General features: G+C 43.9%; 2 protein-coding genes across 6 annotated transcripts; both read right to left on the minus strand.

Annotated features, from left to right (window-relative positions):
- Window positions 1-877: 877 nt before the first annotated feature.
- ZNF594 (zinc finger protein 594) lies at window positions 878-4,830 on the minus strand. Its single transcript, XM_045199022.2, has 2 exons — window positions 4,611-4,830; window positions 878-4,439 (listed from the first exon to the last, which is right to left on the minus strand). Exons 1-2 carry the CDS (start codon window positions 4,627-4,629, stop codon window positions 2,428-2,430), a joined length of 2,031 nt encoding a protein of 676 aa, XP_045054957.2. The 5' UTR covers window positions 4,630-4,830; the 3' UTR covers window positions 878-2,427.
- An 18,035-nt stretch (window positions 4,831-22,865) lies between these two features.
- On the minus strand, window positions 22,866-46,180 carry SCIMP (SLP adaptor and CSK interacting membrane protein). Of its 5 annotated transcripts, XM_045199030.3 has the most exons (6): window positions 46,090-46,175; window positions 43,752-43,893; window positions 32,588-32,711; window positions 30,931-30,994; window positions 28,456-28,529; window positions 23,861-26,409 (listed from the first exon to the last, which is right to left on the minus strand). In XM_045199030.3, exons 3-6 carry the CDS (start codon window positions 32,697-32,699, stop codon window positions 26,201-26,203), a joined length of 459 nt encoding a protein of 152 aa, XP_045054965.1. In that variant the 5' UTR covers window positions 32,700-32,711; window positions 43,752-43,893; window positions 46,090-46,175; the 3' UTR covers window positions 23,861-26,200. The 5 variants fall into 5 exon arrangements, with proteins under 5 accessions (XP_053767046.1, XP_045054965.1, XP_024420378.1 ...); XM_053911071.2 differs by lacking the exons at window positions 23,861-26,409; window positions 43,752-43,893 and adding an exon at window positions 22,866-23,084 and having other exon boundaries at window positions 46,090-46,180; XM_024564610.3 differs by lacking the exon at window positions 43,752-43,893 and having other exon boundaries at window positions 46,090-46,180.
- Between the last annotated feature and the right edge of the window lie 25,909 nt (window positions 46,181-72,089).

Here is a 72,089-nt window from a genome sequence, read left to right on the forward strand (position 1 = left end):
GGTAAAGGACATGGAGATGGGTTTATAAGAATAAATTCCTAATTCCCTTTGTTTACATAAAGAAAAAAAAAAGAATGCTAAAATGTCCAAGTTAGCTAAAGGTTTTGATTAGTTAGAATCTGGGACCATTAAAAAATGTTAAGTATCTTTAATTTTTAATACAGGTGTATCACTGGTAATAGCCACTTTGAAATCCTTTTGCTTCCTAAATATATTTAAAGATATTCTGATGTAAAAAGAATATTAATTTGTGTGAGATTATTAAAGAGCTTTAACATTTGAGACAGTGATGGGGGTAGGCATGCTCTGTACCACCATCCACAAGCAGCCACCTTTCGGGATGGTGTGGGATGGTATGGGTGGGCTTCTCCACTTCCAGACTTCCCACTAATGTTCAGGGTGCTCCTCTGGGGGTGCTACAGCCCCCCAGTGCCTTGAACTTTAATTTGTCATATTCTTTATACCAGTCACAAGACAGCATAACGTGTCTTGTGTCTTATGTTGATATATAATGTGTATCTTACATGTTATGCTTTGATTGTAAATACTTTATCTTGCTTTAAAATGATTAGAGCTCCAGATGGTTTTCTGTGTGTCAACAGCAAATTTCAGTTTCTCATTTAAAACTCACAATTGTGTGTGTGGGGGGAGATTGGGGGAAATGGTACAGTGAATCAGAAGTGTAATTGGTAGGTACAAAATAGACGGGGAGGTTAAGAACAGTGTAGGAAATGGAGAAGCCAAAGAACTTATAAGGACGACCTATGGATGGACATGAACTAAGAGAGGGGGACAATGCCCATGGGAGGGGGCTGCAGGGCGAAGGAGAATAAAGGGGAGAAAAAGATGGGACAACTGTAATAGCATAATCAATAAAATGTTTTAAAAACACAACTCACAATAACTCCATAAGGTGGATTACTTTATCACTGCTTTATTACTAAGGAAAATAAAAATCAGAGGTGTTAAATAGTTTGCTCCAGTCCTGAAACCAACACATCATACTGGGATTCAAACCCATGTCTGTGCTCCCTCCACACCAGATTGCCTCCCAATTAAATTAAAGGCTTCTATCAGTTCCCCTGGGACACACGCCACTGCCCACACGACACTGAAATCCTTGATTAAGTGGCCCCAGGTGACTGGTGGTCTAAATATCCATGGGCAGGGTTCCTCAAGGATGGCACTGGTGACACTTAAGGCCAGGTAATTTTTTGTTTGGGAGGGGGATAGGGCTGTGTTCTTTAAGATGTTAGCAACATCCCTGGACTTTAGATAGTCAATATTTTCTTCAAGTTGTGCCAACCAAACTGTCTCTGGAGATTGCCAAATGTCCCCGGAAGGCAAAACCATCCCATTGTGAACCACTGATCCCTTCTATGCATCTCTTAAGCTACTCCCACTGGGGAAAGACATGAGGTCAAAATTCTCCTTGCCTTACATGGTCCCTCTCGTAGCTTTCTTATTTGATGACTCATGGAAATTCAGATGCAATCTGCCAGTAGTTCAGAGTATAAGAATATTTGAGGACTGAGTTTGCACAGAGGCAGAGCCTAATTACCAAATTAGTTGGCAGCTTAAACGATGACCTCTCTTCAGAGTTCTATTTAGACTCCCCAATTCTTAAATAAGTTGTGCCCAATTACAAAGTCCTGGTTCAAGACAAAACCACTCTCCCTATAATCGAATGACCTTTCAAATCAGATGCTTTCTTTGAATTCCCACCAGCCCGTGTCACCTAAATGCTTGGTCCCAGCACTCAGTCTTATCCTAGTCCCAAAACCTACTGTTCTCCTGTCCCTTGGTCTTTCATTTCCTGATACTACTTGTAGTTACTCCTGTTTCTCTGGGGAAACTCCTCATGTGGCTCTTGTATCCTTCTGGCCTTTAGCTATCTTGTCATTTCTATTATTTTTTAGTTCCCTCTCAATTAGTGGTTCATTCCAATTGGCATTTTTGCATATGCATAAGCATATTTTTATAAGGGTGGAAAAAAGAGAATATGTGTAAAACACCTAAGGGGAAGAATTCATCCCAGAGAAAGATTTAATCACACTAAAGTACTTAAGATTTTTACTGGTCACTAGACTAGGTAGTCAAGATTTAAAGGGCTCCTTTCATGAAGAATTTAGTTTTGGGGTTGTTGCCAAAGTGATTTATAATGATTTAGTAACAATAGAAGTTGTCTAAACACTCTCAAGTAATTATATGCTGGGGACCATACTCCAATGTAGTTCCAAGGCAGAAAAAGGCTATTTTATGTCCAAGAACTTTTCCACCTGACTATACTTACATGTTTTCCATCCACTAGGACTCTTGTAATGTTTTCCTTTCTTCAGATGGTTTTCAATAATAAAAATCCTCTATAGTGCAATAAGATGTGGTCTCCACCAGGCTTTTCCTACATTCATTAGGTTGTGCAACCTGTTAGAATAAGTACTGTGTGAAGACCCTCTCACATTTCCCAAGTTCCTTTCCAGGATGAAATTTCTGATGTTTAAGAAAGGCTGTGCGCCCACTGAAGGCCCTCCCACAGCTGCTGCATTCAGAGAGTTTCTCTCCAGTGTGAATTCTCTGGTGACTAATAAGGTGTGAGTTCTGACTGAAGGCTTTCCCACATTCAAGGCATGCATAGGGTTTTTCTCCAGTGTGAACACGATGGTGTTTAATAAGATCTGAGCTTCCCCTAAAAGATTTCCCACATTTAGTGCATACATAAGGTTTTTCACCACTATGAATTCTATGATGTCTCATAAGGTCTGAGCTCTGACTGAAGGTTTTTCCACATTCTTTACATTCATATGGTTTCTCTCTGGTGTGAGTGACTTGATGTGTGGTGAGGTCTGAGCTGCTCTGGAAAGTTCTACCACACTGATTACCCAGACAAGCTTTCTCTTTCTGGTGAAGTCTCTGCTCTTCTTTAAACAACTTATCCTTGCCGAATGTTTTCTCACCTTCTTCAAGTTTCTCTCCAGTGTGAAGTCTTCGATGTTTGAGAAAAGCTGTGCGCCAGATGAAACATTTTCCACATTCCTTACATTGATAGGGTTTCTCCCCACTGTGGATCCTCTGGTGTTGAATGAGGAGTGAATGCTGCCGGAAGGCTTTCCCACATTCTTTGCACTGATACGGTTTCTCTCCAGTATGAATTTTTTGATGTGTAATGAGGTGAGACCTCTGGCTAAAGGCTTTCCCACATTCACTACACTCATACGGTTTCTCTCCAGTATGAATTATCCAGTGCCGAATTAGATCTGAACTTCCCCGGAAAGTTTTACCACACTCATTACATTCATATGGTTTTTCTTCCCTATGTATTCTCTGTTGTTTGATAAGGTCCAACTCAGAAGTGCAGGCTTTTCCACATTCAAGTTCCTTTCCTGTATGCAGTCTCTGATGTTTAAGAAAAGCTGTGCGCCCACTGAAGGATTTCCCACATTCATGACATCCGTGGGTTTTCTCTCCACTGTGGAGTCTCTGGTGTTCAGTAAGGCGTGAACGCTGCCGGAAGGCCTTTTCACATTCATTACACTTGAAGGGTTTCTCTCCAGTATGAATTCGCTGATGTGTGACAAGGTGTGAACTTTGGCTGAAGGCTTGTCCACATTCATAACATTCATAGGGTTTCTCTCCTGTGTGAATTCTGTGATGTGTTATAAGATCTGAGCTTTGATTGAAGGCCTTCCCACATTCGTTACATATATATGGCTTCCCTCCGCTATGAATTCTCTGGTGTAGGACAAGGTTTGAGCTTCCCTTGAAGGCCTTCCCACACTCTTTACATTCATAGGGATTCTCACCACTGTGAATTCTCTTATGTCTAACTAGATTAGAGCTCTGACTGAAGTTTTTCCCACATTCATGACATATATAAGGCTTCTTTCCTGTGTGAATTCTTTGATGTATAATAAGGTTTGAACTTTGATTAAAGTCTTTCCCACATTCATTACATACATATGGTTTCTTTACTGAATGAATTCTCTGATGTATAATCAGGCTTGAGCCCCGATTAAAAGTTTTTCCACATTCCTTACATTCATAGATTTTCTTGATATTATCAATTTTCTGATGTTCAGTTACTTCTGACTTCTGTTTGAAGCTCTGGCCACAGATGTCATACCTGTGGGATCTTTCTCTGGCAGAAAGTATTTTTCCTCCTTCATTGAATCTGTGGCCCCCCTCTCCTGCAATGGATTTCTTGGGGATGAGGTCCACTTCCCTGATGGCTCTCTCTTGGGAAGGAGGCTGCTTCACTGCATCCTCCGAGGGGCTTACCCAATGTCGCAATGACCTGTCCTCGGGATCACTGGTTTTGACTAACCCACATTCCTGGGAGATTTGTCTTTGGAGTATTTCCGGTACAGCCCTCGCTAAATCTTTTTCTTCAGAAATTTTCATCTTTGCCTTCCAGTTCTTCATCTTATTCCTGGTCTCAGAATCTGAAATGATAAGTAGTAGGACATTCTATAATTCCTAAAGTACAAAAATCACCTCTCCCTATGCTGGGAAGTTTAAGAAGGAGGAACAAAGAAACTAGAGGTGGACTCTTCCCCACTGGGGCTGAGATTCAGACCTTTTTAGAGAGATTGTGGCACCACAGGAACACATACCTACTGGCAGAGAAGGCATGTGTCAGGTGCAGGCTGGAACTGGTGTGTGGAAGTGGTCTGTGGGGTGGTGGGAAGATTCACAGGAGGAGGCGGGTGGTCTGGAGCTGGCCCCAGGGAGTGGCCTTTTTGATGGGGTTGAAACTTGGCGGATCCTGTGTGTAATAAAAAAAAGCACACCAGCACCAGGAAGACCCTTGTTTTTCAGTGGCCTTCCATTGTCCCTCCAGCACCCTCTATTGACAAAAATCTAAATCTTGTGCCAGCTGGCAAAGGAGGAATGGTTGAAATTCAGTAACAGAAGCAAAGCAAGGCAAAGAAGGGTAGATTTGGAGTTGAGAGACAATAAATTAATAACTGGCACCCTACCCTTTCCTCCCAATATACCATAACAGTTAAACAATTCTGAAACTATGCCTCAGAATAAAAATGTTTACCTGTCACTTCAATAGGAATCAATTCTCCCTTTCTCAGACCTGGCATTTTTCTTTCTGGTATTCTGGTAGAATTGCCTCCTCTTTATGGCAACTTCGTATCCTCCTGTGACTGGAGGCAGATGAGCTTACTATTTTTAAGTGTCTATATCCTCAAATCCCTGACATTTCCCACACAAAAACACATTTCTGAGCTCCTTGAGTGAGCCACTTCACCGTGGCCCTAGTGCTATAAACTCTCCAGTCATTAATCTTTTTGCAATGAACAACAGGCAACACAACATAATGAATAAGAACACAGACTCCTAATGAACTATAGGGCCAACTGCCTGGGTTTGAATCCTGGTTCCATCACTTACTGACTGTGTGATCTCAGGCAAGTCACTGAAACCCTTTGTCCCTCAGTTTCCTCGTTCTAAAATGGAGATAATAATAGCATTTACCTCACAGTTGTTATAAGAATAAATATATGTAAAACATTTAGAACAGTGCTTGGCATATAGAAAGCACTATGTTAGTGGCATCTGCTGTTATTATTACTATTAATGTTGACCCTTTAAGCCCAAGAACTACCAGTGAATAAAATGTCCCTAGCATAAACCTCCATATCCAGGAGGGATTGCATTTAAATAGCAGTCAAATAAAATACTGGAAAGAACTGGCTTTATCATAATTTTCTCCTAAAGTGTTTTTTTTTTTTTTGTTTGTTTGATATATATTGTTCAAAAATCAGGAACAGGCTAAAAGATGGTAAAGGTACTTCTCAAAAACCACTGAAAACAATGAAAAGAATGACAAATGAGGTGACTCCATCGTAAAAAAGAGGGCCACATACAGACATCTCCCAAAGGCTCATATTTCTGAACGGCACATTCAGTGACCTCCTGATCGGAGTGAAGACATCTAGAGCATGGCAGGAGGGGAGTCATGGAGAAAGCAAGGACTGTCCCCGTAGACGTCTAGTCTGACACATCAGAGTGGGAAGAGGAGATGCTAAAGCGAGGAGCTACGCTGGCAGGTCATCTCTATCACCTTCCGCCTAGTTCTAGCTACAGAACACTGACAGAGGTTATGCAAGGTGAAGAGGGAGTAGACAGTGTGACTTTCAAATTGTATTATGAAAAGCCTGTGATCTAAAGGACTTCCCCTTGTGCTGTGTTGATCTCCTGGAAACCAAAAACTGAAGGGACATGTGACTGTAGATTAGATGAGAAGGTGTTTGTGGCAGCAACTCTGCATGAAGGTTCTGAAGTGCCCCATCTCCGTTCCCTCTGCCTCTTCCCATGGTAATCTTTAATGGAGAGTCTGATTCATTCGCTGCTCAGTCATAATCATTAAGGTAACTGTGTGGGAAGTGTGCTTGAAAATAGGTGGTGGTGATTGTTTTAGGAAAGAAAGGAACATGAATAACAGAGGGATTAGGAGCATACATCCAAGAGAAATACCGAAGGAACTGATATGAAGCATCAGAGTTCTCCATCATCTCAAAGATGAGATATAAGGCTTCAAAATAGATTATAGGTTATAAAATAATAAAAAATTAGAAGTATTTTTAAAGAGCTGAGAAAAGAAATGCAAGGGAAAACTAAAAGCATTATATAGATGAAATTCACCCAAGAAACAACAAAATAATCACTACAGGATTATGATGAGGCCTGGAGAAATCATACAGAATGAAATGGATATAAATATGATTATAGAGAAGACCAGTAGCAATAGAAAGATATTCAAATACATAAAATTAGTATTCCTGAAGAAAAGAACAAAATAAAAACATTCAAATATATAACAGAATAAAATGTTGCTGAAATGAAGACTTGAATCTATTGGAAGGGTGTGTTGTAGCTCATAAAAAGTTGATATGTAACAGTCAACACCAAGATATCTCCTGGTGAAGTAACTATATTTCAGGAACAAATGAGCAAATGGACATGTAGGCAGAAAAGCAAGTAATGTGTGAGAGAATTTCAGGTCGACTTTACACTTCTCCACAGTTATACTTAATACCAGACAGAACACAGTTGGCCCTCCACCCCTAGTGTTCTACAACTGTGGATTCAACCAACCACTGTTGAAAATCTTTTTTTAGAAAGTTACATCATTGTCCTGGCTGGTGTAGCTCAGTGGACTGAGCACGGGCTGGGAACCAAAGGGTTGCTGGTTCAATTCCCAGTCAGGGCACATGCCTGGGTTGCAGGCCAGGTCCCCAGTGGGGGCCATATGAGAGGCAACCACACATTGAAGTTTCTCTCCCTCCCTTCCCCTTTCTCTAAAAATAAATAAATAAAATCTTTTTAAAAAGTTACATTGTTGCTGACATGTACTTCATAGTTAGGCCTATGATGGTTGCTTCTATACTGAACACGTATAGGCCTTTTTCTTGTCATTATTTCCTAAACAATATAGTATAAATAACTATTTATATATAATTTACATTGTATTAGGTATTATAAATAATCTAGAGATGAGTTAAAGTAGATGGGAGGATGTGTGTAAGTTATATGCAAATACTACACTATTTTATATAAGGGATTGAGCACATGTGGATTCTGGTATCCACAGGGGTCCTGGAACCAATCCACACCCCGATACCCAGGGATGACTGTAGAGTAATGCCTATAAAGTTATGAAGAGAAACAAAGTGTGCTCCAAAAAAGTTTTTATTCAGCAACATGCACTTTCATGTTAAAAGCATGAGAAAACATTATCAGGTAGGTAAAAAAAAGAACTCATGGAGTTTGACACCCATGAGCACCCTTTATGGAAAGGGCTACATGGCTGAAATATAGCTGATGAAGAAATAAATTAAAATAAACATTAAGGAATTGAGAGGACATTGTAAAAAATGGATGGTGAGCACTGAATCATTTTAAACGCAGAACTGAGATTAAACAATTGGAGATTATTTTTGTAGAATAGGAAGTGAATTTAAACCATGACAATGTTAAAATAATTATATTATAAAAGTTGCACTATGAGTGAGGAGGAGAGGCGGTGGGAGTGAGTATAAATTGTGCTACTTTACCTGTCTTCCACGACAGGAAATCAACAGATGCCATTAAAGTGACTCAAACTCTTATGTATTTCATAATCATTTTTCATAATTTTAGAGAAAGAATCTTTTAAAATTACAAATACTTTTTCCATAACATTTTTGTTGATTATAAAAATACTACGTGTTTATTATAGGAAAATAAAAAACAGAAAATAGTAAGCACCTATAATCCCTTGATCCTGCCATCCAAAGACAGCTGTGGCCGATGTTTTGTTATGTACAAAAGTGGGATCGTGTTATACAGGCCCATTTTGTCTTCTTCAGCCTGCTTTTGGTGTTGGAGCTGGACCCTGAAACATTCTCCTGTTGTCTGGCTTAGTCAGCAGAGGGCGCTGAAGGAGCACTGTGAGCCATACACAGAGAAAGGGATTTCTCTTCCTGATACTAGTAAGCTATTTTGTTTTTTCGGGGGCCAACAAATCAACAGATGGGAGGCTTAATAGCTTGTGGTGGACCAGCTCTAGCCCACCCATGCCCTCCAATGAGTTTTCTACCACCTAGCAGGCCCTTCCTATGGACTATACCCTACAGTGAATTTCTCTGCATTAGGCAGGCCACTCTTACAGACCAGCTCTGGCCTATGCCCTCTGACAAGCCTCTTCACCACCATCAGGCTATGTGTCCCTCTGGCAGCCACAACCTCTTAAAAAACATCTGAATCTCAGCTTTGAGCTATGGAGTCCTCTTCTAAATTCTTGGTTCCCTCTGTGTTTACTCTCCCTTAATGCGATGTAAGGCTGCTTCTTGCATTATCTATTTCTATACTCCTTAGAGTCCTTTTGTAACCCTTTTAGTAGTTAACCATCTTTTACTAGGTAAACATTCTTTATATGAAATGCCCCTTGTTTTAATAACTGGTATAGTTTTTGTCTCTTGACTGGATTCTGGCTGATAATGAATACACAGTATAATTTCATCTTAAATCTAGGACAAAGTGAAGATGATATAAGCAAAGTAGTAAGGGGGCTAGAAAGGGGAAACAATACATTATTTGCAAATAGTGATACAAGCACTCTTCTGTTAGAATCAAACTTTGCCACAGGCATGGGAATGGCAAAGTACCCAGTCCTTTGTCCTGCAAAGCTCTCACCTCAGAGACAGGTGGGCACACTACTCAGATTTTTCATCCAATTCCACAGAAAGTAGTTTAAGGAACTCTTTCCCTCAGAGGACGTCTTAAGTAGAAGGGAGCAGCATCTGAAACATAAGCTTGATCAGTGGTGAGTCCTCCTCTACAGTCCAATATAGCTGAACTCAGAGTTTCTGGGAAAAGGGCCTCAGTGTTCACAACATTTATTGGTTTGTTTGCCTAACATACATTAATTGAGCACCCACTGTGTTCCAGACATTGTACTAGGTATTGGGAATACAAAAGTGAACATCAGATATGGTCTTTGCCCTCAAGGAACTTACAGTGTAATGGAGGGGAGACATGTGTAAATGGATAACAACAAGATAGTGTGATCAGTGAGTGACCAACAAGGTAAGCACTGTCTGCTACGGGTCGGCCTAGAATCAACAGCATGTGGGGAAAGAAAGAAGTCAAGAACGGCCTTTCAGTTTTCTGACTTGAGCAATGAGTGGGATATGGTGCTGTTTATGAAGACAGAGGACACAGGAGGAAGAGTAGTTTTCAAAGATGGGAGGAGTAGGTCTGAGATTTGAAGATGAGTGGAGTTTTGGCCATCTATTGGTCTAACAGGACTAATAAGACAGAGAGAGAGAAAGCACAAGGCAAGTCAAGAAGCTGTGAATTTCTATTGCCACAGGTCAGGCTAGCTATCCTTTACCAAAGAGCTGAAGAATCTTGCCTCCATCGGAAATCCTTAATCCTGTAATTCCACTGAGCTCTTAAAAATATATATTTTTTCAACTGAAAGAGAAGTTACAGTGTATGGATTCTATGTTGAGGATGGAGCCCTTACCCAGTAAGACCAGCTCTGTCTCTTCCTCACAAAGATTCCAACTGAATGCAGATCTGGTGCACAGCATCCTTTTGTGATTCATTCACAGCTGCATCCTGCAGCATCTTGAATTCTGAAATAGAAGTTTCTGCTCAAAAACTGCCCAATGGAGAGCCAGTAGCAAATACTCCATACCTTCTCTTCTCTTTTAAAATCTACTACTTCCTGTGTTATGCTTGGTCTCAGTAGCCCATCTTGCCTCTCCCTCTAAAAATGTGAGAGACCAAGATCTAAGACAGTGGTGGAGTAGGTGGATGTTACACTCACCCCATCCCAGGACCAAACTGGAATTACAATTAAAACATGGAATCATCAACCTGAATAACCAACTGAAGACAAGCTGAACAGAAGTCTCATAACCAAGGATTTACAGAAGAAGCCACACTGAGATTGATAGGAAGTGCGGGGGTTGGGGGGGGGGAGATGCGAAATGGGCTGGCCCCACTCCCATGGGCTGCAGCTGATATCTGGAGGGATATCTCAGCTGCAGAGGTTCCCCCTGAGGAGCATGGGGTCTCAACCCCATGCTGGGCTCCCTGGCCCAGAGCACCAGAGTCAGAAGAGGAGCCCACTTAACATCTGACTGTGAAAATCAGTGGGGATTCTGTCTGCCAGGGAGAGACAGGAGTCTGCTAGGGACACAGGAGCTCTTTTAAAGGGCCAATGCACAAAAGTCTCAATCACAGCCACTCTGGGCTATGGTAGAGGCAGAACAGAGTGGACTAGAGTTGCTTGAGGAGGGACTGGGGATTGTGGATCTGGGGAGAGCTGAAGGGACAGCTGCTAGGATCCCTGTGCTGAGTCCCTCTCCCACACCACAGAGGCCATCTTTCTTGGTAGGAGCATTAGCTGCCTCCTGGCATCAGCCTGGGGGAAGGCACTAGCCCCACCCTCCGGACTCCCAGTCACCCATCTTTCAGAGCCCATAACCAGCCAAGGAGTCAGCTGCCTGGGAAGGGGTGTAGAGGTCCGGGCAGAATCAGAGGGTGTCAGTGACTGAGTTGTGTGGCTCTGGGGTGGAAGCCACTCCTCCCTGCTTCCCCTAAACCTGACTAGCACTCCCCCACATAGGAGATCCACTAACCCCACCCTACTGGACTCCTGGTGGCCCTGCTCTGCTGAGTTTGGGCTCTCCGCAAAATCTAGGACAGACTAAGTTGTGTAGCTCAAGGACAGGTGCTATTTTTCTCTTGCACTCCCCACTGGTGCTGAGCCCTCTTTTCACATAGCCAAATCTTGATCTGTTTGGGCCTGATAAATTCTGCTTGCCTCACTCTGATGATTTCCTGAGACCATGGCCCACCACAAAGGTCTGCGGGCACCCAGCAAGGGGAAGCTAGACTTGGTATACACTGGACTTTTGCTGAGTGGCCTCAGACCCAGCGCTGGCACTGAGATTGAACCTCTATCAATCTGGTGAACACCGTGTGCTCACTGAAAACCTTTCTCATGCAGCGTGAGTACTGCCAGAGACTCTTGCAGTGACTGAGCCTATCAGGCAGCCAGCAGGCAGAGGCAGATCTTTGGGTGCCTTGGGCCTTTTGCTGACCTGCCCTCAAGACTGGATGGAAGCCTGCCTTGGTGCACAGCTTGGTCCTTCGTGTGCGCATGCAGGCCCAGCAGAGGCAGCCACAAACTGTGGATCACTTTGTAGATCCAAACAGGGTGCCCAGAGCCAGTCACAGGCTCTAAGGGATAACTGTTCCGTGCCTCTCTCCTAGCATCTGGTGACAATCCTTGCATTCCCTGCTTTGTAGATGCATCACTCCAATCTCTGACTCAATCTTCACGTGGCACTCTCCCTCTGTCTCTCCGGAGCTTCACATGGCCATCTTTTTATAAGGACACCAGTCACATTGAATTAGGGGCCCATTCTATTCTAGTATGACCTCACCTTACCAAGTGATATTTGCAACAACCCTATTTCCAAATAAGATCACTTTCTAAGGTACTGGAGATTAGGACCTTAAGTATCTTTTTGGGGGGACATAATTCAACCCATAACAATAGCCCAACTCTATGATTCATCTAAAAGCAAACACATGCTCTGGAATCCTCCCTAATTTCTCCATATGCTAGGTCTCTCTCCATTCCATCCCTTTGCCCATGACTCTCTTACTTGTGATGCCCTCACTATTCACCTCTATCTACATCTGGAATCAAGAACTCAAATGGCTGCAAGAGGCCAGGCACTTAATCAGGAGTGAAGCAAACTAAGTGATAAATGACAATTGATACTTTGCTTCCATGTCAGGGAAAGACAATGGATTAGCGGGGACAAGGAATCTGGAAATTTTAGACTGAGTCTACAGGAGTGACTTGCTACTCAACTCCTGCTAATAGCACCATGCAGGCACATGGGCCCTGTTTGGCTACATCTTCTGATTTTGCGAGAGGTACTGAAAATCTAGAATTGTGAGAGTGGATGTCAAAGAAATTTCCTGATATAAAAGTTTGGCCACTAATTCAAATAAAAACAAATACCATGAACAATGAAAATATATCTACAGTTGGATCTGGCCAGGGGCCATCATTTTTCAACCTCTGACTGACACAAATACTTCCCACTGTTGCAGACCCACCTCAGTCAGTACCTTCTAACCATTTCAATCCTTTTTTAAGAATTGATTTTAGAGGGAGAGGAAGGGGGAGAGAGAGAAACATCAGTGCGAAAGAGAACCATCCACTGGTTGCCTCCCCTATGCACCAACCAGGGATCAAACCCACAACCTAAGTATGTGCCCTGACCAGGAATTGAACCAGAAACCTTTTGGTGTACAGGATGACACGCCAACCAACTGAGCCATCTGGCCAGGGCACCATTTCAATCCTTTTCAATTCATACTCATGTGCACACATTAGGTGATGCTAAACAAAGATAGAGTCCCTGTCTAAGGAGGGGGGCTGTGCCACATGCAGACACACACCTGAAACAAGGTGGTGAGAGTTTATGAACTTCGCACTAGCTAAATAAGCTAAAAAATAGAGGAGAAGCTTTAAAATGGAGGTAGGGAATGCTTTCCAAAGAAAATGACTTTTGAAGTTACCCCTAAAAGGATATACAGACCTTTACAAAGAAGAGACCAGACTTAAATGTCCCTCCCCCGCCCCCCGAACTCCAACAGTGCTAATAGTTTAGATCAACTATTAGAACATATCTGAAGCGTACATTTCATTCCTGTAGTTCAGCCTAGTCTCCCCAGCGGGGCTCTCAGTGACTCCTGGAGCTTAGAAACCAGATCTCGTCCATTGTTACAACCTATAAACGAGCCTGCCACAGAGCTGGGCAAGGAATAGGGTCAATCTACGTCTGAGGATTGATTCTGGGTTCGGGGGAGGTGCAGTCTGCAATACGCACAGGAGGAAACTGGAAAACATTAGAGTGAGGTGGGGAGGCAGTGAGAGAGGGGGAAGGCCGTGAGCGGGGCACACCGAGACCCAGAAGAGGGCCAAGGTCTCAGAAAGCCCAGGCCCCACACACCCACGTCTCGGAGGCCCCAGCCTCTCCCACCCGGATTAAAGAGGGGTGCGTGGGTTAGCCTCCTGCCTCCGAAGATCTGCTGCCCACCCCGCTTTCCGTAGGGCCCCAGGCGCCAGGGCTACCAGTTCTGCGAACGCAGCGGGGTCTCACCTCCAGCCTCCCGCTCCACTGGGGCCCCCTCCACGACCGCCATCGCGCATCCCGTTCCTAACTCGGGCGCGGAGCCAACATCTTGGACACCAGGATTGGGCGGCCGCTTCCGGCGTGCTCCCCAAGGAGGAGGTCGCGCTACCCCCGCATCCCCCTTTCGACCCCTGCTGTGCCCACCAACCCGCGTGTGCTCCCCCAGGCTGCCTCCCACAGGCTCAGGTGTATTCTCTGTGCAGACTCGGCCGGCTCGCTCCTAAGCTGGGTCTCGCGTGAGTCGACTCCTAGAGGGTCCTGCGCCCGCAGGTTGGTGCACCTGCGGGCGCCAGTCCCAGGTGCGCTTGGTTACCACCGAGACGTAGAGTCCTCCGGAGGTCCTAGACTTGCCTACGGCCGGGCTTCAGTCCGGTAGGTCTGGGTGGACGACCCCATCAAGTAATTTTACATTTTTTTCAGCCTTTTAAATGTTTTTCTTCCCCCGCCCCCCCGCATGCTATTATTGTCAAACAGGGAGAAACAAAAATAGGATAAATTCAGAGGTCAGAAAGTCAGAAATAGCTGACCCATCACTAATGAGCTGTGTGACCTGAGTTCCACTTAATGGATCATCCTCTTCCTCACTGATTGTAAATGCTGTCTTTATCATTAACTAAATTTACATATGTATTTAGTTATGTATTTGAAGTGTGTTTCTGTTCACTTGTCTATTTGTCTCTTCGATAATAAACTGTTCTAATTGTGAGCTTTTAAATATGTTTTAAAATCTGCTAGGGCTAGTCTTCTATCCATTTACTCTTCCCCTTCTTCTTCTTTTTTTTTTTTTTTTCAGGAAAGTTGTAACCATGAATGTTTTCTTGTATTTCTTATTTTACTTTGAAATAACAAAATAAAGCGTTCTTTTTTTTTTTTTTTTTAGCTTTAGTTTTGTTCTGAGAACCAAGATCTGCTTAAACCAGAAGAAGAATGAAAATGGAATTACAGGGAAAGACAGTAGCTACATTTTTGTTGAGAAATATGAAGTCGTGTTAACAGTGGCGTGTTTTTTTTTTATTTTGGCTTTTTAGTCTTTTTTGAACAAAGAACTCTTTTTTTCTGACCTTTTCTGGGCTTGCTGCCCCTCTCATAAGCGTGAATTCATTATGAAATTCATTTGTTCTACAAATATGTGTGGAGTGCCCACTGTAGACCAGTCATTGGTGATGCAATGAATGTTGAGCAAAACCCTAGGCCCTCTCATAGAACTTGTGAAGGAGATATTTAAATAAATCCATGAATAAATATGAAGTGATATATGTGGTGACTGCTATGCTGGAGAGTACACTAAGAACTTACTAATGAAGACTTGACCTGCACAGGAAGGTCTGTGAAGACTTTCTGGAATCTGGCTTTCCTTGAAGAGTTAGGCAGACAAAGGAAATTAAGTAGTAGAAACCCAGCTCTGGCTAGAGCATAACTTGTCCCATGTAGCAGAAGTCGGGGTGGGGGGGGGGTGGACAGGCCTCAGGAAAGGCCAGAACTTGGGGATCTAAGCACTGTCAACAGGACTCCTTTCTTTTTCTCCATCTCTTGGTTTTGCTTTTCTCTGTGTAGACTTCATAATTTTTTTTTCCACATGGAGGTGTGTTTCAGAGCCCAGGGTTACTGAAGGAGAGCATCTATAGCAATTATAGAAAAAGGGATTCGGCTTGGTTCTGCTTGGATCACATGGCCAAACCTGGACCAGTCACTGAATCCAGCGGATGAAGTACTTTAGCCAGCCTGAATTACATGTTGGGATGTGGGAAGGGATCCATGTTACTACAAGGTCCATGAGATGATGGAAAGAAAAGACAGTTTTTTTGTTTCTTTTTATTTTTACCAGAAAAATGAGGCAGCTCTTTGGACAGGTAAAGTAGCAGATGTCTACTATGAGAGGGTGTAGGGGGAGAGAATTCCTGGCAGCAGGAACTACTTGTGCAAGGTCCTGTGGCAGCTGGCAATGTGCCTGAGAAACTGAAGACCAGTGTAGGTGGCTGACACGAAGGCCACTACAACCCACTGACCCACCCGGCCAGGGCTGAAAGCTTCTTAATTAACCATGGCCTCTTTGTTATAGTTACTAATGTTTTAGAATCATACAGATAAAAGGCACTCTGAAGATCATAACCTATCTTTTTAAAACATTTCCTTCTTCCCTTCCATCTTCTCTCTTTTCCACCCCACCTTCCTTCCACAATTATTTATTGGACTCCCACATGTGTTAGGCATTGAGGACACAAAACTGAACAAAAAAAAAGGCATTGAAAAAGTCTGTGAATATTCTTTTTTTTTTATCGAGCAGTCATTATGCATTGCTTTTTTTTTCTGTGTGCAGTTTTAAAAATCTTTCACCATGTAAATTAGGACCAAACAAAGTCAAGAAAAGAGGAGAGAAATAAAAATAAATTTATATGAACAAAATTATTCATTAACTTGTTTTAACCACTGGTTTTGTTGTATGATGTGAGAAATGTTAATGAATTTACCTAAATTATCTTAAGAAAATCCAACTTTCGGCTAAGGTGGAGGTGTGCAGTAGATATGCTGTGCCTCCTCGCACAACCAAAAGAAGGACAACAACAAATTTAAAAACAGAAAAACAACCAGAACTGCCAGAAAATCAAACTATATGGAAGTCTGACAACCGAGGAGTTGAAGAAACATTCATCCAGACCAGTGGGAGGGGTGGAGATGGGCAGCTGGGTTGAGAGGATGTGTGGCAAGGCAGTAGTTGAAAGACCAGGGTGGGCGAGGAGGCGGCTGGCGGACTGGGTGGTCCCACATTTATGTGCAGATAAACTGGAAAGAACAACTGGGGAGCAAGACAGACCACACAACCCAGGGTTCCAGCATGGGGAAATAAAGTCTCAGAACCTCTGGTGGTAAAAGGCTGTGGAGGTTGCAGCAGCGGGAGAAATTCCCAGCCTCACAGGAGAGTTTGTTGGAGAGACCCCCAGGGTCCCAGAATGTACACAAACCCACCCACCTGTGAATCAGGATCAGAAGTGCCCAATTTGCTTGTGGGTAGCAGAGGAAATGACTGAAAGCCAATGAGAGCCGAGCAAGCAGCATTGTTCCCTCTCAGACCCCTCCCCCACATACAGTGCTACAAAGCAGCGATGTGGGTTGCCTGGATGTGGCAAATACCTAAGTACCTAAGGCTCCGCCCCTTACTATGTCACTGGAGCAAGAGACCAAAAAAAAAAAAAATTGCCCAAATGAAAGAACAGATCAAAGTTCTAGAAAAAATACAACCAAGCAACGAAGAGATAGCCAACCTATCAAATGCAGAGTTCAAAACACTGGTAATCAGGATGCTCACAGAAATGGTTGAGTATGGTTGCAAAATACAGGGAGAAATGAAGGGTATGCAAAGTGAAATAAAGAGAAATGTACAGGGAACCAGCAGTGATGGGAAGGAAGCTGGGACTCATATCAATGGTTTGGAGCAGAAGGAAAAAATAAACATTCAACCAGAACAGAATGAAGATGATTTCAAAAAACTGAAGAGAGGCTTAGGAACCTCCAGGGCCACTTTAAGTGTTCCAACATCTGAATCATAGGGGTGCCAGAGGAGAAGAGGAAGAGCAAGAAATTGAAAACTTATTTGAACAAATAATGAAGGATAACTTCCCCAATCTGGCAAAGGAAATAGACTTCCAGGAAGTCCAGGAAGCTCAGAGAGTCCCAAAGAAATTGGACCCAAGGAAGCACACACCAAGGCACATCATAATTACATTACCCAAGATTAAAGATAAGGAGAGAATCTTAAAAGCAGCAAGAGAAAAAGAGACAGTTACCCACAAAGGAGTTCCCATAAGACTATCAGCTGATTTCTGAAAAGAAACCTTGCAGGCAAGAAGGGGCTGGAAAGAAGTATTCAAAGTCATGAAAGGCAGGGACCTACATCCAAGATTACTTTATCCAGCAAAGCTATCATTTAGAATAGAAGGGCAGATAAAGTGCTTCCCAGATCAGGTCACGTTAAAGGAGTTAATCGTCACCAAGCCCTTATTATATGAAATGTTAAAGGGACTTATCTAAGAAAAAGAAGAAGATAAAAAATATGAACAGTAAAATAACATCAAACTCACAACTATCAACAATGGAACCTAAAAAAACAAAAACAAACTAAGCAAACAACTAGAACAGAAAGAATCACAGAAATAGAGATCACATGGAGGGTTATCGAGCAGTTATTATGCATTATAGCGGGGAGAAGGAGGGGGAAGAATAGTGGAAAAGGCACAGGGAATAAGAAGCATAAATGATAGGTACAAAATAGACAGGGAGAGGTTAAGAATAGTATGGGAAATGGAGAAGCCAAAGAACTTACATATACGACCCATGGACATGCACTAAGGAGAGGAATGTGAGTGGGAGGGGGGATGCAGGGCAGAGGGGAATAAAAGGGGGGAAATGGGACAATTGTAATAATACAATAAATAGCATAATCAATAAAATATATTTTAAAAAAGAAAATCCTCCAGTGTACATGAAAATAACAGGGGTAACAAAGAGATCTACATTGGTTATATTATTTCTAGAAAGGCCTTTAAATAATTGGCTCATTTTTAAAATCTGAATTACAGAATATCTCCAAACAAAATATGGGCAAAATTTGTTAACAACAAAGGCCAGTCTGCCCATGATGTGTGGACAGCTTAATGTTCCATTAGATGGCAGTGGTTTGCAGCCTGTGGTGCTTAACAGATAAAGTACAGACACCTTTACTTTTGGACTTTAGAAAAATATGCTTACTAGCTATACAACAATCACATTGCTTTTGGCCACTCCTACCCTGTGACTTAAGTTTATATCTGTGGAAAGATGTTCATAGAATAAATTTTAAGGCAAGTTGCAGAGCAATATTTATATCTCCGCCCTCGCTGCCTCTCTCACTTCCCTCCTTCCACAGCTGTTTATTGAGCACCCACCATGTGCTAAGAACTGGAGGTATGTAGTGAGCAAAACAACAACAGGGCAGCCTGCATGGACTCTGTAGTCCCCTGTGGATAGACTACAAGATGGACATGGGTTCCACTTTCTCACTGTAATTAATGGTACTACAAAGAACATCTTTACACATGTGCTTGAGTTTCTTTAGGGCAGTGATTCTCAAAGTGACACATGCTTCAGTTTCACTAGGGCAGTAATTCTCAAAGTGTGGTCTGGGCCATGAGATCAGAACTATTTCTGTAACAGCACTAAGATGTTATTTGGCCTTATTCATGCTTCCTCTCTCACGAATGTATAGTGGAGCTTCCCAGAGCGTATATGGTGTTTACAGTGTAACAGGTTGACTACAGAAGCAGACATAAGAATCTGGATGTCTTCTATTAAGTCAGGCATTAAAGAAATTCACAGAAGTCTAATACAATGCCACTCTTTTTTACTAATGTTTTTGCTTGAGAAAACACAATCATTTTAATAAAAATGTTATTTATATTAACATGATGATTTATTATTTTAAATTAACTAATGCATATTTAAAATCTGTTTTCATTTCCAATAAGGTAAGTGTCAGTAGGTATCTTCTGTATAAATAAAATCTCCCTGGTGTCCTCAGTCGTTCTTACGAGTGTCATGGGGATCTTGTACCGACAAGTTCTAAAGCCATGGTTCTAGGGTGGGTCTCCTGAAGTGGGGTTGGTGGGTCATGTAGAGTATCCGTATTTTCCACTTCGCTGGATGCTGCCAAATTGCACTCCAAAGTGGCTAAAGCAGAAGTTAAAAAGAAATCTGTATATATTTGGGGTTTTTTTTTTCTGGCAAATCTCAAATTGTGAAGAATTGTGGAAATCTTGTTAAACTAGTCCAGTGATGCAACAGAGATTTGATCTCTGAAATATTGATGCAACATTTTTTTCTAAACAATAGTAAGAAATGCAGGGTGATATTTATTTTTCATGTATTCAGAGGAAGTTTTTCTCGGTCAGTGAGAACAGCATTGTAGAGTGCCAAAGTTACATGTATCGGAAAATTTATTTTTGTTTGTGTCTCATGGGAGGTAGAGGTGTAGAAGTTATGCAAATACACTCTTTTTACCATCAGGGGAATTTCTTTGTTCTTAAATACTGCCTTCTGCAAGTTTTTGTAAACCTAAGCCATGTTCCACTGACACCCAATTTGTGAAAAAAATGCTAAGACATCTAATGTTTAAAAAAATGCAAAGGATGTTAGTTTATAGGCCACTTTGTAAGTGACCACGGTTATTTAGTGTTGTTTTCTGATTGTTTGTAGAATATTTAAAGTATTCAAGGGCAGCTGACCTAAAACTTTAACTACACTAGATTTTGGCAATAAGATGTGGGTAAACATAAAAACCTGCGTTTTACAGTGAAAGAGGCAAGATGCAACAATATTAATTGGCTGTTTCTCACAAAAATTTTGCATCTGCTCTAGTAAAATGAAATGTGACCACAGTTGGTTGGTACATGTTATTTATGGTGGAGGGCTTTTGGCACCCAAGTGTAAATCTCGGTGAGATTTCTCACTGCCGCTTGGCCAGGCAGAGCATGCTGTGCTCACTCAGGGATGTGGATGGATCGGTCGGAAACTGAAGCACACCACACATGGGGGCAAATCTGAGCAATAATAATCCTATCGATGCAACATGCATCACAAGAATAAGTGGAACTTAATTTTTTACCTGATGTTAGGAGATTATCCAGCCCTTGGTGGGACTAACTGAGGGAACTTAGCCATCAGTAGAGAAGTCATTTGTGTCAATAACCAGGCTCCCAGCAGGTCATAGTCTCTGAAGTTGTTAACCCTGGATTAATATGTTTAAATGTGGAATTCTATATGGTGGGTCATTTCAAGGGGAGGATAAACCAAAATTACTGGTCTTGGACTTTTGGAGTACTGACTTAATTTGAACCACTTTAAGCAATAAAGAATTTAGAAATAATCTAATTCAGCTATTTATTTGATAAAATAAAATTAGACCTAGAAAGATCACTTATTCATGCATTTATTTGGAAATACTTTTTTGAAAAAGATTTTATCTATTTATTTTTAGAGAGAGGAAGGGAGGGAGAGAGGGAGAGAAACATTGATTGGTTGCCTCCTGTATGCTCCCCACCTGGGGACGGGGCCCGTAATCCAGGCACATGCCCTGACTGGGAATCAAACTGGCAACCTTTTGGTTTGCAGGCTGATGTTCAATCCACTGAGCCGCACCAGTCAGGGTGTGGAAATACTTTTTCTAACACTCACTCTTTATAGACATGGACTTGATCATAAATAAGTACGGTGAACAAGTAATTTACTACCCACACCAGGACAGTTGAGAGTAAAAAGGGGTGCTCTTAATAATTATGCTGAGGCATCAAACAAAAGCCAAAACTGTTGTTCTTGGCAAACCTGAATGTAGAGTCACCCCAAGACATAATCCTAACCCTCAGGAGCCCAGTATCTAACGAGAAGGAGAGACGTAACCACAAGGCGGGGATAATTATGCATTGTGATAGGTGTGAGAGAAATGTACACCTGACCTAGTGAGGAAAGACCTCTCAGAGGAGGCGATGCTCCTGCTGGGTGCTAAGGGGTGAGTCGTAGTTTATTAGGAAGAGAAAGAGGGGAAGGGAGTTCCCAGCAGGAGGAAGAGAACACACGAAGCCTTTGCAGCATTGTGATGCTTCGGGAGCTGCCAGTGGTTTTCTATGGTCAGTTCGTGGTGGGAGGAGAGGAAGTGCTGAATGAGCCCAGGGGGGACCAGGTTGTCAGGGCCTGGCAGGGTGTGCTTAGGCAGTGTAGATTTTATCCCTGTAGGCCCAAGGGGTTTTAAGCAGGGCCATGACCTAATCAGATTTGTGTTTTAGAAAGTTTCCTCTGACAGCAAGTGGGAGATGAATTGGGGGAGGAGAGAACAGTCATGAGGCTTTTGTATTAAGCCACATGAAAGATGACAAGACCAAAATTAGGCAGTGATGGTGGGGATGGGTCTTAAGGGACAGTGTTGAAAGCTTTTAAAGAATATTGGCTCATGTAACTAGAAAGCTCCGTAAGTATGCCTACATCAAGCATGGCAACAGGCAGGAGCTCAGATAATGCCATGAGGATCCGAACCCTCTTCTGATCTCAGCTCAGTGTCTTTTGTGACGGATTCTACCTTGGTAGTGTCTAGCCTGTTATTATAGCTTCATATCCCATGGAGGTGGGGGGGACCTGCTCTGGAACTCAAAGAATCAACTAATTGGTCACTGTGGTCAAGGGAATGAGAAGCTCTGATTGGCCAGTCTGGGTCATGTGCTCTGTCTCTGAGTTGGGCTAAGGCTCTACACAAATTACACCAATAGAGAGAAGAGAGAGGTGGATCCAACAGAAAAATCTGAGGCTTTTGCTGAAAAGAGTGGAATCCGTATTGGGGAGATGAAGAGCAAGTTTCCACCATGGAGGCAGAGCTGGGTGGACCACCACCCAGGGTGCTGCTCTCACTGATGCCCTTCCACAGCTCTGGAGAGGACACAGAGCGAGGTCTGGAGAAAGTCATCCTCAGTCAGGAGGGAGTCTTATCCTCTTTCTCTCAATGTCCATAGAGGAGGAGAGTCCATTTCTCTCCCTATGAGGTGGAGCGGGGAGGGACTAACTCACTTGACTGAGTTGAATCTAAAACATTTGCTGAGAATATGGATGGAGTTATTTTGCCTCAAAATGGAGAGCAGGCTCTAAACTCTCTCTTTGATACGTGTACAGCTATTCCTCCATTTTGTCTTCCCAGGAACTGGGCAAGCCAGTGGGGCGGAGCTGGCCCTGCAGATCCAGACCTTGCTGCATTTAGGACGAGAGCAAGGAGGCTCCGTTTATACCTAAAAGTGCAGGCTCTACCACCATCTTGTCTTTGGCTACATTTCAAGGTAAATGGCAGACATTGGTACACTTTCCCCTAAATATTCCAGTGTATATGTCATTAACCAGAGTTCAATATTTGTTTACAGTTTCTTTCTTTTGAGGTCAGATTTACTTAGGTTGAAATGCAGAAACCTTAAGTGTGTGTTCACTGAGTTTTGATAGATTCATGCCCCCATGTCACACACGCCTAGAGGACTTTTTATTACCTAAGAGTGACCAGAAGACCCAGTGGCACCTGCCTGGGATTTTATTCAAGAGGGCGAGGGAGAACTAGCCCATCAGAGTGGGCTTCAAGGAACAGCAAGGGTGAGGAGGTGGCAGGAGGATGCAGCTCTTCTCTGATTACCACACAGCAGTCCTGCCTGTTCAAGGGCATGCTGACATTGGACAGTGTAGCCCTTAGAACTCTGACACGGCAGAAGTGCGTGGTCACTGTGGGCTTCTGTTATTGTTGCTATTGCTGTTATTGTCACTATCCTCATCTGACTGACAGTCCTGTGTTTGTTTTTACCGGCCAAAATGCTGTAGGAGAAGAGCGAATGTTAGAATCTAGACACCATACCTTACCCTGAACTCCCTAATGAGTCTGAGATTGTAATGGAAAAAAAAAAAGCAAATAATGAGTAATATGATTTTTGAAAGTGAACTGAGGCTGACTATCCAGAAGCTATTCTCTCCTTTTTCCTTGATGGCAAAAGAAGAAATGCTGAAAATGCCCAATGTTCACTCCCCGGCCTTTCCTACAGTTGGGCATGTGAACCAGTCCAGGCCAATAAGATATCACAAAAAATTGCTGGGGGCTTCTGGGAAAGATTTTCCTTCCTAATAAAAAAAGCTACATGGGAGGAAATGCTGCTTTCCTGCCTAACTTTGAACGTCATCATATGATAATGTTATGATTGGAGCTATGGCGGCTACCTTGCCACCACGAGGGTAAAGCTGAGAGAATCAAAGAAAGGTCAGACGATTCCTGAGTGGTTGAATTTGGAGTGCTTACCTCCAGACTTCTTGTTTTGTGAGGTCATAAACTCCTCATTGTTTCAGTTACTTTTAGTTGGATAGTCTGTTCCTTGCAGCCGAATGCATACACATGATTTTTAAAAAAGATTTTATTTGTTTATTTTTAGAGAGGGGAAGGGAGGGAGAAAGAGAGGGACAGAAACATTAATGTGTAGTTGCCTCTCACGCGCCCTCCACTGGGGACCTGGCCCACAACCCAGGCATGTGCCTTGACTGGGAATCAAACCAGCAACCCTTTAGTTTGCAGGCTGATGCTCAATCCACTGAGCCGCACCAGCTAGGGTTGATACACATGATTTTTAAAACTTGCTGCTGGTTCTCTGACAACAATCTTGTTTGTGTCAAAAAGATCAGATCAGACTGTTAACTTACTAAAAGAAAACTATAATCCACTGGTTTATTGTATGAGTAAACCATCAATTCTCAAAAGCAGTTAGGGTAGCAGGCCAGGAGTTGTTTTAAAATGACAGTTGTCAATATTTGCAGTGATTTCAATATCATCATAATCATCTTTAGGTTTCATAGAGCTTGGGATGGAAAACATCTTATTTCTAACTTTATGAGTATGTAGCTGGTAGCTGACTTGGGGTTTCCTGTGGGGTTAGGGTACACGGAAAGTCCTGTGAAATCTTGATACATTTAATTCTATCACCCAAACTTGTAACGACATTATTGGCAAAAATGGGGCTTTATTACAGGTGTCCAAATAATACATGCTTGGTTTTTTTTGTCCAACAGATTAATAGAATTTCCATTAATGTTCAACATCCAATAAATATTAAGTGCTTACCATGTGCCAGGGTTTGTCCTGGACACTTGGAATATAGCAGTGAGCCAGATGAGTTCCACCCCATATGAGCCCCAGACTGAAAAAGGAGACTGGAAATGTAACCAGGCAATTATAATGCAGAGGGAGGAATGTTTTCATAAGGCCAAGTACAAGGAGTGGAGATGTCCCAGAGGAGTGTATTCATTCATTCAACTGATCATTTAGTCAATATTTTTATTGACTATCTACAAAGTGCCTGGGCATTGAATGGGAAGAGAGAGAACAGTGGGGCAAGAGAGATGCAGTCTCTGTCCCCATGTCGCTCTCAGTCCAGTGGAGGAGAAGGACAGGCAGGCAGGTACTTACAGCATGCTGATGCTGAGAGGCATTTGCCTTTAACTTTTGTCACAGATGTAGACAGCTTACAGGAAATTTACAAGAGGAAAGCATACGTGTAAAATACTTGTATCTGTTAACTTATTTTCTATAGTTTTGGAAAAGGGTCCTCTCTTTGGTGTGTTGAATGCCAGAGTTCTATAAGGCCATAGTGAGGGAGCCACTGGCCTACAAGAAGGAGGTATTAACAGGAAGTTGGAGGTCTCTATGGAGTCTAGAAAGAGATAACCTGGGAGAAAGATATATTCCCCACTGGTCCAGCATTGGTGTAAGGAGGAAGCTAGACGTCTCTTGAAGAGGAGTTCAGCCCCACAGTCACTCCCAGGCCTTTTCACAGCTTATTGGCTCTCCCTACTCATCAGCTGCCTCTACAGGGACTGCTGAGAAATGAGCATTTTGTCAGTCTGGTTAGAATGTGTCAAGTCCTGGAGCTCTACTGGATCAACTCAAAAGAACTGATGAGGTTCAGGAGCCTATAAAGCTGTCTTAAGGCTCAGTGACCACACTAGGGCACTTGTTTAGCAGGATAGCAGCCCACCCCCCTGGCATCTCATTAGCTGCAGCAGCTCACACTGGAGATTCTGCCTTCCAGATGCTCAGGGACAGTGATCTGGAGGGAAGGGCCTTGGCTTTATATAGGGAGGAAGCAGTAATGAAAATTATGCAGGAAGGTCTTAAGCCCCTGAACTCTCATCTTGAATCTGCCATTTAATCACTCCTTTCTCTCCTGTTTCCCATGATTTTTCCTGGGAAAACCTACTTTTCCTGTAGCCCAATACACATATTGCAAAATGACACTTCTATGTGTAACATCTGTCCTCTGTTGATTGTTTTGGTACAACTGGGAAGCACAGAAAAAACCTGGGTGGGAACTTGAACTGTATGGTCAGCCTGGCCAACGTCATAGAGAGGCACTGGGGTTTGAGGTGTGTGTAGGTGGGAAGGGTTCACAAGAATAGAAAGTACTCCCCACCCTTGAAGAACTCACAAGGTTGACGGGGTGACCTGCACACAAGAGCACTCAGCTGCAACTGCCACCTGAAGACACTACGCAGGAGGTGGGTGGGGCTGGTGGGGTCAAGACCTTGTGCTCCTAGTCATGGTGCTGGGGATGGAAGCCTAGAAGCCTCTGCACAATCAAACCCCAAGCTTTAAGATCTCTTAGAATAAAGAAGGGAAGGAAAGAGAGAAGAGTGCCGAGAACAGGATGCTTTCTTTGGGTGGGAGCCATGAAGCTCAGCGGGCCTTCCCGTGGAAACTCGCTCAACAGAAGCTCAAGGCCTGACTCCTCTCAGTCTTCAGGGCTGAGCGGTTGCATCTTTCTCTGGCTGTCATCATTTGATCACTAAAACTTCTTCATCTAAGGTTCAGAAGTGCTTATCTTATACAGCCCCATAACATTACCACTGCTTTCGGGACTGGACACATGGAAGTTCAACCATTCTTGATGGTTTTAAAATAAGCTGTGTGAACCCTGTTCAGCTTGCCAAAAAGAAGAAATGGTTGTTTCAAAATGATGGTTTTCCATATCTGCAGGGATTTCCACATCATCATAGTCACATTCAGGCTCGATATAGCTCGGGATGGAAACTGTCTCCTTATTTCTAACTTTATTTACCGATGAGTATGTTGCTGGCGGCACACTTGGGGTTTCCTGTGGGGCTAGAATATACAAAAAGATTTTTAGATGCAAAGCTCTCATGCATGTATATATTTTTGACCACGTGGCTCAGCATGGCTTTCATGGATTTCGGTGATCTTTTTCTTGGTGGACCAGATCCTCATTTAACAAAGCAAACTAAAGCACAGACATGACACAGTCTCAGGATCACCCCAGTGAGTAAATGGCACATATTGGTCAGCCACCTGGACTCCCATGTCCCCCTGCCTAAGACCGCGCTGCAGTGGGAGCCGTGAAACAGAAACTTTGACCAGGGCTTTGACCAGAACAGAGCTAGTAGCCAAGGGAGTGGTGTTGTGTCTAAAGATCCTAATTCTCATAAGGAAGTGATACAAACCGTATTTCCGTTTTGGCACATGCCTCACAATGACTTATGCTGTTTTCCAGAACTAGTGCTAATTACTCATGTATGAATCTCTCTTCTAAAGAAGAAGGGGACAGTGGTATTTTCAAGTGGAGGAATTAGTGGAGCATGGGTACATAGCAAAAAGGACTAAAGTGGCTAGGAAAAGGGTGACAAAACAGCTCAGCTCCACTTTTCATGGGGATGGGAACTGCCTATACCACAATCTCATCTTTTCCTAAGAGAATCCAAACAACGGCCACCGTTCCATTTTCTGCAGAGCTAAGCAATTAGACAGATCTGAGTTCATGTCCAGGCTCCAGCAGTCACTCGCTGTGAGACCATGGGTAAGTCACTTAACTTCTCTGTGCCTAAGTGTCCACACCTGTTGGAGGGTAATAATGATGTACTTGCTTCATAGAGTTGTTGAGAAGATTAAATGAGATAATGCCTGTAAAGTGCTGGGCACAGGGCCCGACGCATGGTGCGTGCTCAATAAATGTTAGGTAATATCACGACTTATCCACTCAGTCAAAACATTTTTATTAATTATCAGCTAAGCTCCAGGCACTATTCTTAGTGGTGGGTAAGCAGTGGTAAACAAGACAAGAAAGATTCCTACTTCTTAGAGTTTATACTCTTGTGGAAGAGGTTGGTAAACAAATGAACAATAACTAGATAAGACAATTCTGGTCATTCCTGTAAGTTTCCTAAAGAAAACTAGTGGGATTGCTCTAGATAGAGTGGTTAGGGAAGGGCTCTTTGGGGTGCTGTAATGTGAACCAACACTTGGAGGAGGAGGTAGAGCCAGCTGTGTGAAGAGCTTAAGGAACAACATTCCAGTCAAGGGAAGAAGGCAGATACAAATGTGAGAGGCCCTTGCCCTGGCCAGTGTGGCTCAGTTGGCTGGGTGTCATCCTGCAAACCAAAGAGTCACAGGTTCAATTCCCGGTCAGGGCACATGCCTGGGTTGCAGGTTCAGTCCCCAATCAGGGCACATGCAGGAGGCAACTGATCGATATTTCTCTCTCGCATTGATGTTTCTCGCCCTTTCTTTCTCCCTCCCTTCCTCTGTCTCTAGAATCAATAAAAGAAAAAAAAATTAAAAAAATTTTAAAAAGAAGTGTGAGAGGCCCAGTGACAACCTGAAGTTCCTTTTTACTCATATCCCAAGTCAGGATTTGCATATGAATTTATAAAGTGAACATTGGAAGCACTGATACTTATTTTAATCCTTTTAAACTCATTTAATCAGATTGCTGCCATCTGCAAATCCTTGTGTTATAGAGTGAATGTTTGTGCCCACAAAATGTGTATGTTGAAGCCCTAACCCCCAGTGTGGCTGTATTTAGAGATGGAAAAGTAATTGATATTAAATAAAGTCATAAGGCTACAGCCCTGGTCCACTAGGGTTAGCGCCCTTATAAAAAGAGAGCTCTCCCCAGCTCACACGGTGGAGAAGGCAGCCATCTTCAAGCCAGGAAGACAGTCCTCACCAGAAACCAAATCAGCTGGCACTGTGATCTTGGATTTCTAGCCTCCAGAATTGTGAGAAAATAAATTTCTGTTGTTCAAGCTACCCTGTCTATAGTATTTTGTTATGGGCAGCCTGAGCCAACTAAGACACCTCGATAAATTTGTTAACCTCCTCTGAATGAGACTGTCATTAGCAAAATATACTTACAGGCATCTTGTTGAGAAAGAAAGTCCCTGGGTGGCAGAGGGGGTAATTGAACCGATGATTGATCGAGAACATTCCTGGAGAGAAAGAAAGAGAAGTTGGTGTTTGCTTTTGACCATGCTCCCTGCCAGTGGATTTAAAGGAAAGCATCAAAGAAAGCGGGTAGGGTTGAACAGTCGAAACCTGGTCACTAAAATTTGGAAGCATTACCTTCCCTTTCTAGGGCTTGCACCCCATTTGTTACTGGCACTCTAAAGAAACCACTTCCACTAGCTGAGAGCATCTGGACTTGATGGAAGGGAGTTGAGGTGCTGTAACTAAGAGCTTGGAGCACCCCCCTTCCTGTGCTCACCTGGGCTGGTGAAGATGGGGAGGTAAGCACCAGCTGTATTTTGACTTGCAACACCAATGTCCTCCTAAAGCTAACTGTACTCACACCGTGTGACAGCAATTCCACTACTGGACATACACCCTGCCAAAATGCTTGCGCATGCTCTAGGATGGTCGCAGCAGCACTAAGCATAACATCCTGAAACTGGACACTACCCAAATGCCCATCAGCGACAGAATGGATAAGTTCCCTGTAGTACAAGCCTCTGTAGCAGTGAGAATGAACAATCTACAACCACACACAATGAATCTCACAAAAATGCCGAGCAAGAGAAGCCAAACACCAAATAATACACACTGTGTAACTCCATTTATACAAAGCACAAAAACAAGAAAATCCTTGGGGTGGAATGACTGAAAGGGAATATAAGATGTTGAGGAGCTGATAACGTTGGTTTTTGATCTGGATGCCAGCTACCTGGGTCTATTTAGTTTGCAGAAATTCATTGACTTGTGTTCTCACTGCGTGCACTTTTCTGTATTCTTTTTTTTTTTTTTTTTGCTAAGAAGTTTCAACAAAAAGATAGACTCCAAGCAAGCCACCTTACCTAGACCTCCATTCCCCTCTGTGTACTCTGATTTTCAAACTGGTACTAGATTCATCTGAGTTGTGGTCTCACTTAAGCAGTTTTAGGTTGTGGGCATGAGTGGAGGAGGGGACTTGTGGCAAGAGCTCCATCAGTGGCCTTTTTCTCCACCTGCCTGTGGCTCTTCCTAGGAGAGGAGGGAAATCTATCTGACTCTTAAATTTGGGCAACTCCAGCTCCTCCCCCTTTCTCCTCCCGAGCAGGCCTGAATGCAGAAAGCATATATTCTGCTCTGGTCTTTGCCACTCAGAAAGGGCTGCCCTGCGGCGGAGACCTGAGGTTCCCAGAGCTGCCTGTGCACCATGCAAGAAACTCGCCTGGTTTCAAACGAGGAAACGCACTTGCCCACAGAGAAGTGCCACATTCTGCAATGCCGGTTTTGTTCTCAATAAAGGTGATACTTCGGTTACCTAACTGCGTGACTCGTTTGTCTTACTCCTCATTGGATCAGAACTGGTGGGGGAAGAGGCCTATTGTTTGCTGGATCCCTTGAGCCCCAACAAAATTCATTTTAGAAAAGTATAGATTTTGTTTCAGATGGTGTGTACATTCCGATGTAAGTTATTTCCTAGGAGATAACCTCTAAGCTCCTGGAATATGCTGCTTGATAAGAGTGACTTTGTGTACTCAGGGCCTTGGGCCAGCCAGATAGTTTATGCTAACAATGTGACCGATGATGAATGCCTGCTTGTGTTTGCCTAGGGCCACAGGTCATGCTGTATCTGTTTGGCTTCTGGAGGGGCCGAGACTGAGTAGCTAAAGTAGTCATGCGGGTGCTCCCTGCCTCTGTGACTGATCCCCAATAAAAACCCTAGCAATCAAGGCTCAGGTGAGCTTCTCGGTGGGCACAGGCTGTCACAGCTCATGCTGCAAGAAGAAAGTGCAGTCTGCGTGATTTCACTGGGAGAGGACACCTGGAAGCTTGCCCCTAGCTTCTCCTGGACTCCACCCTATAGGCCTTTTTCCTTTGCTGATCTTCGTCTGTATCCTTGCACTGTAATGGCCCATAACCATAAAGATAACAACGCTTCTGGGTCCTGCGAGTCCTCCTAGAGAATCATCCAGCCCAAGGGTGGTCTTGGGGACCTGCAACACAGACAGCAATCATAAAGCCCCAAAGGTATCACAAAATACAAAAGTAAAGCGGATGTATTATCTTTGTTCAGTACAATAGCTTTTAGAGGACTATACTTTTAACCCATTTGAAGAAAAGGGCCAAGCTCACCCTGAGTGGTGGACCCAGAACATAGAGCCCGACCTGTGACTTCTATCAAAGTAGACGACATGAGGGACACTTGGAGAGCAGACAGAGACAGATGGCGGCCTGTACCCCCGCCTGAGACCTCTCCCCTTAAAGTGGGGAGAGTTGACAGACATGACATCTCACTGGCTGCCAAGGAAAAGTGGGTGTTGAACACGCTCGCACAGCAGCGGAGGCCCAAGAGTGGAAGTGAATCGGCGGTTCTCAAAATTAAAAAGCAGAAGGATTTCCCCTACTTACTCATACATCATTTCTTCATCTTTTTGTTTCTGTTTCAAGGGCTTAGCAATTTCAAATGTCTTGCCTAAGAAAAAAAGCAAACATACTGACTTAGGAAGAATTAACAAAACTTGTGATTTTAGAGTTTAAAAATCCTCAGAAATCACGTGGGTTCAGGACTTTTGGAAGAACCACCAAGGAGAAGCAGATTTAGGGACACAGAGCAAAACATTGGCAGAGCTGGAATTTGACCCAGGCTGCCTGAGCCTTTTGCTAACCCAGTGAAGGCAGGAGCATGTGGGCTGTTTATCCTATTGCTAGTACAACGCGGGGCACATAGTTGGCCCTCAGAAATATTGGTCAGATGAATAAGCAAAAGTGTGCTTGGGAGGAAATGAGGTAAAAAATAGGAAAAGCGGTTTGTAAATTATGACGTGCTGGCATATAACTTATTAATTATAAACTGCTTGTTAATAAGAGGTCAAGGTAAAAGAATAGGTAATGTTTTTGTTCAGGATTATGCTTTTGTCTGAGAACGGGACATTTTAAGAAGGCAAATGGATAGGGGCCAAAATACACATTTTATATTAAAAAACTGATTGCCATCAAGGGGTAGAAAGGAAATAATATTAAGCAGGGAGCTCCATGGACCTGGGTTCTGCTCCCAACTCTGCCACCAACCCCTACAAGATCCCAACCAAGGCTTCACCTCCTGCTGCATCTTAATTTTCTTATCTCTGAAAAGAGATTGAGAGGAATGCCAGTAAGATTTCACTTCTTGTGCAGCCCGGACACTCCAGCACTGGCTGAGCCGGACTCTGAGGCTGTGTCCAGATGCAGCAGGAGGGCAGTGCCTTGATCACGGCGGGATGGGGCCCAGGGTGGCCCAGGGGACATGGCTGCACCTCTCCGTGTATTGACCATCCCCAGGGGTACTCCCGGTTTAGGTCATTACGTAAAGGGATTAGATCTCAAGAAAACACACTACTGAATCACGGATTGCCTGTCTCTGGAGAGGAATATCAGAATGGAACACCCTCTTGTAGATAACCTAAAGCTAGTGTTAATCACCAGATAGCTGCTTATTTATGTCTGAGGTTGCCAAGAACCTCTGGCCAAGGTGGGTAATACCAGAATTCAGAGTATGATCTTAGAGGAGGTGAGCGTGGTGGACGAATAGGTGGATCGTAGACTGAGTCTATTCTTCATGCCTCAGGACATTTTTCAAAGCTACTTATTGAGATAGGACTGGCATATAAAAAGCTGTACACATTTAATGTATACAACTTGATGGGTTTGGAATTAAGACAGCTTTTGACATTACATAGACTTGTGTTCTATTTCAAGTCTCAGACATAAGATGCTGCGATCAGCAGCCACAATAAAGAGAGAAAGGACTGGAGCACAGTGCGCCTTGAAAGAGATTCTGCTTTCACCCAAGCCCTTTGGGCTGGAAGAGCTCTTGGACATCAGTTAACCTCCCTCCCTTCAGTATGCAGATGGGGAAACTGAGGCTCAGGGATACAAGTTAGTGTCAGGGCTTGAACTGAAACCCAGAGAGCATGACGCTTAATCCAAAGTTCAGCCCTTTCAGGCCCAGAACTAATCTTCTCGCTCTAAAGGAGCCCTAATGCACTGATAACCAGCCCTCCACCTGCCCAGGTGAGATGGCTATTACCTTGTCTGAACAGCCACCTACAGACACAGCACATGATGAGGCCCAGGACCACAGAGACTACGATGATGGCCACAGCTAAGATGATCCAGAAATTGTCCTTCCACCAATCCATTGCAGTGAATTCCTGAGGAGAATGGCGATAGAGGAATGAGGTGTGAGTGAAAGGCACCTTGAGGTGGCAGGGGCGGTTACCTTCCATGCTGTGTGAGGACACATCTGCTTAGGGATCAGGCGGGCACTGGTTTGCTGTCAGACCCTGCCAATCAGCAGCGGGGGGGCGGCAGGCAAACCCCTTAACCTACTCTGAGCCTTGGTGTCACGTGGGCAGTATGGGAGCGACACTACCTGTGACTTCATGTGGGGTTTGTGAGGGTAAGCTGTGGACTGACGAGGCACTCTAGAAATGACAGAGGTAATCACTGATCTTTCTTAGATTGTCAAATGCACAGTAGGAGGGGAGGTGCCATTTAAAGTGAAAATGATTGCAGTTGATTTTATGTCAAATAGGCAACTTAGGCTTAATTCATAATGCAGAGACAGAATTTTGAGAAGTTTTTTTTGAGATGAGGGCTAGAAAAATACCTTGATGGGTGCTTTTGAGTGAGGCATGGTCAGAAGGGGGAAGGTGAAGATGCAAAGCACACAGAGTTAGTCTACACGAGAAAGTAACAGGAATTTGGGGGCTGAGGGTGGGCCGACTAGAGAGCGGGAAAGTCTGGGAAGAGAGTAGTAGCAGAGGACAAGGTCAAGAAAAGAGTTATATGTTAAATGTTCTCCCCACAAAAAAGAAATTGTAATTATGTGATGTGATGGGGGCATTAGCTAACTCAACGTTGGTAATCATTTTACAATACGGAACTGTATCAAACCAACAGTGTGATTTGTCACAGTGTGATATGTCAATTATATGCAAATAAAGTTGGGGGGAGATAAAAATAAAGAAGATAGCACAAAGTTGGAGCATCATTAGAAAGATTCCGCAGTGGAAAGTGACCAGTGCCTTAGTAGGACAGTTATGTCTAATATTCACTCTTAAACTGTTGTCATCTTCTGTTCCCATCAAATCTTCAATTAAATGGCACAACAACAGCTTATGTGAACAGAACCTGTAGAAAAACGACATGTGTGCAGTAGCTTTCCAAGCCAGGGGTGACACAGGAGCAAGCAGAGAGAAGAGCAGCTGCCAGGTTCCAAGTGACATTGGGGAGCAGGCTGCAGGAATTCAGGGGGGTCTGGGGAGGGTCTGGGTTCCCCTCACTCATGGAATAGGCACTCTGTGAATACCCTTGGATATTAAAGTAAAAGTGGTGTTTGAGGCCTGGGGGAGATCCTGGAATATCCCAGTTACGTGAGAACCAGCTTCCTGTGTCACCATTTAGCCCATGCATGCTGATGCAGTGCCATTTCTGACTCATGCTTTTGAGTAATATTAACAATGTCATCAGGGACCCAGGCAGGTGGCAGAGGAACAGGGGCAAAGTCAGGCTGCTGCTGAGGCCATTATTACTACAAAGACCTCCTAGCTTGACTATTAAAAGTGTGCATTACTGGCACAAAGTCTTTATTTATGAAGTAATTATATTACAATTTGGACTTTCAGTTCCAAATTTTGTTTCCCTAGTGGGGTTTGGCTTGATCAAATATAATGCTCTTTGTCTATTAATAAAGTTATGTGGGACAGAGACAATCATGTATATCCAGCACTGTTCTGTACTCATCATTCTGCAGCTTCCTTTTTTGCTCAACATTGTTTTTGTTATTTACCCGTGTTGGAAAATGTGCTGAGGATTGACTTGAAGAGACCAAAGTGCCAGCGACCAGGGACGAGGGATATCTCGCCCCCCAGGCAGGTGGTAGGCAGAGGTTTTGTTGCAGACCACCCTTTCAGGATGCACACACACAAAAGTAATGGGAGGAAAAAGAACAAAGGGAAAAGGAAACCACGGAGATGAGAAGCTTAGCTTTCAATGTGGGTTATGAAAGTGGGTTTTTCAGGGACCCATGAGGTCAAAGGGTACTGGACTTAAGTGTCACCACGTAGCAGAGGGCAGCCTCTTTGTTCAATAAACCTAAATTGGAATCTGACCATTTAAAAAATGTCCTTTTAATTCCTAGTTAAAAAAATTCTGGGGAGAAAAGGCATACCACTGTAATTGAATAACAATAAAAATTAAAAAAAAATTCTTTTTGGACTTTCACCTTCTTAACTCTGGTGAACCACAGAGACAGATAGATAAATAGAATTTCTTCCCATCATTTTCTCCTTTTTTTCCTCATTCAAATGTGTGTCTCTTTATCTAATGTTCCTCTCCTATTTCTTATCTATTTGTCTTTTTGCCTTACTCTTGAAGGGCTGCTCCACAAAGCGATACTAACACACCCTTAGAGCTATGGAAGTAAATACCAGGACATGAGAGTTAAAAGCTGGCGCATCTGAGGAGCATGACTGGGTGGAAGGAGGGAAGTGGGGGCTGCTGTAACTTTCCACCACAAACCTTCTCGATTACTGGATATTTTTTAACTATTTACATTTAGTTTGATGAAATTGAAAAAGTGTCAATCAACCATATATAGTGTAACTTCCATGAAAAACCATAGCTCAGATTTCAAGTTCAAAGAAATTATGTCAGAAAGTAAAACTATGAGTCACTTTTCAGAGCGACGCGGAGTGATAAATATTTTGCAGTTGTGTTCTTACAGATTGAGTGAATCTGATTTTCCATCAGATGTTTTAAGTGTGTTCAGTGCGTCAAGCAGTCCACAAGGGCTTTCTCATCTCTCCCCTCAGCTCACCCGCACCACCGCACTCCTTTCCACCACAGCAGAGCTGAAACTGAGGTCAAATGACTTGCCCAAGGTCAGCCAGGTGAGAAGGAGGGCAGATGCTTTCCATGCTACAGAGCCTTCCTCTGTTGATATTAGTCGTGATGCTCCCAAGTCATCAATGAAAAGCCAAACGGGATGCAGGACACCTTACTTCAAAAGGAGCATCACATCGCTTCTCGGCCTTTTGGCTAGGATCAAATGCACAAGGAACCTCACTGTGGTCCTGGCATGTGGTGTGAGGAGCCAAGGGACTCCCCAGAATGAATGATCAGGGACCACAGTTGAGAATAAGTATCTCAAGTTTCCCCCATTCTAAGGCCAGAGAAATAGCCCTCTCCCCTATGGACCGCTGAGATACCTTTCAACAGAACCAAGCAGAGCTTGTCTTTTTGGGAGAGTGCAGCTGAGACAGGGGGCCCAAAGAGAATCACTTCCCATTCCCAGTAGCATGTCCTCGGGGCCACCAGGACAGTTTAACAGCCAGAGAGCCACCAGAGAGGTGAGAGGTACTCTGGGGAGTGACAGTGGGGAATCCGGCCAGTGGGCAGCATGCAGTGACTGCATGGTAAAGTCCACGCCCTGGAAAGCTGTGCAAGCTGAATCCCACCCATGTCAGCAGGCCCGGAGTAGGTAGGACTGTGGGGTGCAGGATGGCTGAGAGCTTCTAGAACATGGGGCAAAGAAATGTTTGTCTGAGAGGATGATGGCAGTCAGCTCAGCAAGGCAGCCGGGTCTCTCAAAGGTCCAAGAGAAAACTCTCAAGGGCCAAGGGCCAGAGTCTTCACTCAACACCACAATCTAGCTCAGCAGGAATGGCCCACTCATGGGAGACTTCCTGTGGAGAAGTGTTTGTCCTGGTTTTTCCTCCTCTATCCAATACCACAGAAGAAGGTACAGGGGAGGGGTGCTGAGGGAGCTGAGGCAGCCCCACCACCCTAACCAATCCCTGTACTGGGGCAAAGGGGAGAGAGTTTTGAGTCAAAGATTGAAGTTTTCAACAAAGCACAACTGCCCTGGCTGGTGTGGCTCAGTTGGTGGAGCGTCATCCCATAACCAAAAGGTCACAGGTTCAATTCCTGGTCAGGACACATGCCTGGGTTGCAGGTTCTGTCCCCAGTCCGGGCGTGTACAAGAGGCAACCAATTGATGTCTCTCTCTGACATCGATGTTTCTCTCTCTTCCTTCCTCTTTCTCCATAAAGCAATGAAAAAATGTCTTCGAGTGAGGATAGAAAAAAGAAGCACAACTAAGTTTTTAAAGCTAGAATGAGTCACTTAGTAATCAAAAGTAACTTAAAAGTTTTGGAATTGGACTGAAATGTCACTGAGGGAGGCTACTCCCCATCGGAACAAGGTGGGAGCCCAGGCAGCAGCAGTTGGAAACAAACCATACTTGTTTCTGATGGCCGCTCTCACAAATTACCACAAACACAGTTCCTTAAAGCACAAACGTATTATCTTACAGCTCTGGGGGTCAAAGGTCCAACATGATGTCACTGGGCTAAAATCAAAGTGTGGCAGGGCTGTGTGCCATGCCGGAAGCTCAGCTGGAGAAGCCGTTTTTTTGTCCCTTTCAGCTTCCAGAGGCCACTCTTATTCCTTGGCCCCCGGCCCCGTCCTCCACCTGCAGAGCCAGCAGTGTTGCATGCCTCTGACATGGGAAGGTTCTCCAGGCAAGACTCAGACTCAGAGATGGTTCAGGGCCCCATGAGCCAGAGTGGGGCCCACTGCCCAGCACAGACCAGAGAGGGTAAGATCCTGTGTGAGGCAGAGCTGGTCCAATTCCGAACCCTAGGTCAGCAGGTGCCAGAGCACAGGGTGGGAGTAGAGGGTGAGGGACTGAGCCTCTATGTACAGCTTTGGGGGTCCAAGCTGTCGGGAGGAGGTTAGGGAGCTGCAAGATTTCACCTTGGTTTCTGTTGACTGGGGAGCCTTTGGTGGACACCATGAATGGAAAGAGGAGGAGTAGGCGGAACTATGGGAGCACACTTCAGTTGTTAGTGTCAGGTTCGTTAGTGTGTTCTGGCCCTGGGCCAAGAGCCTAAAGGATATCCTAAGTTCCCAACCCTACCTGAAAGTTGCAATCACCTGTGGAGCTTGAAACACTGCTGCTGTCTGCAGTTCATCAGAGACTCCGATTACATTATTCTGGGCTGGGGCCTGGCCACTGAGATATTGTTTATTTTAATAAAGTTCTCCAGTGGATTCTAATAAGAGGCCAAGGTTGAGAACCATTAACATACATGTTATCACTTAATCTTCATTATAACCTTGTTATATAATGGGGGCTACGATTACCCTTGTTTTACAGATGAAGAAATAGAACTCAGAGAGATTAAGCAATTTGCTAAAGGCAACACAGCCACTGACTGGCTAACCTAAGATAGCAGCTCGGCCCCGTCCATTGCCAAAGTCCACACTCTCTTTACTCTGCCAGGCTGACACCAGACTGATTGAAGCTCCTCATCATTACAGAACTGAAAGCAGAACCCTCATTTAAGAACTTCCAATACTGGCAAGACCTCAGCTTTTAGCTGTGACTTGTCTCATATAATAAGAACCTCAATATGAAAATGCACTTTACAAAAGTAACATGCATCATTGGCTAACTTACCACGAGTTCTAAGCAATCTGCACACACCATTTCATTTAATCCTCACAAAGGCTCTATAAGGCAGTTCCTAATTATTACCCCATTTTATAGATAAGAAAATAGAGGTTTAAGACTTCCAGTCAAGAGAGAAGTGTAGGTAAACATGCTTCACCTCCTTGCACAACTACAGAAAAAATTATAACTAGACTACAAAACAAATATCATCCAGAACCATCAGATAATCTAGCTGTATGGAAATCCAACAACCAAGGATTTTAAGAAGCCACATTCATCCAGACGGTCCATGCTACTAAGACAGGGAAGCAAAGCAGCTCTACCTAACACATAGAAACAAACACAGGGAGGCTGCCAAAACTAGGGGACAAAGAACTATGGCCCAGTTGAAAGAACAGAACAAAACTCCAGAAAGATAATTAAACAAAATGGAGATAACCAAACTATCAGATGCAGAGTTCAAAACACTGGTTACCAGGATGCCCCAGGAACTCATGGGGTACTTCAATGGCATAAAAAAGACCTGGGCAGAAATGAAGGTTACAATAAGGGAAATAAAGAAAAACCTACAGGGAACCAACAGTGGAGGGGATGAAACTGAGAATCAGATCAATGATTTACAACGTAAGGAAGAAAAAAAGCATTCAATCAGAACAGCAAGAACAAAAAAGAATTAAAAAAAAATGAGGACAGTCTAAGAAGCCTCTGGGACATCTCCAAACACACCAACATCCGAATCATACGGATGCCAGAAAGAGAAGAGAAAGAGCAAGAAATCGAAAACTTATTTGAAAAAATAAAGAAAATAACTCTTCCCTAATTTGGTAAAGGAAATAGACATGCAAGTCCAGGAAGCACAGAGAGTCCCAAACAAGTTGGACCCAAAGAGGACCACACCAAGACATATCATAATTAAAATGCCAAAGGTTAAAGATAAAGAGAGAATCTTAAAAGCAACAAGAGAAAGCAGAGAGTTACCTACAAAGGAGTTCCCATATGATTGTGAGATGATTTCTCAAAAGAAACTTTACAGGCTAGAAGAGACTGGCAAGAAGTATTCAAAGGGATCAAAAGCAAGGACCTACACCCAAGATGACTCTATCCAGCAAAGCTATCATTTAGAATGGAAGGGCAGATAAAGTGCTTCCCATATGAGGTAAAGCTAAAGGAGTTTATCATCACCAAGTCATTATTACATGAAATGTTAAAGGGACTTATTTAAGAAAAAGACAAAGATCAAAACTATGAACATTCAAATGGCAATAAATTCTCAGCTATTAACAATTTAATCTAAAAAACAAACTAAGCAAACAAGAAGAACAGAAACAGAATCATATATATGGAGATCACTTGGAGGGCTATCAATGGGGAGGGGAAAGGAGGAGAATGGGGGAAAAGGTACAGGGATTAAGAAGCATAATTGGTAGCTACAAAATAGACAGGGGGATGTTAAGAATAGTATAGGAAATGTGAAACCAAAGAACTTAAATGCATGACCCATGGATATGAACTAAGGGGGGAGTGGAGATTGCTGGAGAGAATGGGGGTGAGCCAGGAGGAGGGGGGCAAAGGGGAAAAATTGGGACAACTGTGATAGCATAATCAATAAAATATATCTTTAAAAAACAAAGTAGAGGCTTACAAGAGCTCAATAACTTGGCCAAGGTTGTGGAGCTAGCGAGCAAAAAAGTCAAAAGCCAAACCCAGATCTTTCTAACTCTAGAGCCCTAGCTGGTGACCATCAAAGCCAGGCCTCGGGAGAAGTATTAAAATGCAGACCCCACGGTCCCACATCCCTACTCCACTCCAGCCCTGATTTGTAGGTATGGTGTGGGACTTAGGTATCAGCATTTATGACAAGCACTCCAGGTGGTTCTCAGGCTTGGGAAGAACACTGCATCAGCTGGGGCAGGTGAGGAAGCTGGAGGCTTGTTCCCCACAACAGTCAGAAGCAGCAGTTGCTGGGTGGACTGAAAGGCACTAAAAAAGGCTCCTTGAACCCAAATGCATTTCCTGTGTGCTTGTCACACAGTGCCTGGAATTTCATCATTTTCAAGCCACTTCTCTCCAGAGCAAAGTTCCACGCTCCCTCCCCTCTCCACTTCCCCTCATTTGCCTGGTGTGCCAGATGCTGAGGAAGAGAAACTGACTTTTACTGGAATGTGAAAGACTTTGTTGGATCTCTGGGTTCCTTCCTTAGGGCACTGGCAGGAGCAGGGGCATCTAGAATTTTATCCAAAGTCCTTAGAATATGGTCATAACTGAGTACAAGATAGGAATGACGTTCCTAAAGGAGCCAGGAGACCCAGGAAGACCCCTGTGTCCTGGCGTCATCCTCTTGCGTGTCATCCCCTCCCTACTTCACAGATGCTCCCTGCTCAGGAGCTCGAGCCCCTACTCTCGCCCCTGCTTTCTCCTCTACCATCCTGCCCTCAGGACAGACTGAGTTGCATTCACTCTGGGATCTCCCTGACTGGCAACAAAGCCCAGAAGGCAAGAGAAGCCTGAATTTCAAGAAGGGAGGAGACCGAAGGTGAGGAAAGGTTGTATATTTATTAGAGACTTCCGGTAAACTGTGAAGGTGCCAGGAGAAAGAACGACATGAAGGGATAGACAAGAACAGGAGTGGATCTGAGGAGCAGAGGAGGTACCCTTGTAGGCCCAGGTGGAAGCGTGAGTGTTTAACAGGGAACCGTGCCCTGGCTGTTGTAGCTCAGTGGATTGAGCGCGGCCTGTGAAACAAAGGGTCACTGGTTTGATTCCCAGTCTGGGCACATGCCTGGGTTGCAGGGCAGGTCCCCAGTGGGAGCCAGGTGAGAAGCAACCACACATTGATATTTCTCTCCCTTTCTTTCTCCCTCCTTTACCCTTAAACCCAGAAGCTCCCATTCTCTCTAAAGTAGAGGGTAGGGTGGGGTGGGGTGGGGAGGGGTGGGTGGCAGACACACACCCTCTCCGCCATTATGTTACAATCAATACACAAAAGGCATTTTTCCCCCTCCAATTGAGCCCACATGCTCTTACCCTCAATGGCAGGCTCTTGGTTTATTTGTTCCCTGTCTCCCACACCGACCTGTAAACTCTGTGAGAGGAAGGGCCTCACCCTTCTCTTTCGTGTTGTTCCCAGAGCCTAGAGCATCACGTGGGCGGGCGCTCCATACCTATCTGTGGCTAGAGGCACGAATGATGCCCCAGCCCCTTCCCCTGACTCTGGCAGACCTCCCCCACAACAATGCAGGGTAGTAGGCAGCTTGGATCCAGGGTCTGAAATTCTAATTCCAAAGCCATCTCATCTGGCCACACGACCTTAGGCAGGCTCCCTGCCCTCCATCTGCCACCTGCTGCTGGCAACGAACAGCTGACTGGGAAGCACAGGCCACGCAGGCACTTGGGGGGGAGTTCCAGCTTCTGTCTTATCTCTCCCCATTCCTCGGGAACCTCAGACACTACTGTCCGTGAGTCTGTTGCAATTCTGAGTGGTGTAAGAGTGGGAGCGTGGTTCAGAGCGGCGGCCGTCCCAGCCCCAAGTCTCACTTCCCCAAAAGGCACTCCTAGGGAGTCAGTGACAGAAATCATACTCACTGGCCATTGCCGGGAATTCCAGAGACTGTGGGTTTATTTAGCACTTACTTTTTTTTTCAAGCAAGATCCTCAGAGCAAGACATACAGCTTCCCATGTTGCAGCTACTTGTATATTCACACGAGTGAAACAAATTTCTTCAAATGTCTTCATGATACGCGAGGCACACCAACATCTTCTCAACTATTTCAGCTGATCTCACCAACAAGAGTACTGAGTGTGAGCCCCCAGATTTATTCCACAGCCCACTGATGGCTGTGTCCTGTATGCTGAAAAACCTGAGTTTTCCTCATGGAGAAGAAATAATCTGAAATAGCCATGAGTCCTAAAAGTGGAGGTAGGATATGTATGGGAGAGGGTTTCGAGTTTCAGAAAGTTGGAGTTGAAAGAGGCCTAAAAAAAGTGTCTATAGAAGGAGGCAGACTTGCAAACAGCTCAGCAGGAAGCTGGGGAGATCTGAATTCTAATCCAGCTCCTTGCTTCTGAGGACTGCATGGCCTTGGACGCTCACCTCCTTAGCTGAGGCCTGCACTACCAAGACGGCAGCTGCTGGCCCCGTTAGGCTATTCTATCAAGCACTTACTGAGCGAGGTGGCAAGTTGGAACTGAGATGTAAGTGAGAAATGCACACTAGATTTCAAAGACATAGTGTGGGAAGAAGAATGTAACAAGTCTCATTATTAAATGTTTACATCGATTACATGTTGTAATATTTTAAGTATATTGGGGTAAGGAAAATGTATTATTAAAATGCCAGCTTTTTTCCCTCTTTTTATCCCTACCTCCCCACTGAAATTGTCTCCCCTCTGTCCTGCTCACTTTTATTCTTAATATCAACCATCTGGGTAAGCTGTACTCACTCAAAGAACATGAAACTATAAAAACAGAACGGAACTCAACAGGAGAATTCCATTTTATCCAAAATGGCTGGTATATTCATACAATAAAATGCTACCCAGAGCCTTGGCTGGTGTGGCTCAGTGGATTGAGCAATGGACTGGGAACCAAAGGGTCACCGGTTCAATTCCCAGTCAGGACACATGCCTGGGTTATGGGCAAGGTCCCCATTAGGGGGCGTGTGAGAGGAAAACACACATTGACATTTCTTTCCCTCTCTTTCTCCCTCCTTTCCCCTCTCTCTAAAAATAAATAAATAAAATATTTTTAAAAATGCTACCTAGAAGTTTTAAAAAACAAATTTCCAATACACACAACAATGTAGATGAACCCTGGAAACATTAAGCGAAAGAAGCCAGAGGCAAATGAGCCCAGCCTGTGTGCTTCTCTGTATAGGAAGCTCAAGAACAGGCTCAACGATGTGATTGCAGTAGAACTCGGAATAGTGGCTGCAATGGGGGCGGGGGAAGGGGTGTGATTGGAAAGGGGAGCAAGGGGACTTTCTGGGGTGATGGAAATATTCTACATCTTATTTTGGGCAGTGGTTACAGAGCATACACAATTGTCAAATGTATTGAACTGCACATTTAAAACCTGTGCATTTTATTTATACCTCATTTTAAAAATAGAAGTAAAAAATAGAATGAGCTGCCTTTAAAGTACTTAGCTGACTGGGCCAGGAATGAAGCTGGCTGGTAGGAACTGGAAAAGATTGAATTCCTCTGCGTACTGGGTGGGGTGAACCTGGAGTTCTGGGGGAGAAGGAAAGGGGAAGGAGTGGGAGGAGGGGAGGGCAGGGAGCCAGCTGTGTGGTGCAAAGGTGGAAGAGGCAACTGGTGGCAGGTGCTCAGGGGTGGAGTGGCCATGGCATTTGAAGAGCAGGGCTGTTGTTCGCATTGCTGCCTTAGAAACCTCTCCTCTGGTGGCCCCCTGCCCAATCTTTCGTGAAATCTATTGTATCTGCCAACGCTATGGTGAGCCGTTTTGTTTTGGGTGTAGGGAGCCAAGAAGGGAGCTGAGTTTACCCCTTGGTCAGTGCAGAATGGGACAGAGGCTCATGCACAGGCTCAGAGCCATGGGAAAGGGGTGGCCTCCTGGGGACCCCACAGCAGTCTCGGGGAGGGCTTTGGACCTCAGCAGAGCAAAAGATGAGGGTCTGAGCTGGTGTCAACCTAGATCCCACGGGCTTGGGAAACTGGAGATATTTCAGTTCATACTTGCAGATCAGTATGAGCATTTCTTGCCTGAATTCACCTCTAGTTCCCAGACGGTCACTGCCCAGGCTTGGGCTGGCAGGTGGAGGGTGGGCGGCGCAGAATCCCCGCCTGACCTGGCTGAGGTCAGCACCAGAAATGGCCATGTGGATAGTTGCTGGCAACTTACAAGCCAGGTGGGCCTGGGAAAGGGCAGGTAATATAATTAAAAGGGGTGCGGCCTCTCTTCTCCCTCTGTCTATCTTCCCATTTCTGTGAAAGGCTGATCCTAGGGAACTAAGGAGGAGAGGGCGAACTGAACATGCCACTCTGGCCACGCAGCGCCAAGCTGACTGCGCCGGCCGGCTTCAGTGGGGCATCTAGCACACCTTCACGCCCAGATCCACCTTGGTGTTGGATGTGTTTCATTACAGGACCCAGTGCTGTTTGTGCACGCTCAGCCATGCTCGTTCATTGTTCTCCTGGCACATTTGTCTGCCCTCAGTTAGAAACTACATCTGTTTGCTAGCAAAAAGGGAAAAGGAATGATAAAATCCTATTCTGGCAAAGCTGTGGTGAAACGGGTCCTCCCACATGGCCTTTGGCCATATATATTAACTTACTTTTTTTTGGAAAGCAAATAGTAATACATTTAAAAAATGGTCCTGTCCTGTGATTCCATAATATCACTGTAGAACTCTAACCTAAGAAGTAGTCCGAAGGAAGTAAAACCGAAGCACACACATATGTGTGCAGACGAACCCGAGTGTGCAGATGAACGGGGAGCTGCCAGCAGTCCCATGCTGGGGCTTTGGAGGAGAAGATGACGGAAGAGTCACATGATGGGATAGGATGCAGCAATCGAGCAACAGGAAGAAAACATCATGAGGGGACCATTGGGAAACCGCTTAAAAGGAAAGAAGCAGAGTACAACTGTGTGTCTGTGCCGCAGCCACATCAGCATGCACGGTGGCCTGAGCCTGCGGCCGGGGCCACGGGGAGCGAACGTGGAAAAATGATTTTGATTTTTTGGTGTGGGAGAGTAGGGTCCTTCTTTCTTTCGCTGTCACCTGGCCTTGCTGTGAAGCATAAAGTAAACACATTTTCAAAAACTTAGGCATCGTGCCTTAAAAGAGCTTCTGCTCCCTGGCCCCAAACAGGTTGCTGTTGTAGTATCTCTGAGATTCTGGTCTCCCTTAGCAGAGCGTCCCAGAGAAGCAAATTATTCAAGCTTCCCGGTACATTAATCCCCAAATTTCTGCCACCCAGAAGTCTTTCCTTGCGTCCAATCAAATTGCCTCTTTGTTCACTTTTCTTAGGCGTTTGGTTCTAAGGATATGGAGGAAAACTCCAAGCCTGTCCCTCAGCAGTGCCCAGGCAATAATGCTGGTGTTGTAAGTGTGTGGAGGGGACAGAGAAGCCTGGGCCCTGACCACAGCAGTGGCATTTGTGTTTCTATTTCTAGATCGTATTTATGTCAAAATAAAACTTTTCAAAATACCTATACCTGGGAAAAAAAGATTAGAAGGGGAAACCCAAACTCTTCCCTGCCGTTGTTGTGAGGTGGTGGAATTTGGGAGCACTGTTTCCTTATTTCTCTGTAGTTTTCCAACTCTCAGAGGCAGAGTGGGGGAAGGTCCTAAAATAAGAAAAAGAAAAAGAAGCTCCCAGGCCTTGTCATCTCCGGGCTCATCAATGTCCATTTTCAATGCTCCCTCAGAGGTCACTGCATGCAAAGGGGCCAGGGAAGGGAGTGGCTTTCGGGATGAGTGGTGCGTGGGAAGGTGGAAGTGGAAGCAACAGAGCTGAACCCAGGTCTCCTGCACAGTAATTTCACAGAGGGCGAGAGCAGGTGACAAAATGGAGATCTGACCCCAACCCAACACAGCTCGAACCTGAGGCCTCTGGAAGGCAGGATGCCTTACCGATAAATCCCTGAGCGCCAGAGACACAGTGACAAAGGTACCTAGGCTGGTGGTGGTGCGGGGTTTTCAACCAACAGCTCCATGACGCAGCCCAAAGTTCACACAATGGATGACTCCACCCTGCCCTCTGCACGGACCCCTCAGGGTCCTCAGCTACCAAAACTCCCAGCAGCATCCTGAGAGGTAACAACCTCACGCCCAAATGTTGTCATTTCAACCTGACACATGGGCTTCTTCATCACCCCAGCACACACACAAGGAAATGGAGGCCCGGAGAAGGGCACAGTGACTCTGAGTTCACCCCCCAGTGACCAGCACAGAGGGTTCTTCACAACCAGCGTCTCTCCAACCCCACCCAGTGGTGGTATGGAGGCTCCAGCCACAACCCCCAGGTCAATCTCAGGCGGTCACTCACACGACACAGGCGCAGATGCTTACCTGGGTCACTCACACAACACAGGGGCAGATGCTTACCTGAGTCATAAGCAAGTTCAGATGTGAGTGGTTGAGGGGACAGCGGTGTCCTGAGTGCCGTGGCTCAGGCACAGCAGACGAGAGGCGTTCCTCGCCCACAGGCCTCCCACCCACCCCAGAGCAGTGAGTGCCAAGGCCTGACCACACTTCCTCTTTCGGCTCAGCCCCCTGGGAAAGGCCCGGCGCCCTCACCGGGCCATCCGTTCTTCCTGGGAATCTGACTCCTGAGGCTTTCCTGGAGCCAGAATTTTCCTGCTGCCCCCGTGTCCCCTCCAGGAGCCTGTCCTAGTGGGGAGGGGTCAGGCCCTGGGGGGAGGGACAGGGGTATCCCCACAGCAGTACCTGCCTGGAGCATTCTCAGAGCTCCAGAGGAGGGGACCCTGACTCCCACCCAGAGGCAGACCTGGGTAAGCGCCCAGCTGGCCTGTGACCGGCACTCCATCCCACACGGAGAGCAGCTCTCACAAAGCCCAGGCAGCCCTGGAGCCACTGACCCTGCTTCTGCTGGGAGAGGACAGGGAAGTTCTCCTGTTCCTTAGGGTACGTAATAGACGGCATCCGAAATTTTGACGGAATTGGGTTTTTCCCCACAACTCGACAAGACAGAGTTCCCAGCGAGGCTGACAGCCTCCAAACGGGACTGCTCACCCACAAGGACATCGGTGTTGAGCTGACCGCTCTGATGGAGATGAGTGGCCGGGTCAGCACTAACGGCTTGATTGTGTGCATGGGGTCTGCACACAATCAGGAGTTCACAAGTTATTGTTCTCAGCAATAATGATGACACCCTGGGATGTCTGGGAGATGTCTTGGGAAACATGAAGCTTCCTGGTTGGTAGTGTTTGCTAAGTTCCATGATGTAACTACTCCCACTGTGGCTGATTCCAAGCTCCCAGCAGGACGTCACTGGACTCAGCATTGGGACGAGACAAACACAATGGGCCACACGCCACAGAACTGAGGAGCCCATGACTGAGCCCCTGCTGGGGGCCTGGGCCTGACACCAGGGTTTTCCATTCTCCACTTACCTGGAAAACGATCATCTCCATGTTACAGGTGGGAACACCGACACTCTGGGAAGTGATATGAATCAACTCTGCACAGCCAGGGAAGGACTCTGAACCCAGCTCTGCTCATTTGCAAAGTCTGTGCTCCTTCTTATTAGGGTCCATCTAAAGGGTAGCTGCTTAAAAACTTCCCTAAAAGCAAAATTTAAATGAGCTTTCAAGACATGAATAAATGCTTCTGTGGGTAGAGCTCATCCTCCGCTACTAAAGCAGCAACTCTTTGGCTTGTGTTCCACTGATTGATTCATAAATGATTTCATTCACCCTCCAGGGCGGCCCCATCCAGCTGTGACGCAGCAGACTTCACAGTGCACCTGGCACAGCAAGTCCAAGCCTGGGGTGTCAGAGATCAGAATTCCAGGGTCAGTCTGCTAACAACTTCCAACATGAAACCTTCCCCTGTCTGAGCCTCAGTTTCCTCATTTGTAAAATGAAAGAGTTCGACTGATAAACATGAAGCAGCCCCAGCAATGGGGCCGTGGAATCTCATCCATGATTGTCTTCTCTCCCAGCTGGGCCCGGGTGCTTCCTCAATTACCCTCCCACCAAGGCACCCAGCACAGTCCGGGCACAACAGAAAGTGCCTGATAGATACATGCCAGCTGAAAAAAGATCCACAGACAGAAGTGAGTTACACACACCAAAGGTTGCTTCACTGCAGCGAATCTGGCTGCTTTGCCAGACCCTGTGCTGGGCAGTGTGAGGGCCAGAAAGAAGAATCAGACCCAGCACCTGCCCTCAGGGAAGCTTCCCAAGGTGCAGGAGGCAGGTGAAGACATACTAGAATGCAGGTGAAGTTCAATGTCCTTCGCCACGGCCAGGCCCTCTGTTCACAAGTCTCTAGTCGGAGCTGAGCAAGCCCTGGTCCCTGGCAGAGGTCACATTCTCCAGGTCAGAAGGGCACGTAAGCAGTTGCTACAGAAGCAATGAACGCTGGTGCTGAGGGAGCACAGACAGAAAAGTAAGAGGACCAAGAGGGTCCCAGTAGTAGCATTTGAACTGGGCCGAGAGGGATGTGTAGGAGCTCACCTAGTGGAGACAATGTGGATAAACCAAGCCAGAGTGCTTTGAGAACAGCTGGCAGCCCTGTCCCAGTTGACTGGGACTGTATGTGTTGGCAAGAGGGAGGCCCATGCCAGGGCATGTGGACCTGCCCTCTTCCTGTCGCCTACACTCTTGCCCTGGCTCCACTATTGTCTCTTCACCACAAGAGGAAGGCAGGAAGTTAGGGTGTTCTGTTTGGCCTTTCTGCACAACTAAAATGCAGCCTGCAGGGTTGGACAGCAAAGACCAAGTGGAGAGGGTCAAGGACAATGGAAGGTGCCCTCTGGTGGTCATTTTTGGTGCTTTCCCAGTTGGGATAAAGAAGAGCAGATGACTAGTTAGGCTAACTGCAACGACTGATTCCAAGAGAGTCCAGAAGTAGCACCCAGTACACTTGGGAATTTAGGATATGACACTGGTGGCATTGAAGGTCAGTATGAAAAACATGCGTTATTTATTTCATGGTACTGTCTAGTCACTTTGAAAAACTACCTACCTAGATTCCAATCTCACTTCTCACAGGAAAACACATTCCAGGTATAGCAAAAAATTAACTTTAAAATGTAAAATCAACCCTGGCTGGTGTGGCTCAGTGGATTGAGCATGGGCTGCAAACCAGAGGGTCACTGGTTCAATTCCCGGTCAGGGCACATGCCTGGGTTGTGGGCCAGGTCCCCAGTAGGGGGCGTGTGAAAGGCAATCACTCATTCATGTTTCTCTCCCTCTCTTTCTCCCTCCCTTTCCCTCTCTAAAAATAAATAAATAAAATCCTTTTCAAAAAATGTAAAATCATAGACATACCAGAAGAAAATATGGGTAATACTAGGGGTTAATACTTCAATATGTCTTTTGGGAAGGGGGAGGAACACAACTTAACCCATAATAATACCCAAGTGTAAATACGTATAGATTTGACTCAGCAGTTCCATATTTAGAAATTTACCTTAAGGAGATACCTAGACAAATATCAAAGAGGTTCATGGAAATATTGTTTATAACAGTTAAAAGTGACTTGGTAGTCAATTGTGTCCTAATTATGTTATTCTATGCAATACTATGAAACCACTAGAAATGGAGAGGTAATTCTACATTTATTGCTGGAGAAGAGTGATCACGACATATTATTGAGTGAATGAAGCAAATTATAAAGCATCTAGTATAACAATTTTGTAAAGTTGTATACTTAAATCTATGCCAGGAAAGATATACATCAATGTGTTAACAGTGGTTACCTCTGAGTTAGTGGGATTTTTAGAGATTTAAATTGTCTTCTTTTCACCGTCTGAGGAGTGTGGGTGTGTTTGTGAATCACAAAGACAAAAACTCTTTGAAGGGCTATGAGAGGGGCGTGAGAGGCCAAAGCACCCCACACTGGGGGCTATCAGGAAGCCCACTGTGGTCACTCTGTTCATCCCCAACAACATTGTAGCTCCTGTCCTTCCCATCCTTGCCCCGAGGTCACTGAGGTGGGAGCTTCCCGGCCCAGATGCAAGGTCTGCATGGAGATAGTTGGGTGTGGCTGGGCAGGAGGCAGCCATCTGTTGTGTAGGAAAGGGTCCGCTTCTTCCCATTCCTGAAGGTGAAGGTCCCCATGAGAGGGTATGGGAAGCATTAGTAGTCCTTTCCTTACCTGTATGCTTTCACAGAAAGGTCCCTAATCCCCAGAACCCGTGAATATGTTACCTTATATGGGCAAAGGGACTTTGCAGGGATGTGGCTAAGGGCTCTGAGATGCAGAGGTTATCCTGAATGATCCAGGTGGACGCAAGGTAATCACAAAGGTCCTCTCAAGAGGAGGCAAGAGGGTCAGAGTCAGTAGTAGGAGAAGTGACCATGGAAGCAAGAAGATGGAGGGATGGAGGGAGGGGCCATGAGCCAAGGGGTGCTGGCAACCTCCAGGAGCTGACAAAGGCAAGGAAATCGATTCTCCCCTGGAGCCTCCAGAAGGAACCAGCCCTGCCAATCCATTTTAGACTTCTGATGCCCCAGGATGTAAGAGATTAAATTTGTGTTGTTTTAAGGCACTGAGTTTGCAGTAATTTGCTACAGCAGCAACAGCTCCCTCCACGACCTCCAGGATCCTCCCAATGCCTTCCCGTTTGTGGCTAAGCCAGCGCAAGGAAGGCGTCTGTCATTTGCTACCAAAACAATCCTTTCAGAACAATAACAAGTAACACATTGACAGTCCTGCCTTCCCACGCTGTTAGCTCCTTCTTTTTATCTCCTCCATTCTGTTCCCTAGAGTACTCTAGATGGTGGATCACAGTCATTGCTGATTGGTTGGGAACTAAGGGGGTGGGGTGGGAGGAGGAAGGTTTATTTTTAAAACACAGACACACACAAAATTTCAGTTTCTGAGAAGCTGTGATTTCAGCTTTAACCACAGGGCCCACCCAGAAAAGTATTCAAATAAGCATCTCTCCCTCTCTCTCTCTCTCTCTTTATTGTGGTAAAATGTATATATCATAAGTGTCCCTACTTTAACCATTTTTAAGTGTGCAGCTCAAGTGACATTACGGACGTTCACACTGTTGTACAGCCGTTACCACCATCCATCTCTAGAACTTTTTCATCTTCCCGAACTGGACCTCTGTCCCCATTAAACACTGAACTCCCCATTCCCCCATCCCCAGCCATGGTAGCAATGTTTTTTTGAAAAAGAGTAAAGCTTTTACACACTCTTCCAAAGCCAACCATTTAACGTCCTTGCACTTGCCAGGACGGCTGTGTTCCTGAGCTGCGCTGAACTGTTCCGAAACAAAAGAGTTCAGAAATCTTCAGAGCAAGCCTCCTCCCACCCACGGTCACCAGGACGCAGAGGTGAAGTCTTCCCTGCAGGCCGGAGGGCAACGAAAGGGGAGCCAGGTCACTCTGGTTGTCCCCCTGAAAGAGGGCTCCTTCGCATGTCAGTGCTGGAAAGCTGGGCTTTTCTGGGGGCAGGTGACTACCCGGTTTAGGATCAAAGCATAATTTTCAATGAAAGGTAAAACCATGACTCTCGTGCAGATATAAAAAGGAACACCTGTTAAAGATTTTCTTCTACTCATTAATGAATGAGGGAGGCAGCCAAGTGTTCTAATAGGTTTAAAAGACAATCCAAAGGACGGACACATTTATAGCTCAGGAATATTGACATGGATGTACAAACCTAAGTGGAGCTGGTTTTTCCACAAAGTGGGTGGGTGGGGAAGAAAGTCCATTCACAGTTTCCATGTTTTCAGACAAGAATTATTTCTGTGCGATCAGTTATCTCCACTTTACAGAGAACTGGAACTAGAAAACCCAGAGGAATGTTTTCTAGAGTGTAGACAATGCCTCACTTTCCACTGAAATTTTTCTCTACATGAGCGATGGTAGGGCTGAGACCAAGGAATTAGAAGGAAGAAGAGCAGGTCCATGGAGCTCCTGAGAGAGGAGGGGCATCGGGAGTAAAGTAGTTTTTACACCAATGAGAACTAGATACCAGAGCTCCAGCTGTTAAATTGTTATTGCAACTGCACAGAAACATCATCTCTTTAATGTGACCTTTACTCCTTTCTTTCCCTTTGATTCAAACTGGCCTCATCCAGCACCCTGACCCGCCCACCTCCCTCTCCCTCACATGTCCACTCCCTTAATCACCAAGCCCTCAGGACAAGGAGGTTCTGGTCAGCATCTCAAAATCGCAGGAACAAGGCCTCAGGCCTATTGACCACAGAGATAGAGTTTCATTCAAACTAGGCCTCGGCTGTGTTTCAGCTCCAGGCCCAGAAAAGCAGAACCACCGGGACAACCACCCCCCAGTGAAACCAGGCAGAGTGATGCTATGGCTGACATCAGGCCGGATGCACTGATCAACCACCCCAACCCTGGTATCGACCAATCAGTAGAGACCACGACCCTGACTCCCTCGGTCTCCTACATAACCCATCCCCTAGAAGCCATCAGGGAGCCAGGTTTTAGCACACTAGCTCGCCTGTGCTTCTGGGTTTGGTGCCATTTCCTTAAATAAACCTTTACTTTTTTTGCTGCAAATTCCTGTTCATGTCTATCTGTCTGTCTGTCTCGCTCTCTTTTGAATTTTTATAAAAGTTTATTTGAGCCCTGGCTGGCATGGCTCCCTACTGGGGACCCAGCCTGCGAACCAGAGTCGCTGGTTTGATTCCCAGTCAGGGCACATGCCTGGGTTGTGGGCCAGGTCCCCAGTAAGGGGCGTGTGAGAGGCAACCACACATTGATGTTTCTCTTCCTCTCTTTCTCCCTCCCTCCCCCTCTCTCTAAAAATACATAAATAAAATCTTTTTAAAAAAGTTTATTTGAGCCAAACTGATGAGATACGCTGTGGAGTAAGATCTCAAATGCTCCTTCAAATGCTCCCTCCTCCACTTCATGTCTTATTGGGCTTTGATGTGTGCAGGCAAACAAACCCCTTTAGTTTGGTAACACTACCTACCCATTGCCTAGGTCCCTGCTGAGTTTTTCAGTGAACTCTGATGTGAAAGACCTGAAGGCTTGCTTTGGGGGCAGACAGGAAAGAAAAGCCACAAAGCAAAACCGGACCCCAGAGCCGCAGTGGGCAGGAGGCCCACAGCGTTTGAGATGAAGGCAAAGCTGCAGAGGAAAGGCATTTGGGCCACTCAGGCGGCTTAACCAGGGCTGGGAAACTCAAAGCAGGTACCGCCTTAGATGTTCTGCAGGTCAGGGAGGCCGTGAGGGCTGGGCCTGCACAGAGGGATGTACATTCCAGAACTGAAACCAGAAAGGACAAGGTTACCTCAAATGAGCCCCAGGGATTCTATAAATGAGGAATTTGGGGGACATTCTGTAACCCCTGTGAACACAACATGGGGAGCTCTGCCTGCTATCTCTGGCACCCCCAAAACTGAGTAGAGTGAGGAAGCACTTCAGTACCCACTGAACTGTAGAGAGTCTCAGAAAGTGAAAGCCTGGCCAATGGGTCAGTTGGCTGGAGAGTTGTCCCATATACCAAAAGATTGTGGGTTGGATCCCCAGTCAGGGCATGTACCTAGGTTGCCGATTCAGTCCCCAACCGGGGCACGTAGAGGAGGCAAGCAATCACTGTTTCTCTTTCAATCGATGTTTCTCTCTCTCCCCTTCTTTCCCTCTAAAATCAATAAACTTATCCTCAGGTAAGGATCAAAAAAAAGTAAAAGCCTGGTTGGTGCCACTACATCCTGCCTCTACCTCCATCCAGCCTCTTGAAAGAGGACATACAGAAGGCCCATGGACATAAGAAAAAATGTTCCACATCACTAATCATCAGAGAGATGCAAATTAAAACCACAATGAAATAATCACCTCAAACCTGTCGGAATGGCTACCATCAATAAATCAACAAACAAGAAGTGATGGCAAAGATGAGGAGAAAGGGAACCCTCATGTATGTTGGTGGGAAGGCAGTCTTGTACAGCCACTGTGCAGAACAATATGGAGTATCCCCAGAAGTGGACCCAGAGATTCCACTTCTGGTAATATACCCTGAGAATCCTAAAACACAGATGCAAAAAAAAATGCACCCCTATGTTCATAGCAGCACTATTTACAACAGCCAAGATCTGGAAACAGCCTAAGTGCCCATCAGTAGATGAGTGGATAAAAAAGCTGTGGTACATTTACACAGTGGAATATTACACATCAGTAAAAAAGAAGGAACTCTCACTTTTTGCTACAGTATGGATGGACCTAGAAAATATTATGCTAAGTAAATAAGCCAGTCAGTAAAAGAAAAATACCATATGATTTCACTTATATATGGAATCTAATGAACACAATAAATTAATAAACCAAATAGAAACAGAAGAGTAGATACATGGAACAGACCGACAGATGCCAGAGGGGAAAGGGGGGACTGGAAGAAAGATGGTGAAGGGGTTAACCAAAGAACACATATGCATGACCCATGGACACGGACAACGATATGGGGATTGACTGAGGGAGAGGAGAGGGCGAGGCTGGGTGAAGGTGGAAATAGGCAGAAGAAGCAGGAACAACGAATGGCATAAACAAAAAAAGAAAGGAAGGGAGGGAGGGAAAGGAAGGGAAGAAGGGAGGGAAGGAGGGAGAGGGAGAAAGAAAGGAAGAAAGAAGGAAGGAGAGAGATGGAAGGAAGGAAGGAAGGGAGGAAGGGAGGGAGGAAGGGAGGGAGGGAGGGAGGAAGGGAGGGAGGGAGGGAGGAAGGAAGGAAAAAGGAAAAAGAATTATTGGCAGTCTGGATGCATTCTCACTTCTGCCACCAGAGGGCGCCCCTCACCCACGCGAGCTAACTGTTAAACCGGGTAAGTGGTTCTCCCATCTACAAAGGAGCCTGGAAGAACCTAATTTACCTTGCTCCCTTCAGGAGATAGATACACAAAAGTAATGGGAATTACAAGTCTCTGCGCTGAGGGAGAAGCAGAGGAAAGCAGACACTGCTTGGACAGCTGAATGAAAACCGAGACAGGGAAAGGAGATCCTCATCAGGAATCTCTTTCTCCAACCCTCCTTACCACACATTCTTCTTATTCTTCCTATTGTTTCACTTCACTTTGTTAAAGATTGAAATTCCAACCATTAAAAATTCAATGGTTAGACAAAAGAAAAAACACCAAACAACTTGATTTAAAAATAAAGAAAAAACATATTGAATAGACATTTTCTAAAAATATATATATACAAATGGCCAACAAGCATATGAAAAATGCACGACACTATTAATCATTTAGGAAAATGCAAATCAGAATCACTAATTGATACCACCTCGCTGCCATTAAGATGGCTGCTATTGTAAAAAACAAAACAAAACAAAAACCATGTTATAACAAGTGTTGGTGAAGATTTGGAGAAATTAGAATCCGTGTTCACTGATGGTGGGCATGTAAGAAAGTGCAGCTGCTATGGAAAATGGTATGATAGTTGCTCAAAACTTAAAAATAGAGCTATCGTATTATCTACCAATTACACCTCTAGGTATATACTCCAAAGAATTAAAAGCGGGATCTCAAGGAGATATCTGTACACCCACATTCATGGCAGCATTACTCAGAATAGTTACAAAGTAGAAATAACCCAAGTGTCCATTCACGGATGAGTACGTAGACAAAATTACACATAATGGAGTATTATTCAGGGGGCTAAATGGTAATGGGAAAAAATACAATAAAGATCCAATTTTTGAAAAGTAAAGAAATTTTGACACATGGTAGAACTGGATAAATCTTGAGGATATTATGCTAAATAAAATAAACCAGCCACAAATGGAAAAATATTGTATGATCCCACTTATATGGGGAACGGATTCAGAGAGACAGAAAGTAGAATGGTGATGGCCAAGAGCTAGTGGGAGGAGAGAAAATTCATTGGTGAAATCAGAATCATACTTCACACATCATTAATTGCAAACGGATGTAAAAAGTTAAATGCAAAAAAAAAAAGTTAAATGATATCACTCATTAACATGTGCTTTTTGTGCCCTGGCTGGTGGGGCTCAGTGGATTGAGGGCTGGTGTGAACCAAAGGGTAGGTGGTTCGATTCCTGGTCAGGGCACATGCCTGGGTTGTGGGCCAGGTCCCCAGTACGGGGTGCGTAAGAGGCAACAAAATACTGATATTCCTCTCCCTCTTTTTCTCCCTCATTTCCCCTGTCTAAAAATAAATAAATAAAATCTTTAAAAAGAAAGAAATTAACAAAATATTTAAGAAATTTCTCAGTTTTAATTTCTAATATGGTAAATAGGAACCGATATAATCCATATGAGCCAAAACGCTCTTTAACTTTTTTTGAGTGGGAAGGGGTCCTGAGATGAAAAGGTCTGAGAGCCGTTGTAGCCTAACAAGGCTGCACAGGCAGCTTGTGCACTCGCTGCCGTGGCTGCACCACTCTGGTTTCACCCTAGTTTCTGCACAAAGTGTAGAATTTCTCACACACATCTTTTTGGGAAAATTGGATGCCAGACTTCTCATAAAGATAGCAAACCAAAATTAACATTGTTCTTTCTCCCTCTCCCCTAGTAAATTCTATGAAGAATTTACTTCAGCCTGGGAGACAAGCTTAGCAGATCACAGAGAGTCAATACTGAGCCTAAATTCGCTATCTACAAACCAACACAGTTTAAGAGGCTTTGAGGGACAGATCAAAGAACCAGCAAATCCTGAACTCGGGGAGCGAGACTACGGCAGGTCACTTACAGAATTACACATGTACTTTATTTCTGAGATGAAACTTGCATGTCACTACCTTTGACACTCAAACTAGAACAATTGGAAGCTTTTCAGCAATACCAACTAATGAATGAACACATACACACACACACACACACAACACCTACCTTTGAAACCTCTGGGTTCATGTAGTCTAAAAGAACATTCACTAAAAATTCAGTGAAAACTATAAACCCACAAATCCGAGAAGCTCTATGAGAACCAAAAGCACAGGAAACATCAAGAAAACTACTGCAAGGTACATTATAATCAAACTATTTAAAGTAGCAATAAAGAGATCACTGAAAAGCAGCCAGAGGAAAAGAGGTACATTATGTATAGGGAAACAAATAGTTCAGCAATCTTTTGTTGGAATTGTTAATCTAAAAATGAAAGACCAGCCCTGGCTGGTGTAGTTCAGTGGATTGAGCACAGGCTGTGAACCAAAGGGTCGCTGGTTCAATTCCCAGTCGAGGCACATACCTGGGTTGTGGGCTAGGTCCCCAGTGTGGGCCATGTGAGGGACAACCACATCCTGATGCTTCTCTCCCTCTCTATCTCCCTCCCTTCCCCTCTGTATAAAAATAAATTTAAAAAATCTTTTTAAAAAGGCCAAAGTGAAAGGCAACAAGTGTTTCAGATGCACTACTCAGGAAGCACTGATTAGAAACCTAAATAGGGTTTAGATTAGGAGGTGAAGGCAAGGGGCATTCTTGAAACAGCAAAAAGGGAACAATTGCTTGAATAGACAGAAGGCATTCCTACTGCAGATAAGCTAACATATGATGTCAATTCTAAAGAATGTCTTTAATATCCTGTCCCTAGTCATAATAAAGTTGCTTGGAATAAAATGCAGCTTAAGGCCCAGCCCCAACGTAATTTTGCCCAGTTTTAACATTCCAAAAGTTTCAGGAGTAGGTGTGCAAAGCACTTCATTTGGGATGGCTGCTGGGACTCCACTTTAAAGTGGCTCCATTTATATTATTTTTCACAGAATCAATGTGATCCAGAAGACAGCAAAGTAATACATTAAAAGAAAAAAATCAATCTAGAATGTTATATCCAGTGAAAATATCTTACTGAAAAATAGAAAAATCAGAGACATTTTCAGTTAGAGAATATATTATTAACTGACCTGAGCTGTTAAAGTTCTTCAGTCAGAAGAAAAATACCAGGTAAAATCTTGAGCTATGCAAAGAAATGAAGAACTTGGAAATGGTAAATATAAAAGGCTTTTAAAATTATTTTAAAAAATCTCTTTCTTAATTTGAAAAAGGACATCTATGAAAAACCTGCAGCTGGCACCAGATGTAATGCTGAAGTCCCAAGTGCATTAGCCCTGCGATCGGGACCAAGGCAAGTGTCTGCTTTCACTGCTCATTGGACAAGGTGCTGGGAGTTCTAAAGGGAATCCCGGCTGGAAAGGGATAAGTAAAACTACGTCTACTCACAGAAGATATGATTGTCTAGGTGGAAAATTCTGTAGAATGACAAAGATACCAGAATTAAGAAGTGAGTTTAATAATGTTGTAGAATATAATACAACACTAAATTCGTACACTAGCAGTAATCAATCAGCTATTGAAAATACTTTTACCATTTACAATGCCATAAAAATATTATTTTGTGACTTAATTTATCATTAAATATTAAAACTTTTATTTTACCCCTTACAATACCATAAACACATTACATACTTGGAGTTCTGACAGATGTGTAAGACCTGCACATTACAAATTAAAGAAAAGCTAAGTAAGTGGAGAGGTGTATTATACTCATGGATCAGAAGACTCAGTACTGGTAAGGTGTTGATTCTCCCCAAATTGATCTACAAAATCAACACCATGCCAGTCGAAATCTCAGTGGGATATTTTTGGGGGTGCAACAAGCTGATTCTAAAATATATAATGAAATACAAAGGATCTAGAATGGTCAAAGTAACTTTTGGTCCTGGCACTTACTATCTACGCATCCTCCAGTAAATTACTTAATTGCCACAGTGCCTCAGGGCCCTCCTAATCTGTAAACTGGGGATAATAATATACCTTCCTCACAGAGTAGTGAGGACTGCATGAGTTAAGATAGGTAAGTACTTAGAATAATGTCTGGCCTAAGCTGAGTGTTATAGAAGTGTTGATTACTATTATTATTATTATTATTATTACAGCATTGTATGAGGGTTAAAAATTATCTTTATGAAATTTACAGGGTATATTATACTATAGTGACTAGGGAATGGTGGGTCTAGAGTCCAAAAACTGTGGTCCTGTCACTGATAAATTTATTGTGTTCTATTAAGCTCTACCTTAGGAGGGTTATTTAACCTCATAAAGTTTAATTTTTTCCACTTGCAAAATAGGGATAACAATGGAAGCTAGTGCTTACTCAGTATTCCAGGAACATAATATAATTATCTCACTTAATTACCCCTATGACTGTTGGAGCTTGGTATTATTAATAACTCATTTTACACATGAGAGGACTGAAGCATAAAATGTTAAATAACTACCTAGGGTAGATTAGGTAACAATGATGGGATTTTAATCTAAGTGATTCTAAATCCGTGACCCGTGGTGTTGATCACCATGCCATACTGTCACCAAAGAGAATGGTATTATAGTACCCACTTCTTAGTATTGTAAAATAAATAAAATAAAATAAAATTTATGTGGAAATGCAAAGAACCTAGAATGGCTAAAATAACACTGAAGAACAAAGTTGGGGGACTAACCACTACCTGATTCAAGACTTGTTATAAAGCTAGAGTAATAAAAGCAATGTGTTATCAGTACAAATATATCAAATGTCCAGATAGATCATTGGAACAGAATAGGGAGTCAAGAAATAAACCTGTACTTACAGGCTCATTTGGTTTTTAGCAAAGTTGTAAAGGTGTTCACTGGAGAAAGGACTGTTTTTTCAATTCCTTGAATAGGGCCATGGAACATACGAGAGCACCCAGAAATGCTCACATGTATGGTCAATTGATTCCCCACAGACGTGCAAAGGCAATTCAGTGGCGAAAGGAAGGATAGTCTTCAACAACTAGTGCTGGAACTGAACAACATCCGCGTGCAAACAAAACAACCTAAAACCAAGACAAGCAAAACCAAAATACTCAAAATGGATCATAAAACTAAACCTGTAACTTAAAACTATAAAACTTCTAGAAGAAAACATAGGAGAGAGTCTTCATGACCTCAGGTTAGCAAAGATTTCTTAGATACTACATCAAAAGCACTATCCATAAAAGAAAAAAAAATCAATAAACTGGACTTCATCAACATTAGAAACTTCTCTTTAAGGACACTGTTAAGAGGATGAAAAGACAAGCCACAGATTGGGAGACACTATTGGAAAATCACATGTCTCATAAAGATTAGCGTACAGAGTATAAAGGACACTCAAATCTTAACAAGAAAATAACCCAATTAAAAAACCAAGAAAAATATTTGAATACTTCAACAAAGAAGGTAGACAAATGGCAAACAAGCACATGAAAACATCCTCAACACCATTAATCATTAAGGAAATGCCAATTGAAACCTCAGTGAGCTATCCACTCACCTGTTAGAATGGCTAAAATGAAAAAGACTGGCCATCCAAGTGTTGGTGAAGATGTGGAGGAACTAGAACTCTCACACACTGCTGCTGGGAATGGCAAATGCAGCAACCACTTTGGAAAAGAGTCTGGTACTTTCTAAAAAGTATTAAATATGCACTTACCTTAATACCACCCATTAACCCCTAGTATTCACCCAAGAGAAATGAAGGCATACGTCCATGGGAAGACTTGTACACAAACGTTCAAAGCTACTTTATTTGATAGTCAAAAACCGGAAACAATCTAAATGTTTTATCACAGGTAAATGGATAAACAAATTATAGTACACTCATACAATGAAAAATATTAAACTCAGCAATAAAAAGAAATGAAGTACTGATACACACAACAGCACAATGAGCCTCAGAATAACTGTGCTGAGTGAAACAAGTCGGACGAGAAGGAGTCCACACTGTACGATTCTACTTGTACTTAAAACCTCTCAAATTGCCATCTAATCTATGGTGACATAACGCGTGTCAGAGTTCACTGGGGTTAGGGGTGGGGTTCAAGGAGAAGTGGCAAAAAGGGATGACTAAGGGACACTTGGAGACTTTTGGGGTGTTGGACATAGTCATTATTTTGATTGTGTATATGTATGTCACTTAAGTATGTGCACTTTATGTTAATAATACCTTGGGAAAGCCATTGAAAAAAAGCCTGGGGGACAGGCTGGGTGTCAGAATGTAGAGGACTTTGAAAGCAGACCAAGGGGTGTAGATGCCCCTGAGGCCAGAGGCAGCTTTGGGTGTTTCAGATGGGATTGGGTTGTGGAAAACCAAACCTGTCCTGCGGGTCTGGAATAGCCTGGAGGGGCCGAAGCCAAGCCAGGAGATCTTACAATGGCCCCACAAGAGGGGTGGAGATAAATTCCAGAGATAAGATGAAGGAAAAGCAACTGGATCACTGATAATTTAGGGCCACTTCCCTGGCTCCTAAAGAAGTAATTTTATCAATCAATCTAGAGCAAGGGAGGCCTTTGGGGCTTGAAACAAAAATCCTGCATGTCCACTTCTTTGTGGTTTCTCCCTTGTGAATGGGGTTCTGTGACCGCAGCTCTTTCTGCTGACCGCAGCTGGTGTTAACTGCCTGTCAGAGTCACTCACTCAGCAGAGGCTCACAGGACAGGAAGGGGCTAGAGGTTCCAACCCCCCTGCCCCCCCAGGCTTCCAGGACAGGAAGGGGCCTAACCAGCTGAGCCACTGCTTCCTGCTGATCTCCCCATGCTGTCCTTCTCCTGCCTGAGCCAGACACTGATTTCTCTTGAAAGGCAAGGTCCTCCTTGGGTCTGACCTCCATCTCTCCAAGTTTAATGTAAACCACACATTTTTATCTGTTTTGTGACTTGCTTAAATGAGCCTGAAGTCAATGTCTGGTTTCCTTCCCACTTCTTCACTACCCGTGATCCCACCTCAGTTTACTCCCAAAATGCCACAGCTGCTACTGTGCCCTGATTCATGGATGACCCCATCAGGTGACAGAATCTAAATATAACTTGGCTGTCTGCCTGGCTGGCTGACTTTCTGTGTGTGCTCAGGGCAAAAGAACAGGACTTGTGCCTTCCTGAGTTTGCAGATCCAGGCCCCTGCTTCAGGGTGGCACTCAAGGCACGAGCTTGCAATACAATGACAGAGAGAGAGAAGGTGTGTGGTAGGACACGACATGGTCCACAGAAAGACGAGGAATCAGCAAAAGCCTTGGCTTGGGCAAAATATTCAGTTACAAGTTCATTATCAGGATGTCAGTCAAAGACTTTTTGCAGATTCCTTACAGGAATCCACCCCTTAGAGATGTTAGTCACTGTGCAAGGCTCTTAACCATGCCTTTGACTTTGGGTTTGGCCCTCGTCTTTCTCTGGACCTTCAATATTGGATAATTGGCTGGCTGGTTGGATACATGACGTAAAAACATTACTGGGGCTTGGTCACTTGGCCAAGGTAAGCCTAGTGAGGGCACATCTGGGGCTCACACTGTTGCCAGTGCAAGTGGGGTTCTTCCACGGAGATGCAAGAGAAACATTTAGGGAACACGCACATGGGAGGATGAGGTGTAGTGGATTTATTGAAAAACCAAGGACTGTCTGCAGGTGCCCGGTATCCCATCCATGTGCAGGTGGCTTCACTGTAGAATAAGTCCAGCCTTGCCTTCACCAATGCCAGAAGAACCAGGGTCAGAGATATTTCGCCACTACCCGACATTGGCAAGGTATCCAAAGCTGCCGTAGTCCAGTTTAGTCCATGCCCAAGCTTAGTCCAGCTCAGTCTCTGCCCCCATCCGGATAGCTTAGTCTCTGTTCCTGGTGGTGCTCTGGCTGGTGCCGTGCTGCTGCACCCAGGCCTGCACTTGGAGCCGCTTGGAGCACGTGTGGCTACCACTGAGAGACAACGCAAGAACCAAAGGGCCCACGTGTGCTACCCACGGGCCTTTGTTAAGCTTTAATTATGTTACCTCAGACTTTCAGACTAACCAATCTCTTTCCTGGTTCTTTTCAGGCTTGTGTTGGATCTTCCTCCTCTCCAACCCCTTTCCTAGATCTTCTGAGGTTCTCTATCCTTTATCCAATCCAATCCTTTCCCAGGCTAGGCCCCGCCCCTGTAGGGTTGCCATCTGGGCTCCTACTGCGCATGCCTCAGTAGAAAGACCTCCACCTGCTCCCTCTTGGGTCTGACTTCGCCTGCACCCAGCGGAGAAATTTACCTGCCATTGCTTTATCTCTCCTGCTATAACCCCAGATAATGACCAGTTGTCCCCTGGAGAGCCTGCTTTGGGGATTAAGTCCCCTACGCAGAGGATGAGGCAGTTCCCTGAGGAGATGTGAATGTTATAGCTTCCTAATAAGTCAGGCATCATGTCCAACTCAGATCCCTAGTTTATAAGGCTTACCGTCTGATTTCATTTGCTCCCTTCCTTTATTAATACTAACTGGCTACCCAGCCAACAACACTAAGAGAGTCTCCTTCTGACTCTATCCTAGCATTAGACAGTGTGGTGGATGGCGAAGCATGGCGTCAAGACAGCCGGAACTACAGGGGTTAAGGAGATAGTTAACCACAAGCTTCAGCTGAATGCGGCTGTAACTTTTGCAGAAGAAATATTTATCATTTAGATAGCCTGGGAACGGAGCAATTATGCCTGCAGTTTTTCCCTGAGTCTGCAAAACGTCCTTGAGCTTTATCTAACTAACTCTTATAAAAAAACAAACAGGGAGATCATGTTCAGGGTCACTGTCACTCCAGCAGAGGAGGATGTCCCACCTGGTCCCTGCTTTCCCTTAAAGTGTCTGTGTCTGTGTCTTTCTTAATCTCCCGTCGCCCCCCGTCAGGAACTGCCTCCCCTCTCTGGTCACAGCAAGACAGCATGGTACTGGGAGCCCAGCATGAACAGTTACGTGTCCTGGGGACAGAAATGAAGCCACGCGGAAGAAAGCCAGCCCAAGAAAAGACTACAGCTGCTCACATCTGCAGACCTGCCCTTCTGGTCTCTCTGTTTGAAGTGCTCTTCCCTGCCTTCATCTGGCTAACTTCTACTCATCACATAAGACTGAGCTCAATTTAGTTAAGTGGTGGAATACAACACAAATTGACAAACACTAGAAGCCATACAGAAAGTATTTACCAACATTTTATATCTATATACACAGTGGTACATATATATGTGTGTGTACATATATGTATATACACACAGTGTGTACATATATATGTATGTGTGTACATATGTGTGTATACAGTGTGTGTGTATGTGTCTCTCTGTGTGTGTGTGTGTGTGTGTGTGTATATATATATATATATATATATATATATATATACAGTGTATATACTTATACTGGCACTCAATCCACTGAGCCACACCAGCCAAGGCAAAGAAACAGATAAACAATTATAGAACTCATGCAGAATGAATAAATAAACTATGGTACATCCATACAATGGAAGATTACTCAGATAAAAACAGGTAAAAGGATATGAACAGGCAATTCAAGACTGAAATTAAAATGGGCAAAAACTTCCCTGGCTGATGTGGCTCAGTGGATTGAGTGCTGGCTTGAGAACCAAAGGATCGCTGGCTCGATTCCCTGTCAGGGCACATGCCTGGGTTGTGGGCCAGGTACCCTGTGATGGGCATGCTACAGGCAACCATACATTGATGTTTCTCTCCTTCTCTCTCCCTCCTTTCTCCTCTGTCTAAAAATAATAAATAAAATCTTTTAAAAAATGGACAAAAACTTATGCATAAACCAGTAATTAGAGAAATGCAAATAAAACTTCATATCACCTTTCAGTTATCAGATTGCCAAAAATTTCAAAGGATGGTAACATAACAGTGTCCATAAGGGTGTAGGGAAAGGGGCACTTTTATACACTTAGTGGGAATGTAGATTGCCAAAGTCTTTTTGGAGGAAAAACCTGGCAATTTGTACCAACAATATTTTTAAAAGCACCGCCACTTTTTAAGTACAACCACTTATACGGATCAAGTTTATTGAAATTCACTGGCTAAAGATCTATTTATGAAGCTACTGTTCATTACTGAAGCATTGGTGTTAGTGAGAAAGAAGCCAAATAATAATCAACAGCGTAATGGCTAATAAAAGTATAGCACATTTAAAAACTAAAACTCTATGAAATACTATAGAATGGGTTAGACCCATAAGCACTGAAATGAAAAAATGCCCATGATGCATCGTAAGTTAAAAAGCACTTTGTGCTTTAACTGGTGTGGCTCAGTTGTTTGGGTGTGATCCCATGAGGCAAAGGGTCATGGGTTTGATCCCTGGTCAGGGGGCATCTGAGAGGCAACCGATTGATGTTTCTCTCTCACATCAATGTTTCTCTCCCTCTCTTTCTCACTCCCTCCCATCTCCCTAAAAATAAATACATAAAATCTTTTTTTAAAAAGTAGTTTACTGTTCCCATTTCTCTGTAAGATATGATTTTAGAATATTCTTAAATTCTTAGTTGTTCATTTGTATGGTATTTGAATCTTTTACCAAAGTAAACATTTTATATGAAAGAGAAAGAGGGTTATTTCCCCCCAAAGCTTCAGTGTTTTTTCAAACTCAATTAAACATTTTTTTCTTAACTAATTTTATTACTGAACTTAATTAAAGGTCTGTCCTCACTGACCTAGTAATTTCCTTTATATAAACATAGAAAAATGTCATTACTACCTTCTAGGAACTTAAATTAGAATGAAACCCAAACTCACAGAACTCAGCAACTGTGGAACACCCTGGAAAGGGTTTGCCACAAAAATCTGAGTAGACTTGGCAGTCACTAATTAGCTGTGTAACTTCAGTCAAACTCTTGGAGGCTCTTATTCCTCATTTGCAAAATGATAATTAACAACAACAACAAAGCTAATATAGGAGGTCTGAGAAGCAAAGGAGGGCAGAGTGAAGATTAATGAGCCAAGATAAGTAAAAGGAGAACTTAGACTTATACACACAAGTGAGACGCCACCCACTTTACCTTCTTTCAGAGTCCAGGCATAGTCGTAGCTACGCTGGAGAACTGACTTACAGTGGTCACTGAAGGAATTCAGTTGCACGATGGAAAACATAAGCATAATCATCTCACCTCTGCTGTTTAACAATGGTCTAAGGATTCTAGCCCATGCAATGAGACCAGAAAAAAAAACAAAACTTACAACTGCTAGAAATGTAGATTTGAAAGTACAAGGCTCAAACTTTATTCCCGCCTTAGTTAAAATAAAAAGAAACTATTGGTCACAAGGGTGTTTGATGTGAAGGCTGGAAAGGAAATATACTTGTGCCATAATTATTTGAGAATACAAGTGTTGTGCTGGCTATTGCCATGTGAGCAGAAGGATGGAAAGTTAGCACTGGCGGAGAATAGCCAGGTTTCACCAAAGATCTGATTTATGATTAAGCTACACATGCTTGCTTCCTTGTCATCGTGATGGCAGTTCCTCTCGATGTGTTGACTGGTATTTGAGGAGAAGGAACTAGAGAGGTTCCATGAGATACTCATCTGTTAGAGTACAAGAGGTTTTTTGTTTCTATTAATCTCACAGGAATGTAACCTTTAACCACAAGGCTTGGAATAACCATAAAATTTGTAGAATGTATTTATTATGATAGGTTGTACTTGTTCATTTAGACCACAAAATACACTTGTTATAAGAAATTGAAGACTTCCAGGAAAGATGGAGGCATAGGTAAATATACTTTGCTTCCTTGCACAATCAAAAGAAGGACAACAAAAAAATTTAAGAACAACAAACAACCAGAAATGACAGAAAATGGAACTGTATAGAAATCCAACAACCAAGTAGTTAAAGAAAAAACATTCATCCAGACTGGAGGAAGCGGGGAGACAAGCAGCCAGGGCAGAGAGGATGTGTGGCGAGGCGGCGGACCCAGCGGTCCCACATTTGTGTGTAGATAAACCGGGAGGAACAATTGGGGAGCAAGACAGACCACAGAACCCAGGGTTCCAGTGCGGAGAAATAAAGCCTCAAAACCTCTGGCTGTAAAAATCTTGGAGGAGGGGTGGTGGCTGTGGCGGCAGGAGAACCTCCCAGCCTCATAAGAGGGTTTGTTGGAGAGACCCACAGCGTCCTAAAATGTACACAAACTGTCCCACCGTGAATCAGCACCAGAAGTGCTCAGTTTGCTTGTGGGTAGCAGAGGAAGTGACATAAAGCAGGGTGAGATGAGAGCCGAGTAAGTGGCATTGTTCCTTCTCAGACCCTTCCTCCACGTACAGCACCACAATGCAGTGAAGTGGGTTTCCCCGCCCTGGTGAATACCTAAGGCTCCACCCCTTACAACATAATAGGTGTGCCACAACAAACAAATATGGCCCAAATGAAAGAACAGATCAAAGCTCCAGGAAAAGAACTAAGCAACAAGGAGATAGCCAACCTATCAGATGCAGAGGTCAAAACACTGGTAATCAGGATGCTCACAGAAATTATTGAGTATGGTTTCAAAATGGAGGAAGAAGTGAAGGCTATTCAAAGTGAAATAAAGGAAAATGTATAGGGAACCAACAGTGAAGAAAAGGAAACCAGGACTCAAGTCAATGATTTAGAACAGAAGGAAGAAACCAATATTCAGCCAGAACAGAATGAAGAAACAGGAATTCAAAAAATGAGGAGAGGCTTAGGAACCTCTGGGACAATTTTAAATGTTCCAACATCTGAGTCATAGGGGTGCCAGAAGGAGAAGAGGAAGAGCAAGAAATTGAAAACTTATTGGAACAAATAATGAAGGAAAACTTCCCCAATCTGGCAAAGGAAATAAATTTCCAGGAAGTTGAGGAAGCTCAGAGAGTCCCAAAGAAATTGGACCCAAGGAGGAACACACCAAGGCACATCATAATTACATTACCCAAGATTAAAGATAAGGAGAGAATCTTAAAAGCAGCAAGAGGAAAGGAGACAGTTACCTACAAAGGAATGCCCAGAAGGCTATCAGCTGATTTCTCAAAAGTACCTCACAGGCAAGAAGGGGCTGGCAAGAAGTATTCCAAGTCATGAAAGGCAAGGACCTATATCCAATATTACTCTATCCAGAGAAGCTGTTGTTTAGAATGGAAGGACAGATAACATGCTTCCCAGATCAGGTCAAGTTAAAGGAGTTCATCATCACCAAGCCCTTATTATATGAAATGTTAAAGGGACTTATCCAAGAAAAATAAGATAAAAACTATGAACAGTAAAATGACAATAAACTCACAACTATCAACAACTGAGTATAAAAAACAAAAACAAAAACAAACTAAGCGAACTAGAACAGGAACAGAATCACAGAAATGGAGATCACGTGGAGGGTTATCAGTGGTGAAGGGAGTGGTGAGATTGGGGGAAAAGGTACAAGGGATAAGAAGTACAATTAGTAGGTACAAAATAGACAGGGGAGGTTAAGAATAGCATAGGAAATGGGGAAGCCAAAGAACTTATATGACATGAACTAAGAGGAGCAGGGAATGCTGATGGGTGGTGGGTGCAGGGTGGGGGGGGAGTAAAGGGGAGAAAAAAATGGGAAAACTGTAATAGCATAATCAATAAAATATACTTAAAAAAAGAAATTGAATTTGCTCACCTAATATGTAAATGAACTCAATGGTTTTATGATAATTAATGTACCATTTTATCTTTTTTAAAATAACTATTTTCTTGTTGTTCAATTATAGTTGTCTGCATTTCCCCCCGACCACGCCCCCCTACTCCCCATCCAAACCCGCCTTCCCCCCTTGCTTCCATGCTCCCCCATGGTTTTTTCCATGTGTCCCTCATAGTAGTTCCTGAAAATCCTTCCCCTCACTGTCCCCTCCTATCTCCCCTCTGGTTACTATCAAATTGTTCTTAATTTCTATGTCTCTGGTTATATTTTGCTTGCTTTCTTCTTTTGTTGATTATGTTCCAGTTAAAGGTGAGATCATATAGTATTTGTCCCTCACTGCCTGGCTTATTTCACTTAATGTAATGCCTCCAGTTCCATCCATGCTGTTGCAAAGGGTATAAGCTCCTTCTTTCTCTCTGCTGCGTAGTATTCCATTGTGTAAATGTACCATAGTATTTTGATCCACTCATTTACTGATGGGCACTTAGGTTGCTTCCAGCACTTGTAAATTGTGCTACTATGAACATTGGGGTGCATCGGTTCTTTTGGATTGGTGTTTCAGGGTTCTTGAGATATAATCTCAGCAGTGGAATTGCTGGGTCAAAAGGCAGTTTCATATTTAGTTTTCTGAGGAAATTCCATACTGTTTTCCACAGTGGTTGTACCAGTCTGCATTCCCACCAACAGTGCAGTAGGGTTCCTTTTTCTCTACGTCCTCTCCAACACTTGTTTGTTGATTTGTTTATGATGGCCATTCTGACCGGTGTGACGTGGTATCTCATTGTGGTTTTAATTTGCAACTCTCTAATGGCTAATATACCACTTTATAAATGAAGTAATTTGCATTGCATAGGAATTGGTTGCCTCAAAGAACTGCCAGGAGAGCTGAAGAGCAAGGTTTGAAGTTATGTGGTGAGAACCACAACCAAAATTGTGACACAGAACAGGTCTTGTGAGGACACCTGTGCTGCCCACCCAGAGGGATGGATGCTACAGTGGCATTGACAATGACTGGGAACTGGAGGCTCCACTGGTATTGTTGCCACTGCTGATATCAGCAAACGGATGTTGCTCTCACCATTTCCATTACTATTAGTGATAGTGCTCTCTCTACTGTTTATTTCTTAGCTCCTGATTAAAAGTTCAGGACAGCCCTGACCAGTGTGGCTCAATTGGTTGGGTGTCATCCCACAAAGGAAGGGGTCATAGGTTTGATTTCTGGTCAGGGCACATGCCTGGGTTGTGGGTTGGGGAGTGTGAGAGAGGCAACCGATTGGTGTTTCTCTCTTGAGTCGATGTTTCTCTCCCTCTCTTTCTCTCTCCCTTCCCATCTCTCTCTAAAAAAATTAATAAAATATTTTTTTAAAATTATAAAAGCCTATTATAACTGGTTAAACCCAACTATCATCTTACTCAGCACCTAGGCCAAAACAACTGAAGGTAGTAAGAGAAAAATCCCCTCACCACGCTGGTTGATTTCACTTTGAATATATGGCCACAACCGCAACAGGCTGGCAACACAGCCAGTCTATCCTCCCTCACTTTTCTAGTGAATTTGTTTTTCTCCTTTCTGAGCTACTATTTCTCTCTCCTCAAATCTCCACCACCTCCCCCTCAGCCTCATGGTATCTTTATTTAGTGATCCCTCAAGGAAACAGATGCCTGCGGAGGCATCTTCTCTTTCCACCAATGCAGCCCTTCCATGTGGATCCCATCCCCCTCACCTCCCAATGACTTCACTCCTCAAACTCCTTCCGCATTCTACTGATCATTCCAGCCCGTGTTCCCTTTCAACTCTTGCCTCATTTCTTTGTTCTCTTCCCAAAGAAGCCTTATCATTAGAATTGTCCTTTCTTGCTGTCACTCTTCCTCCTTGCCAACTTTTCCATAAACTGCTTCAATCAGGCTCCGCTCTCGCTATTTTATCAAGGTGACCAGTGGGCTACAACTTGCCAAACCAGTGTTTGTTTGTTTCAGCTTTCTGTTGGCATCTTATCCAACTTCTCAGGGGCATTTGATACTCTTGGACACTTTGCCCTTTATGAAACACTTTTTTATTGAGCTTCCAAGACATTCTACTTCCCTGGTTTTTCTCCTCTTTATGAACCTATTGTGCTTCCCCAGGACTCTGTCCTTACCAGTCTTCTGTCCTCTATCTACATTCTCTCCTTCAGTGATTTCCAGCCTCTTTACCTAATTTTTTTCTCCATGAATTTTATCTTATTTCCCCTCATGTTCTTATTCTGAAAATTTTTAAGCTTACCGGAAAGTTGGAAGAGTAGTAATACCCACATACTTTTGCACGAAGCTTATCAGTGGCTAACATTAGCCAGCATTTGTGTGCGCTCTCTCTTTCTCTCTACTTCACCTCTCCTGCATCCACACACACTTAATTTTTTTTTTAATCCTCACTGAAGGACATTTTTTACTTTGTTTTTAGGGAGAGAGGAAGGGATAAAAAGAAACATTGATGTGAGAGAGAAACATCAATTGGTTGCCTCCTGTACGCGCCCGGACTGGAGATCAAATCTGCAACCTAGGTATGTGCTCTGACCGAGAATTGAACCCCCAACCTTTTGGTTACAGGATGATGCTCCAACCAACTGAGCCTTGCTGGCCAGGGCCACACACACTTAATTTTTTTGCTGAGTCATTTTAAAGCAAGTTTCAAGCAACATGACACTTCTCTCTTAAATATTTTAGCATGTATCACCCAAAATTGGTACAAAGATTTCTCTAAGAAACTATAATACCATTATTACACCGAAGAAAATGAACAATAAGTTTATATCATCTAATATCAGTACATATTCAAATTTCTAAATCTCTGAAATATGATTTTTATAGAAGTTTTTCTTTTTCATTTTTTAAAAGGTTTTATTTATTTATTTTTAGGGAGAGGGGAAGGGAGGGAGACAGAGAGGCAGAGAAATACCAATGTGTGGTTGCCTCTCACCTGGCTTCCACTGGGGACCTGGCCCACAACCCAGGCATGTGCCCTGACTGAGATTCCAACTGGCAACCCTTTGGTTCACTGCTTGTGCTCAATCCACTGAGCTACACCAGCCAGGGCAAAAGTTTTTCTTTTAAATCCAATATCCAATTAAGATTTATCTGTTACATTTGATTATTATATCTCTAGTCTTTTTTATTGTAAAACAGACAGCCCCTCCCCTGCCTTTTTTCTTCTTCTTCACAAAATTGATTATTTTTGAAGAGCTCCTCAACTGTGTGATTTTACCACTTTGGGAAAATTTAGCAATGTCGGGAGACATTTCTGGTTGTTGTAGTTGGGTTGGTGTGTCTTAGTCCTTTTGGGCTGCTATAACAAAACACCATAGACTGGGCTTGCAGGTTTAGTTTCTGGTGAGAACCTGCCTTCTCGTTCCTAGACAGTGGTCTTTTTGCTATAATGTCAAATGCAAAGGTGGGAGGGAGCTTTCTTGTGCCTCCTTTTTAACGACACTAATCCCATTCACATGAGCTCTGCCCTTATGACCTAAATTACTTCCCAAAGGTCCCCCCTCCAAATACTATTACCTTGGGTATTAGTATTTCAACATATGGATCTTGGGGGACACAAACCTTCAATCTATAGCAAGGTACTATAGTGCACAGAATAGTCCCCACAACAAAAAATTATCTGGCCCAAAGTTTCAGTAGTGCTGAGGTTGAGAAACCCTAATCTAGGTTTATACGACTCTTTACTCATGATTAGATTCAGGTTCAATAGTTTTTGTTGAGAAAATTACATAGGTGCTATTGTGACTTTTTAGTGAATTTCATCAGGAAGCCCGTCCTGTCAAACTGTCCTTGGTGGTCCCTAAGTCTGATGACTTAGTTAAAGCGAAGACTGCTGGATCTCTATTTTAAACAGAGGATTGATGGTTCTTTGAGCATCGTCATCAATCAAGTATCCATTAATGATCCTTGCCTGAACCAACTATTATACTGGGGATTGCAGATTGTTTATTCCCCTTTATTCTATCATTTCTTCTGTGATTACTAGCTGGCATTCTCT

The sequence above is a fragment of the Desmodus rotundus genome, chromosome 9, assembly GCF_022682495.2.
Source record: "Desmodus rotundus isolate HL8 chromosome 9, HLdesRot8A.1, whole genome shotgun sequence".
NCBI classification, from domain to species: domain Eukaryota; kingdom Metazoa; phylum Chordata; class Mammalia; order Chiroptera; family Phyllostomidae; genus Desmodus; species Desmodus rotundus.

Bases quoted from the DNA above. Each gene is read 5' to 3' on its own strand.
- SCIMP (XM_024564610.3), bottom strand. The intron at 28,530-30,930 runs GTAAGTAGGGGA...CTTTCTCTCCAG, and splicing joins GATGAAGAAATGATGTATGA to GAATGTTCTCGATCAATCAT. The intron at 26,410-28,455 runs GTAAGTATATTT...TGTATATTCTAG, and splicing joins TCTTTCTCAACAAGATGCCT to CCCCACAGGAAACCCCAAGT.